Source organism: Nicotiana sylvestris, chromosome 5 (genome assembly GCF_000393655.2).
Source record: "Nicotiana sylvestris chromosome 5, ASM39365v2, whole genome shotgun sequence".
Taxonomy (NCBI): domain Eukaryota; kingdom Viridiplantae; phylum Streptophyta; class Magnoliopsida; order Solanales; family Solanaceae; genus Nicotiana; species Nicotiana sylvestris.
Genome location: NC_091061.1, coordinates 85,388,682 through 85,460,770, shown reverse-complemented (window position 1 = coordinate 85,460,770; position 72,089 = coordinate 85,388,682). Strand labels below are relative to the sequence as shown.

Below are 72,089 nucleotides of genomic sequence, written 5' to 3'. Positions count from 1 at the left end.
AACAAAGGCAAGATGGAAGATGTGAACAACGTCAGAAAGGAGAATTCAACTGAACGGATAGAGGCCACTAATGGCCATGGTACTCAGGTTCGTAAGGAGAATGTATCCCAACTTGTACAAAAGCTGTTGAAATTCTAAGAAGAGCTCGATCAGGTTCGAAATCTGTCAAGCTTGTCATTTTCCCTGAGCACCCCGGATATCACTTTTCCCAACACTCAAAACCCTACATGGCCTCAAAACATCCCAAAGCAACAGAATCATCCCGCTCCTCACCATCACATTATTCCACAAAAGACTCAATGCAACACTTGCCACACCCCCAAACAATACTCCACTACCCATCCCAGAACCCCAAAACTCCACAAATGACCACTTTCACACCTATCATAACACCCCCATCTACGTTGAGACCATTCCACACTCCACCCAACCTATCTCAAGCACATACGAGTCTGATGAAAAAGACCTACTCATCAGGAACATGGCTGAGGAACTTAAGAAGTTGACTAGCCGGATTCAAGGCGCTGAAGGAAGCAAGGGAATTGAGGGGCTGAACTATGAAGATCTTTGCATAAAGCCCGATGTGAACTACCCGAGGGGTACAAACCTTCAAAGTTCGAAATGTTTGATGGTATAGGGGATCCAAGGGTCCATTTGAGAACATACTGTGACAAGCTAGTTAGAGAAGGGAAAGACGAGAGAATCTGCATAAAACTATTCATGAGGAGTCTGAAAGGAGATGTGTTGTCCTGGTACATCAGCCAAGATCCGAAGAAATGGTCAAGCTGGGTAAGCATGGAGTCCGAATTTATGGACAGGTTCATGTTTAACAGAAAAACTGCACCGGATGTGTTCTATATTCAGAATATGAAGAAGAAGCCTACAGAAACGTTTCGCGAGTATGCTACTCACTGGAGGTCCGAAGCTGCTAAGGTTAGACCTACCTTAGAGGAGGAACAGATGAACAAACTCTTTGTCCGGGCTCAGGACCCGCAATACTATGAATGACTAATGATGATTGAAAGCCACAAATTTTCTGACATTATCAAATTGGGTGAAAGAATTGAAGAGGGTATCAAAAGCGGTATGGTTACAAACTTCGAGGCCTTGCAAGCTACAAATAAGGCTTTGCAGTCTGGTGGTGTGTCCAAGAAAAGGGACGTATGGGCCGTAATGGTTGCACAGAGGACCAAATCTCCCCTTAAATACCAAACTTACCCAACACCTCCACTAATATATCGGCCAACTCTGAACTACCAAGCACCATCACCCTCTTACCAAGCTCCACCACCACCTTATCAATCACCTCCACCTCCCATATATCAGCTTACTTCGCCTAAATATTCCCAACCCTACCAAACTTACAATGCTCAACCATCCCACTATCAGTCACCTCCCACCCGTCAAAACTTCCCTAGACCCCCACCTAATTTCGATCGTAAACCTCCAAAACAATATACAGCCATTGCTGAACCCATTGACCAACTGTATGAAAGACTCAAAGCTTCTGGTTACGTCACCCCCATCCCTACTGCAACCCATGAGAACCCTTCTCAGTGGGTTAACCCAAACAAATCATGTGCATACCACTCTGGCATGAAAAGGTACACCATCAATGAATATCGTTCTTTGAAAGACAAAATCCAAACTTTAATTGATAACAAGATTATTGTGGCAAAGGAACCAGCTCCAAATGTCCGCAATAACCCTCTGCCGGACCATAAGGGTGGAGGCATTCACATGATTGAAATAGAGGATGATTGGGATCCCGAGGGATCAATCGGGTTGATCGCAGAAGGCGATGACCCAAAGAAGCCAATAGTTACTCTTAATCCAATCATAGTCCAGATTCAACCATTTGGGGACGCTGAAGTAAATATGTCTGTGCCACTTGAATTTGAAGCGACATCGTCTGCAAAGACACCAGCACTAATTGAGGTCGAATTCGTGTCTCCGGCAAATGCACCCACACCGTTTGAAGTTGCAGTCTTACCACCAAAGGCACATGCTCCGTTTGGAGTAAGGATAGCCACGCAGATCCCAATGGCGATGTCGACCATGATACCATTCCATACAAAGGCTGTACCCTGGGATACAGCCGAGGCATGAAGGAAAGGCAAGGTTAGGTTCGAAGAGACTGTTGCCACACAAGGTATGACGAGAACTGGTAGAGTTTATACCCCAGAACATCTAGCCGAGTCAAGCAAGTAGGCCTCTAACCGGCCACCCATCATTGAGACAGGTCCAGACGATCTTTGGAGAAAGATACATGCCAAGGAATACTCGGTCATCGACCAGTTGAACAAAACACCAGCGCACAAGAATGCTCTGTTGAAGGTGCTGAGTGAAGCATACGTACCAAGCAACATCAGTGGCGGGGAAATGGCTAATATGGTAGGACAAGTGTTGGAGAGCCACAAGATCACTTTTCATGAGGACGTCCACCTGAGGGGCTGGGCCACAACAAGGCACTGCATATCACCGTGCAATGCGAGGACTATTTTATCACCAGAATCCTGATCGATGGAGGGTCCAACCTCAACATCTGTCCACTGGTAACACTCAAGAAGTTGGGTAAAGGACTACACGAGATAAAGGACGTAGCTATCAATATGAAAGCTTTCGATAGTTCTCAAAGGTCCACCATTGGGGAGATTAGCCTATGCTTGCAAATGGGACCAACATGGTTCGATGTTGATTTCCAAGTGATAGACTCGCTAGCATCATAAAACCTGCTGTTGGGACGACCATGGATCCATGTTGTTGGAGCCATAGCATCAACACTGCATCGGGTAGTAAAATTTGAATGGAATCATCAAGAGGTGATCATTCACGGCGATGGTAGTAACCCTATATACAGTCACTAGACCATTCCGTCAATCAAAGAAAGAAGGAAGCTAGGTTGACAGACTTACCACCATATTGAACGGGTAAATGCTATTGACAAAGACAAATATTGGGATAATAAAATCGAGAGTATACTGAATTGGAGTGGGTACGAACCTGGCAAGGGGCTCGGCAAGAATTTCCAAGGAATCGCTAAGCCCATAAAGCTCAAGAAACATGACACTACTTTCGGTCTAGGATATGAGTACACCTAGGAAGAATTCAATGACTGGTCACCACCATGGCGCGATCCTTACTATCCACTAGAGCAACCAATACCGCGTTTGGAGCAGAATTTCCAACAGGCCGACATTGTTTATGGGTCAGACGAAGAAGAAGCGCTTGCGACGGTGAAGAACTTGTTCCTAGAAGACAATGACATGGACTGTTTTGTTGTTCTCGAGGAGAAGGAGGTAAGGAAGGCCCTTCCATACAAGCTGTAAGCAGAGGGGCACGCCTCAATAATTGGACCATCAGGACAACCAGAGCCCGGCGAGCCTCGGGGTAGCAAGGCTAAAACAAGCATCATGCACTGATTGTTTTTTACTAAATGATTTTCTTTTCGTATTTTTATTCCCGCAATAAGATCTCCAATGTTCAAAACAGTTATGCAATTTATCAAAGCATTTTGACTTTTCTTATGAATCAATACTCATTATTATTTTTCTCTCATTATTTTACTTATACAACATTACTATTATTTATCTTGATGAACCAATGACTGTGACATGAAATGAGACAACACAATAAACAGATATTGATTCAGAGAAGGATGACATACCAAATGAGATCGTCAAAGAATTTGAAAACTTTGAGAACAGACCTAAGTCCAACCTAGACGAGACAGAAATTGTTAACCTGGGAGATGCAGAAAATGTCAAGGATACACGAATCAGCGTTCACTTATCGCCATCAGAAAACAAGGAATACACAAAATTTCTAAGGGAGCATGAGGGCATATTCGCCTGGTCGTATGATGACATGACTGGTCTAAGTACGTCTATTGTGGCTCACAAACTGCCAACCGATCCAACATGTCTGTCGGTAAAGCAAAAGCTCAAAAAGTTCAAGGCTGATATGAGTTGGAAAATGAAGGAAGAAGTCACTAAGCAAGTAAAAGCTAAGGTTCTTAGGATAGTATAATACCCGACATGGTTAGCCAACATCGTACCGATACCAAAAAAAGAAGGGAATGTCCGAGTCTGTGTCTACTATCGGGATCTGAACCGGGCCAGTCTGAAAGATGACTTCCCTTTGCCGAACATACACATCCTAATTGACAATTGCGCCAAGCATGAACTGTAGTCATTTGTAGATTGTTTCACTGGTTATCACAATATCTGGATGGATGAAGAAGATGCTGAGAAAATGGCTTTCATTATGCTGTGGGGAATGTACTATTACAAGATGATGTCGTTCGGCCTAAAGAATGTAGGGGCCACCAACATGAGGGCCATGACTACCATTTTCCATGATATGATACACAAGGAGATTGAGGTATATGTAGATGATGTCATCATCAAATCCAAGAAGGTCACTGATCACATGGAAGATTTAAGGAAGTTCTTCAATAGATTGCGAAGGTACAACCTGAAACTGAACCCCGCAAAATGCGCATTTGGGGTTCTTATTGGGAAATTACTTGGATTTATTGTGAGTCGCCGAGGAATAGAACTGGATCCATCAAAAGTCAAAGTTATTCAAGAATTGCCACCACAAAAGAACAAGAAAGATGTGATGAGCTTCTTGGGAAGGCTAAATTACATCAACTGATTCATAGCACAGTCTATGGATATTTATGAGCCAATCTTTAAGATGTTGAAGAAGGACGCCACCACCAAATGGACCGATGACTGCCAAAAATCCTTCAACATAATCAAGGAGTACCTGTCAACACCACCAGTCTTGGTCCCGCCCGAGCCAGGTAGACCTTTATTACTCTACCTTGCAGTATTGGATGGGGATTTTGGTTGCGTTCTGGGGTGGCATGATGAAACAGGGAGGAAAGAGCAGGCCATCTATTATCTCAGTAATAAGTTCACCCTGTACGAGGCCATGTATTCTCTGTTAAAGCGCACCTGTTGTGCTTTGAATTGGGTAGCTCAGAAGTTGAGGCATTATTTCTGTGCCTATACTACGTATCTCATATCAAGGATGGATCCTTTGAAGTACATCTTCCAAAAGCCCATGCCCACTTGCAAGCTAGCCAAGTGGAAGATCCTATTGAGCGAGTTCGACATTGTGTACGTAACTCAGAAAGCGGTCAAGGGACAAGCACTTGCAGACCACCTTGCAGAGAATCCCGTGGATGGAGAATACGAACCCCTGAAAATGTATTTTCTCGACGAAGAGGTATCATTCATAGGAGAAAACACTGCAGAATCCTATGATGGTTAGAGAATGTTTTTCAATGGTACGGCAAACTTCAAAGGAGTTCGCATAGGAGCAGTCCTAGTATCAGAAACCGGTCAGCATTATCCGGTATCTGCCAAACTCAGGTTCCCATGCACCAACAATATAGTGAGTATGAAGCCTGCATCCTAGGGCTCAAAATGGCCATTGACATGAACATTCAAGAGCTGCTAGTAATTGGAGATTCAGACATGCTTATACATCAAGTGCGAGAAGAGTGAGCAACCAAGAACTCCGAGATACTCCCGTATTTGCATCATGTGCATGAATTAAGAAAGAGGTTCACAAGGACGGAGTTCCAGCATGTTCCCATAGTCCAGAATGTGTTCGTTGATGCATTGGCTACCCTGCCATCTATGATATAGCATCCAGACAAGAATTTCATTGACCCCATTCCATTAAAAATCCATGATCAGCCAGCTTATTGTGCCCACGTTGAAGAAGAAGCAGACAGAAAGCCTTGGTTTCATGATATCAAGGAATATTTGGCAAAAGTAGAGTACCCAGAACTTGCAAACCCTACTCAGAAATGCACACTTCAGAGACTGTCCAACAACTTCTTTCACAGCGGAGGAATATTGTATAGGAGGACTCTTGATTTGGGGTTATTAAGGTGCGTCGACGCAAAGGAAGCATCCAGGCTACTAAAAGAAATTCATGCTGGGACCTGCGGTCTGCATATGAATGGTTTTGTCTTGGCAAAGAAGATACTCCGAGCTGGTTACTTTAGGATGACTATGGAAATGGACTGAATCCAGTATGTCTGGAAATGCTACCGCTGTCAGATACATACAGACATGATAAAGGTACCTCCGAATGAGCTTAATGCAACAAGCTCGCCATGGCCATTCGCCGCCTGGGGAATGTATTTTATTGGACCAATCGAGCCTGCCGCTTCCAACGGGCACAGGTTTATCCTAGTAGCAATCGACTATTTCACCAAATGGGTCGAAGCAACATCTTACAGAGCAGTAACTAAGAAAGTCGTGGCAGACATTGTCCGCGACAACATTGTTTGTCGATTCGGGGTTCTAGAGTCGATCATCATTGATAATGGCTCCAACCTCAACAGTTACTTGATGAAAGCTATGTGTGAAACCTTCAAGATTAAACACAAGAATTCCACAACCTATAGTCTGTAGATGAATGGAGCTGTAGAGGCCGCCAACAAGAATATCAAGAAGATATTGAGGAAAATGATAGAGAAGCATAAATAGTGGCACGAAAAGTTATCATTTTCTCTATTGGGGTATCGCACCATAGTCTGCACATCAACCGGGACAACCCCTATATGCTAGTTTATGGTATAGAGGCAGTCAGCCCCGCCAAGGTAGAAATTCCTTCCCTAAGGATCATACAAGAAGCTGAGCTCGACAATGCAGAATGGGTAAAAAGTCGTTATGAGCAACTAGCCCTTATAGACGGAAAGAGAATGAATGCAATCTTCCATGGTCAACTCTATCAGAACAGAATGTCTAGAGCCTTTAACAAAAGAGTCAAGCCAAGACAGTTCACACCGGGGCAGATGGTATTAAAGAAAAAATTTCCGCATCAAGATGAAGCCAAGGGGAAATTCTCTCCCAACTAACAGGGTCCATACATGTCCACCGAGTTCTGATAGGAGGAGCCCTCATACTTACAGAAATGGACGGAAAAGTCTGGCCAAAGCCGATCAATTTAGATGTAGTCAACTGTTACTATGTGTAATCTTTACGTTTTTCTTATATGATATAATTTGAACTACGCCTGACCTGATTCCCATTTAAGAGGGGATATGTAGGCAGCCTTATGGGTTCGGTCACAATTTAATAAAATTTTCATTTCCCTCGCAATTGGAAACTGGGGCAGAATTTTGAGGAGGACCATCAAAATTCTGAAGTAATTTCAGCCGATCGTCGCAAGCAACAGCCAGAAGAATCAACCTATTAAACTGGGGCAAAATATTGAGGGGGGCCCTCAAAATTCCGTAGCAAGAGAGGTTGCAGTGTCCCAAACCACGTTACAGTCGTTGGTTCATCTAAAAATTATTATATCATATTTTACAAAATCATGCATATTACTGAAATTTCTTTGTTTAGCAACGCTATCCCAAAAATACATACAATATCACTAGATTAGAGTCGAGTAGGTCAAGCAAAGGCCAGTAGGGATGCGAACTAACCTTCCTTTTCAAAACTCACGATTTTTCTTCGGATGCAGGCACTTGGATTACGAAATCATCAAACATACTATACACTCACGAGACAAACATTGTTCGGGAATACAACTCTCGGAACCGTTGCACTTACCAACATTTGCTATCCACACACACCAATGACATTCCATGTGTCACAATGTTCCCAGCAGTCACAATATCGCAATATGCTATCAGCTAAGAAAGCTCTATCACCATTTGCCATTTTATTTCTTGCATAAGGCTACTATTCTGCCTTTCGAGACTAAATGTTATCTCCGTCTACATTTCTGCATTGGATAAGGCTACCATTCTGCTTTCCGAGACTAAACATTGTCTCCATCTGCATTTCTGCATTGTATAAGGCTACCATTCTGCCTTCTAAGATTATGCGTTGTCTCCATCTGCATTTCTACATAGCATAAGGCTACCATTCTACCTTTCGAGGTTAAGCTCTACCTTCATCTGCATCTCATGGGCTAAAAGATCGCCTCATACCGCATCCGCATGGCTGAAAGATCGCCTCATGCTGCATCTGCATGGCTGAAAGATCGCCTTATACTGCATTGCATGGCTGAAAGATCGCATGATACTGCATCTACATGGCTGAAAGATCGCCTCATACTGCATCCGCACAGCAGAAAGATCGCCTCATACTATATTTCATGGGCTGAAAGATCGCCAAATACTGCATCTCATGGGCTGAAAGATCGCCAAATTATCCAAAGGCATCATCGTTCGGAGGTACCAGTTTCATAGCCCGAGAACACCATGTCATGGCCCGAGGATCCCTTTTTAATCTTTTGCATATCATTATTCAAAAGCATCATGGTTCGGAGGCACCATCCTCATAGCCCGAGAGCATCATTTCATGGCCTTCGAATCCCTATTGCACGCTTCATGGCACAGGACGTCATGGTCAAAAGGACGTCATCCTAACCGTCCAAAGACAACATTCATGGTCCGACAGGAACTTGCATCATGTTTAAATTCATACACAGTATATGCTTGTATTATTTCTAATTGTAGGTACACCGACAATCAATGGCCATCCTGGTAGGAGCAAGCCTGCTCCACTACCCGCAGCCATATCGAACCTTAACCATTCTCGTAAGTCGCCCACTCATCTCGTCCTAGATAGTGCGTCCATTATTGAAAGTCTCCATCGGCATACTCCGCCGACGGATCTTGAACTATATATGGCCTGATTTCTGTAAAACCAGGGATCTGTAGGTAGCTCAGAAGCCAGGGAATAACCTAACTTCTTCGAACCATTTCGTTCGGTCAACATTGGTCATCATATCTTTATCCGACAACTTTTTCTTCCCTCCCGGGTAAAGAGGGGCAGCTATTGATACCCAATTTTTCCCTATATATTTTTTAATATGCAAATACCTTCAAATTAGCATATTTATGCATATATAAGTATGTTCAAATATTTTAATATTTTTTCCTTATTTTTTAAACGTTTTTAAATCAATTTATTTCCCTATTTTATCCATAAAAACCCAATAATTATTCCCAAAATTTTATTTTTGGTAATTCATTTATTGGACTTTCATATTTATGTTAAAATATATCCAAGATGTTTTTTGCATATTTTTACAAATTTATTTAGTATTTTTAAAGCTAAATAATATAATTGCAATATTAGCCTCTTTTAGGATTTAATTACTTTTTAATTTATAAAAATTAAGTCCAGTATTTTTAAATTGATAATTATATTCTATAAAACATTTTAGTATTTTCAATTTATTTTTCAGAAATTAATTTTCTATTTGTTTATAAAATAAATAGGAAAATGGTTATTTAAAATCTAGCTGGATTTTATTTCAATTATAGCCTAAAATTGAGCCCAAATCAAGACCCAATTCCCCAACTCAATTGCAACTCAAACCCGAACCCCTAACCCAATTCACACGACCCAACCCGGATCCCCACCTAACCCCTTTAATCACAGTCGTTGATCATTAAGATCAATGGCCACCGACTACCCTTTCCTAATTAAACCCAAAAGACCCCCAAACCTAATTCATTTCTCACCTACCGCCGCCCTTGAATCCCTCTTCTCTCTTAACTCTCTCTGAAACTCCTACAAACCCTAGCCGCTGCCATCGAACTACACCCTAATCCACCATAATACCTACCTAATCCATGGTCTTCCGTGGTCATTTCAGACCTGTACCAGCCTTCATGGCTTCTATGTGTTTGGTTCTATGGTTTCACGACCAGACTTCGAAGGAGTTTGGTCTAGTCCTTGCTCTACTGGTGTTCATGGCCTTTCTCCGACCATCCACGACCTTTCCCGGCCATTCATGGCCTTTCAAGGCGGGTCCTTGACCTTTTCTGGATAGATCGTTAACTTTCGAGATCTTTCTCGTCTCTTTTGGATTTTTTGAAACCCTAATCTCTAAGATCTTTTGATTTCTTTCATATCAACCTTAGATCTGTGCTTATCCTGAACTTTTAAGCATTTTTTCTCGAAGGTTCTTCAATGTTGTTTTCAAAACGACTCTTCATTGTTCTGATTAGGGTTTTCCTTTAAGTTATTTCAAAAACCTTTTCTCTGATTCTTGATGTTATTTTATGACTTTACTATGTTGAACTGTTTGTTATGCTTTCCTTCTACTTGAGTCAGCATGTTAAAACCCTAATTTCTTTTGGGTCTCAATCGAGTTCTGAAGCTATTTGTTAGATGTGTGCTTGTTTGTTTGAAATCCTTGCTTGACTTATCTGTTTACCATCTTTTGAACTCGATTGTTGTTGAAAATCCTAGGCTTTTGGGTCTGAAATTGTTTGTTTGAATACTTGATTGAAAGTTCTTGTTTCAGACTTTCTTTTTTTTATGTGACTTACCTGATTTTCACTATCTTTCAACTCGACTATGGATGAAACCCTAACTTTTCAAAAGGTTTCCTCACCTACTACTGTGAGACTTTTGCATGTTTCTAATACTCTGTTTTCTTTACTATTGATTCAATGTGAGTTGACCTACTTGATTACTATGCTTCGAATATTTGCTTTACTACTGAACCCTAGCTTATTTCTACCACTACTGCATGTTTGTGATTATCTCTTTTGCCAATGTGCTTGGCCTCGCATGTCTGATGACCCTGTTCACTTTATTTATATACAGAAGTGTAGAAGCATGTTTCTTCTTTGATTGATCTCAATCGTGCGACTGATTTCAAAAACTTTCTTTTATGAATTCTAATTCCACTCGCATGTTAAAGTTAATTGATTCATTTCCTTATTTTGCCTTACTGAATCTTTTCCCAAAATAAGCATATTTCTGTACTTAGACTTGATTACTTACTCAATGCTTTTACTACTCCTTTTATGGAAATAATCAGTTTCTCTCTAAATTGATCTTCTTTCCTTATTTTGTATATGTCATTACCCGTTAAACAGTGACTCCTTAATTAGAGGGGGTCACTTGTATAATTGATTCTGACAGTTGATTATTTCTGTATTTGTATTAAAACTTTGCTTGTTACCTTACTTCTCACTCGTTTTCAGAAGCTATAAAAACCCCGCACTTTCTCTTCTTTCGAACAGACACGAACCACTTGAGTTCAAAACACACACTTCACTCAAAGCTCTCTCTCTTTTCTCTGTTACTACTTGTGGGGCTGCCTTGACTAGCCGGCTGAAAGCCAAGTCTATGCTGTGGAAATTTGCTTACTTTTCTTTCTGCATTTGCCTCTTTACTGGTGTGTTCTAATTAATCTTCCAGCATCAACAACAACATGTTTCTTTACTATTTCCTTCACTCTTGCATGTGTCCTGCTTGCGTTTAATCCAGTTACATTACTAAGCATGTTGTAATCTGCCCTTCCTCTTCTGAATTAATGTATTTTTCTAATGTATGAACTCTATCAGTCATTTATTATAACTTATGAATCCCAAACCCCCATATCCCCTATGTGTTTGTATTCTTTGTTTGGTTTGAGGACATGCTAGCATGAGATATTGTTGGGCATGACCCAAACCTGACCCTCCCTGGGGTCATATGCTTCATATCCCCTCTATGTGTTGTGTTCTCTGGCTGGTTTATGGGCATGCTAGCACCAGCTATTGCTGTGCATATCCAAACCTTACCCCTCTTAGGGTCATATTCTCCCTGCAATGTATTCCCAAACCCCTGACCCCTTTGTATAAAAAAAATGTTGATTCTGTGTAGTGTTAGCTTTAGTACTACTGTTTTCAAATTACCCTTTACCTTACTATTCTCAACCCAATTTTTAAACAAAATCTTTGCTCCTGCACTTCCACTATACCTTAGACTTAGGTTTTGCCCCTCTTGTGTGAGCCTTGCCTTGGGACCCATGAGCTCCCTATGAACTTGGACACATACGGGCTGGCCCTTCCACACTGCACTCATCTATATCTGGTTATGCAATCTTGGGTGTAAGCACTGCCCGGGTCCCCTTGAGACCCTTAGGGAACTTTGACACACTCAAATCCGAGAAAGGCTTTGAAATAAATGGCATTTGAGGTGGTTTATTCCATAACTCAGAGAGGAAGTCAAGAATCAGGCTTCCTCTGGTTGTAACTTCTTCTTTTACACTTTTCTGATGTAATTTATCATTTGGACTGTAAAAAGTTGTTTAAACATTGGGGTTGGCTAGTGAAAAGGGCTGGGTAATTGTACATGCTTAACTATTAGAAGGGTAGAGAACATGCCTATAGGACTTGTTTTCTGCATGTTTAATTCAGCATTTAGAGAATATGCCTATAAGATCTGTTGTTTTAAATTCTGCATGCTTAACTTTGCATTTATTGAACTTGTTTATAGGGCTTGTTTAAATTCGGCATGTCTAATTCTGCATTTAGATAATATGCCTATAGGATTCGTTTTAAATTCTGCATGTTTATTACCTCACTTAGATACCATGATCTTACGATCTAATTGGTTATAATATGGCATCATGTCCAATAGGTTAAAATCAGTATCGTTCAATCAGATATCATGCCTATAGGAATTAAAATTAGTAATAATAGATATCAATATCTATAGAATCTAAAACCAGTCTAGTTTAAAATCAGCCTAACTCGTATTGTTCTGAATTAGTTTTAAACAGTCTTACTCCTTTATTTAACGCGATTTAGAAAGCATGTCTATAGGATCTCAAGCCATTTGTTTTAGAGTTGTTACTGCTTTGCCACGCCCTGAATCAGTAATAGATATCATGTTTATAGGATCTCATCCAAACACTTAGGCAAGCCTTAGGTGATAACGACAATAAAAATTGAACCTGCTTTTGTTAATTAGTAATTGCTACAACCAGCAGGCAGGCCTGATTTGGACTTCTTATCTGAGTTATGTAATAAACTAGTCTGCCTCAGCAATTAAAATTCTCCTTGCCTTAGTACTTTAAATTTACACCCTAACTGTGTTTAAGTCATGCTATTTATGTGCTTTGTTTGAAGAGGTATACATGAGCCTTTTAGTTGTTTACATGTTTTCCCTAATATGTAGTCCTATGTGTTTTTGTATGTAGCCTTAGCTTTTTTCACCTTTTGAAACCTAAAAGTCAACCTAATATCCCTCCCCTTTAGGAATACTAGTCTTAAGTTCCTCCGGGACGGGTAATAGCATGCAATAGTGGTCGAGACCAATCCGCGCTTTAATACCTCGACGGGGTGGGAAGGGTAGATATGGATATGATGACCGGTGTGCTAATACCACGTATATCCCCTCTTCTAAGGAGTGTCATACCGGGTATCGCATTGACGTGATCCATATTATAAATAAACCTAGGAACCCCCTCCCATTTCCTTTCCTTTTATTTTCCCAAGTATTTGTAAAAATGTGACTCCTTTTTCTAAAGTTTGCCTTTAATTGTTCTTTCAAACTCATATGTGTTTAAACCTAAATCCCCTACTATTTGAGCCTATACTTGTCTATTTGATAACTGTACAAATTCACAAAACTATCTGGCCGGAAACCACACTAGTGGATCCTAAGGGGTGCCTAACACCTTCCCCTTAGGATAATTTCAAGCGCTTACCCTATCTCTGGTTATCAAGAAAACTTAGAAATGAACCTTATAGGTGTCCTAATGCACCTTAAATCATTAGGTGGTGACTCTTCAAATGAAAAACCCAATTCCCAAAAGGAATGAGTTGTTTTACACCCAATGTCATAAACCCGATTTTCCGATGCGAAGAGAAAAAAAGGGGGCGCGACAGATACTACTCACAACATTCAATACAAGAACATTCTCTCTGCTCTCTAACTTAAGCTTACTATCTTGATTCTAATACTTGCATTTATTTCTTATATTCATTGTGTTCTATTTATTGTTCTTCATTTATTGCTCATTATTGGTCATAAAGAGCCGCCATCAAATTTGTCATAACTGTTAATCCTCCTTCGACTGCCCCTAGCCGGGCATCCGACCCGACCTCGAGGCCACGCATACGCAAGCTCGAGGCCCGGATATCTATTGTCTAACAACTAGCATAAAAATAGATCACGTATTTTTAGAACCACAAAATCAAATCTAAAAGTTATTGCCATTTTCAAGGTAAACAGTCGCTTTTGCGGAGGGTCCACTATTCACAATTGCGAACTATTCATCACAATTGCGATGACAACAAAAATGGGAAGACTTCGCAATTGCGATAGTTTCTTCGCATTTGCGAACCCCAGATCACAAATGCGACATCTGCGACTGGACTATTAGCTGAAAAATTGTATTTTTTCTCATTCTTCAAATTTTCAAAATAAGAAAACCCTAGAGGCGATTTTCCCAAGAGCCCTTCTTCCCCAATCCATTGGTAAGTGATCCCAGCCTATTTTGTTTCAATCTTTCATTACATTTCATAAGATTCAATCTAAAATCTAGTATTTTCATGGTGGAAATTGGGAGTTTGGGTAGAATTAGAGATTTCTATAAAATTAGGATTTAGACCTAAAATTGAGGTCGGATTTCAAAATAAATTACATAACCGGGCTCGGGGTGAAGAGGGTAATCTGGTTTTGGTCCGAATTTCGGGTTTGGACCGAGCGAGCCCGGGGGTTGACTTTTATTGAATTTTTCAATAATGACCTAAATTGAATCTTTTGTAATCGTGGGTAGTTCCTAAGCCTTATTTTGAATCGTTTGGCTGGTAATTTGTTAGATTTTGTTGGTTCGGAGGCTTGTTAAAAAGGCAAAGCTATGGTTGAGTTTTGAGCTGATCTTTAGTGCGAGGTAAATGGTGAGTTTAACCTTTACTTGAGGGAATTAAGAACCCACGAATTATGTGCTATGTGAATTTTATGTGTTGCGGCGTATATGAAAGATGACGAGTGCTTATACGCCGCCGAATTACTTGTTTCTCCAGATTTCTCTAATTCTTCCTTCATTATCTCCTTCCATGTCTTAACTATTATGTGCCTTAAATGCCTTACATGCTTTAATTGATACTTGTGAATCAATGTTTCTCCTATTAAAAATATTGGACCTCTTCACGTTTTCATGACTTGCTGCTATTTGCCCTAATTGACGTACAAGCAATTTTCATTTACTGGACTTGTCTTGCCGTATAGTATTTCATATGTGAATTTCCAAGTTGGTACAAAGTTTCCTATCTGTTTCATCTTTATATTCATCAGTTATGATGGTTCTTGTGATTTAAAATATGAAATTAATTGTACTTAGTGATCAATTGTACTGATATCGTGGGGTCGGGTTGTACGCCGCAACAGGTGAAATAAGGGTGGATTGATGTAGAGGAATAAGGTTGATGTTATACCCCATGTTTTTGTACGTGAGAGTACGTCGTAAGTCAATTGATGTAAGCTCAGAAATGAGATCATCTTTGAAAGTACATAAAGTAAGTTAATCATGTTAACTTGGAGGTTACAAATATTAAAGATCATGACCTTCAAGTACCAAGAGGGTTGGAAGGCTTAGAAGCTAAACGAATTGAAGAAAATAAGTTTCGTCAAAAGTCGACAAGTTGGGAATATTATAACATGTACTTTTGGGGTGAGACTAGGATGCTCAAAATGATAAAAAGATATGTTATGAGTTATTTTAGTCTTGTGATAGTCATGTGTTATGTTTTGAAGTCAAGCGATTTGTAGAACAACAGTTGGAAAAGATCATCACAAGTTACATTTACAAATATACTGAAACTTATGTCAAATGTAGCTGAGCATTTCTCCCAATTTACTTGGAATTAGGTGATGATCTACCTACAAAATTGAATATCTACGAGCCTAGTTTCCAAAATATTAAACCATTCATTGATACAACATTGTAGTAGAGAGATAATCTCATTTTTGCGAGACTGCGCAAATTGATAGGTGACAAGTAGGTGCATCACCTGCTTGCCAAAAGGATTGGCCTCAATTAAAAGCACCAAAGTTGTCCAAGAGGGGACTTTTAAGGGCTTATAAACTAATTTATTTCACCCATATTTTAGACCAATAAAACCAGATTGAACCCCTTAAAATCCTCCCCAAAAATCCCACACAAACCCTAGGTTATTTTGGGTGTTACGATATAATTCTAGTGTCGAAACCACGTATAACTTGCTAGTTTCTCTTTCTCCTTCTCGTAGCTATGTTGGGGGACTGATTTTTGATGAATAAGTACTAGGTTTCATGGGTTCTACTAAGTCCAAGGTAAGGTTATGCTTCTCCTTCTATTATCTATGCTTGTACGAGTTGTAACTCGATCGTAAAGACTAGAGCTAGCGAGTTTTGAAAGAGTGATATGTTGTTTGTTGTTGCATCACTGTTGGCTGGTAGTGAATTTATTTTTAAGATTGAAATCATGGCTGGATTATAATATAAGCATCTTAATTATGTACTATTGTTTTGTTGCTCAATTGGAAAGAAAAGACAAGTTGAAACGTGTTTTAGTAAACCAAAATATCAGTTTTGAGTTGTTGAACTTGTGGGACTGTTTTGTGTGTTGTTTTGTGTTGCTATTGGGTTATTTATGTTGCTACTACTTTTATGGAATTTTGGAGAATAAAGGGTGTGGATAAACACCACCTAATGTCAGGGCGGTTGGCTGGTCGTTTGTCATTACATTTTTGGGTTATTTGACACTACTACGGTTGTCGCTTTGTGTATGAATTGATTGGGGTGTGTTGGCTGCTTTGTGGTATTTTGTGATGGATATAAGATTGTAAAATAAAGTATACATGTTCTTATTATTGTGTTCTTGTTGTTGGTGGTGTTATGTCGAATTAGGAGGAAGTAAAGATTATAGGGGAGATGCTGCCCATTTTATTATAAAATAAGCTTGCCGTTCATGGTGTGACAGTTGTACCTTCCATAACTTGATGATAGTATTGTTATTGTTGTTGTAGATTAAGGTGGAATGAGACGATCTTAATAGGATTAGTGTGCAGATTGCGATAAGATATGTTAAGGCTAAACCTTTCTTTATTTTCGCATGATCCCGCAACTACATGAGTTTGATAACGAGGCATAAAGAGAAATTCGTATTCCTGAATTTATGTACATTATCCCAGTCTCATAAGTTACAATATTCTCCCTTATCGCGATTTTATATTGAGTTAAGTATTGTCTTCTTCCAGTCAAGAGAGCAGAGGGTCTATATATATACAGTATTTTCACCACCATCGAGCTATAATCGATGGGCAGGCTCCTATTGGGCAACTTTTGATCAGATGGTAAGTTATATACCGAGCCTACTGTGGTTGAGCGCCTATGAGCAAGCCCAGGATGGCCGAGATATAGAGCCTAGTATGGTCGAGCTCCTATGAGCGAGCCTACTATGACAGACAGTCATACATACCGAGCCTTATAGGGACGAAGAGCTATTTTACTTACTATATTGGGAGAGTTAAGTAAGTATCAGCAGGTAAGAATATCTTCAGATTATTTTTGACCCTCAGTTACTTTAGTTGTTATATTATTAGTTCACTTTCAGCTTTCAGTTATTTTGTTGTCTTACATACTCGGTATATTGTTTGACGCTCCTTTTGCCGGGAATGCTGCATTTCATGCCTGCAGGTCATGATGGACAACTGGATAGACCTTCCCAGTAGACAGAGCCAAACATCAGCTTGGTTGGTAAGCTCTATTTCCTTAGAGTTACCAGGTCTAGACCTTGGAGTCCATTTTCTTATACAGGTTGATGGGTAAGTTGAGGCCCTATCCTAACCATGATGTAGTGATCTGTAGAGGCTTGTAGGCGAGTCAGCGTACACAGTTTTATATACATATACACATATATAGACATATATATATACATATATACACACATATATATACATATATATATATATACATATATATATATACACACACACATATATATTATGTGATAGACAATATTTTCATAGGATTCAGAATATGGCCTCATCGGCCTAAGTGGAGGATTACCCCTCCAGAGCTTATAGTTACAAAGTGGTACGCTCAGGCCGAGTATGGCGCTGGGTGCCGGCCACGCCTCTTCAGGTTTGGGGCGTGACAAACTTGGTATCAGAGTAGTTCTGTCCTAGGGAGCCTACAAGTCGTGTCTAGTAGAGCCTTGTTTATAGATGTGTTGTGCAACACATTATATAAAAAGGAAGCTACAAGGCATTTAGGAGTCTGTTACCCTTCTTTTAACTCCACATCGTGCTATAGAGTTGAGTCATAAGCGTTCGAGCCAAGACTTATGTTTGCTAATTATAGAGATGCTTGTAATTAGAAAAATTACAGCTAGCCAGAGCGCTAATACAACAGTTGGTAAGTGCATTAGTAGAGATAATTCTTCACGACGTGACCTTGTTTGAGGCCCTATTAGATCGTGCATACCAGATGGTGCACTCTAGAATAGTACAGTCGGATATGAATACTAGAATGTTCAAAAATATCAGAAGACATGTAGTGGCATCCTAGAAGGGATAAATATTTACTTTAGTACGACTCCCGTCCCTAGTAAAAAGAGAATAGTAGACGACCCGAAGAGCCACAGAGATGGATCATCGGGAGTTAAAAGTGAAAGAATGTTTTGTTGATGTTTTCAGAATAAGGTAATGAACAGAGATACTAGTAGGAGAATAAGAAGAGAGTAAATGAAGCATTACGAGTAAGATGTGATAAAAGGGTGGTAACGGTAAATCATAATATGACAGGATGACATAGTCTATAGTCAAGTAAAGGAAAAGACAAGAGGTGACAGGCCTTGAGACTATAAAAGAGTATAAGCCATAAAGTCAGATCCTCATTTCAAGAAAATGAGTTGGAGACTGCAACGTAATTACTAGAAGGCCAAGTTAGAGCCCCCCCTCGAGTAATAGAAATCAGCATAGGATAGTAAATAAAATAAATCAAACATGAATTAGGGACTGGAGGATTTGATAATAGTCAACATCGTGAGAATTTCAGAGACCATGTTCTGGAAAAATAGAATGGACAACAGAAGAACAACTTTTAAAGGTCATTCAAGAATATGTTTCCCTAAAGCAAGCATTGTGGGCAGAGTTAAGCTTAAGGGGCTAAGTGTGCCAATTACACTAGGTGTCACCCTCGTGCATAAGAAATTCAGATATTATTAGTACAGAAGAGTTACCGCAAGGCGAGTAAGAGTTAGTAATGATGTGGATTGATTCCAACGATGAAGAGGTAACTATGGAATAGTAAAGAAAGAATGTGATAAAAAGGCGAATGGGGTGAGATTGCATTTATTTAGATCCTATAGATATGTTACGACCCTAGAACATCATGCATGCACGACGCTAGGGAGAGGAAGTAAGGGTTCCCACCGAGAATGTTATTGATAAATAAGTTTGAATGAGCACTTGTTACATAAGGAGACAGTGTGAGAGATAAGTTAAGACAACGGGAATAACCCAAGATCGATTACACTGAATATAGAGGTGAGAATGGACCAATGAGTAGTTAGTAGTTGATTCAGGAAGAGTCTAGTTATTACTAGACAAGATGATACAGATAAATCAATAGATCGTGCAAGATAAACGTAGTGAACCCCACCATAGGGAATTCAGTCTCGCAGATACGAGATCATAAGCATTGAGAAATATTCATATAGGAGTTAGTGGTAGTTAAAGGTACTGTATAATTGTTACAGAAATAAAAGAGAGTTCCACTTGAAAGATAATCAAAATTTGAGTTAAAAAGTAAACCTACGAGCACAAGGGCATGGAGGTAAGTAACTAAGGATAATAATAGGTGAGTAAAAATGTCAAATATTTTTCCAGGTATATGATGTAATAAGCTCGTAGCTTTACAGGAGTCAGAGGGTCTCCCCTAAGTGCTATAACGAAAGACTAGTTGAGGGAAGAAGGCTTCAACATAAGCATAGTGACCTAGAGAAGCAATGATCTTATAACAACAGTCTCACTACAATATTGTATGCACTCCATAATAAAGTGGCACCTATCGTGACAATGAACAGGAAGTAAAATCAAAAGTAACATCTGAGATCATATGAGTTGCACAAAATTCCAATATATGTAGGCACTAAGGTAATCCAAGTATTCATGCAACAAGTGGCAGAACGACTAGGGAAGGTAATTGCTTACATTTATAGAAAAGTGAGAAGGCATGAAAGTAATTATTCGATCAATGACCCAGAGTTATATATATATATATATATATATATATATATATATATATATATATATATATATATATATATATATGTATATTGTTATTCCCACAGCTACAAGAGACTCTAGTATAAGTTAAAAGAAAGAATGGAGTCCACATTACAAATAAAAGCTTGAATTGTTAGAAGGTTATATCATGGATATTCTATAGCGTCCAAGAAGGACTAAAGTAATAACTAATACACTGAGCCACGGATCAGAAGATATCGTAAGCCTACTTAAAGGCTGAGATAGAAGCCCACTAGATGAATTGGGTGTAACATTCGACCTTTGGGCTTGAGAGGCCACTAGCTGAGTCAACATCTGAATAGCTCCCCTAAGATCCCCATAAAAAATACTAGAACCGGAAGCTGGGACTGGAGGCGAAATAGGAGTATCAATGGGGGGGATAGTGGTACCCTACATAGGTGTAGGAATTGGGGTAGTCTTCTCTGGAATAGAAGAATCAGGCAGAGTGATAGCAGGGCGACTACCCTCACCCATAGTATCAAGCACTGAATCATCAGCCACTCCTAAAGTGGCATTAGCATTGGCTTCCTGGACAATTCTCGCTTTCTTCTTAGGTGCCATTTACTGAAAGATAGAACAACGCACTTAATTAGAGAGGGAAATAGTTTCACCGCACGATCCAGAATATCAAAGAAGGGTGTTATTCCTAAATGCCCCAAGTAGCCTCTAACTTATAGATGTAGTCGACTACACACCGATAAGAAAGACTCTACCAGACACGGCTCCGAGATATCCTAGGATACTTTAAAACCTTAGGCTATGATACCAAGTTTATCATGCCCCAACCTCGGGAGGCGCGACCGGCGCTCAATCGAGAAAACCCAACTGAGCAAGCCTTATCAAACACTTCCTACCCAATTTGATTCGAATAAGGAAACCATGTTTTCATTCATATTTAGATGAGGGAAGATAGTGCATTCTACATCGTTAGTTCATTTTAAATCACAACATTAGACTGTCGATAAGTTCTAAGATTCCATACAAGTACACTTTTAGAAAAGGGAGAATTAGAATTACATCATAGTTCGTGGACCCATCCAACACTCGTACATAATCCACACATATGTCTACGGAGCCTCTAAGGATGTAAAGACAAGTTATGACAATACCGACAATAAGGCCCCGGCTATACCTCAAAAGTAGAAGTCTACAACAAAAGATGTGCAATATAACCCCTTGAAGAAGAAAGGGGCTCACCAAGACTCCAAGAAGAAGGTACTCCGTCCACGCGACCCGCACTATCTGCAATGGAGCCGCCTACATTCATTTAAAAATGTAGCACACCCGGCAAAAGGGACGTTAGTACCATGGAATAGTACTAGTATGTATAACTAAACACCATCTAGTTAGAAAGAACTTTCATACAAGAATAAGAAATCACAAGTATAACTCAAGCTTTAAACGATCACCACATTATCAAATAAAAGAATCATATAACATCCACATCATTTTTCTATAGCTTTTTAGTTTGGGGCATTCCATACTATTCATCATATGTTTCCAATACCACCGCTATCTTGAGCGGAGTCCGATCTCGACCCGAACGGCTAGGTCGCCTCATTTGAGACATATACTTCAATCACAATCTCATTTTCCTTCTTTTCCAGAATTCATTCACAATACCACCGCTATCTTGAGCAGAGTCCGATCTCGGCCTGATCGGCTAGGCCGCCTTACCAAGGCATTGTTCCCTTCTCATTAATCAATTCATTTCACATATATCATTGCATAGGCACTTGGGGATACAACTTATCATTTCATTCTTGGCACTAGTCCGTATTTTACATCATTCCCAATTTCAATATTAGCTTTGCCATTTAGGATAGTAGGTGCACACAATAGCAACTTAAATTATAAGCATGGACAAGGCCTCACATAGATGGCACAATATATATTCAGCTGCAATCTCGATTTAAGGTCTAAACATTTCAATACTTAATTCATACCTTTGCCCCTTCAAGTTGTCAAGATAGAATGTTGATCATGTTGGGACACATTTTTCACACATATAAGGTTACAACACCAACTCATGTAAAATAACAAGCAATGCAACAATTCAACTTTAATCTTACCATGTTCACACAATCACCGATGAAGCTCAATTTCTAAAAGACGGTATTTTAGCCATACATACCTCAATATAGCTTTCCTTAATCCTTACAAAATTCCAGAGCTCTTAGCTCTTCGATCTATTGTGTAAGAATTACAAATTGAACCGAGAATTAGAGACGAGATTGAAATTCTAGCTTGTTTGAGTATATTATCAAACACTAAGGGTGTATTGTGATCTTAGGTCCCTTTTTGAGAGAAATTTCTATCATTTTATACCCCAATTGCTTTATTTTTAGTTTTCTACCTCCCAATACTCTATGGTTTGATGTCCATGCAAGAAATCCATGTTTACCCATAAGGGGTGAAGATTTAGGTGCCTTCACTTGATTATCTTCAATATTTTAACAAGGATTTTTGGATCAATATTGATGAAAGTCACTTCCCCTATCTAAGACCTTCTCTCTCTCTAAAAGCATCAGGAAAATAGGCTCAAAATGAGCTATTACACCGTATATAACGATAGGGGGTCGAGTGTAAAATTTAGAAAATTGGAGCCCCAAGTCAGATCTGCGATCGCAAAAAAGCTGACATGCGGTCCGCATAATGGACCGCAAAGATGCTCCCAAAACCTGAACACACTGTCTGGGTATGCGGCAGAAATACGATCGGCATACCCATTCTGCGGTCGCATAATGCACCGCAGAACTGCCCTTACAAAATCCCAAGGGAAATATGCGACTACTATGCGGTCCGCATATTGGTTATGCGATCGCATACTTGACCGCATACTTGACCTCAAATATGACCAACACACTGACTCATTTTGCGGCGACTATGCGTCTGCATACCTGATATGCAACCGCATTCTCGACCGCAGAATCGCACTTTTCTGGAAAACATTATTTCTTGACTTTTTAGAGCATAGATCAGTCCAAAAAGGTCCGAACCGCATCTCTGAAACATGATCCTAATTGCCACTACGAGCTTCGGGTTTTAGAGTGGAAATTTTTTTATGGGGCCTCACATCCTCCCCCTCTTAAGATCATTCATCCTCGAATGAGGATCAAGGTTCGCTTATTAGCAATCTCTACGCAACCTTCTACTTTTTACAACCTAAACACACTATTAGTCTCCAAATTTGGCTAACTCCTTGAATTTTCGAAAATATTGCCAGAGTTTCCCTTATACCTAGGCCTTATCCACCTGTTAGAGATCCCTAGAAATATATCCTAACACCATAAACATATTTCATAGATATAATATAACTTGTACAACATCAATCATGGCCGTATAGGCAACATATTACAAAAAGGGGACAACTTTACATAGATCAAGCCAGAAGATGATAGTTCATAGGGGCTAAATACACAAAAGCTATTGCATGACTATTCAAACAAATGTGGGTACTTCTTTTTTATTTCATCCTCGGCTTCCCAAGTGGCTTCCTCAACTTACTGGTTCCGCCATAACACTTTCACGGATGCAATTTCCTTATTTCTCAATTTCCGAACTTGCCTATCAAGAATGGCAATCGAAACTTCTTCATGCGACAGCTCTTCATTAACATCAATGGTTTCAACTGGCACAATAATGGATGGATCTCCCACTACCTTTCTCAACATGGACACATGAAAGACCGGGTGTATCAGTGACATCTCGGGTGGCAGGTCGAGTTTATATGCCACCAGACCAATCCTCTGAATGATTCGGTATGGTTCGACATATCTCGGACTCAATTTTCCCTTCATTTCAAACCGCATGATACCCTTCATAGGGGAAACTTTCAAAAATACCCAATCATTTCCTTTGAACTCTAAATCTCTGCAACGGACATCCGAGTAAGACTTTTCACGACTCTGAGCAGTTTTCAACCTCTCCTTGATAATCTTGAATTTCTCCATGGCCTGATGCACGAGGTCCAACCCTATCAATTCCGTTTCTCCAACCTCGAACCACCCAATGGGAGACCTACATCTCCTACCATACAATGCTTCAAATGGTGCCATTTGGATACTAGCATTGAAGCTGTTGTTGTAAGCAAACTCTATGAGTGGCAAATGATCATCCCAACTACCTTTGAAATTGAGAGTACATGCACGCAACATATCCTCAAGCATCTGAATAGTCCGCTCTGCTTGCCCGTTGGTTTGGGGGTGAAAAGTTGTGCTAAATTTTATCTGCGTGCCCAAACCTTGCTGAAATTTCTTCCAAAAGTTGGTTGTGAACTGAGCCCCTCGATCGGAAATGATTGAGACTAGAGTACCATGCAACCTGACTATTTTCTTGATATAAAACTGGGCATACTATTCCGCTGTGTCGGTAGCTTTAACTAGCAAGAAGTGCGCTGATTTCGTGAGTTGATCCACGATTACCCAAATTAATTCAAACTTGCGTGGCAACCCTACCATGAAATCCATGTTAATCATCTCCCATTTCCACATTGGAATTTCTATGCTTTGAGCTAATCCATCGGGCCTTTGATGTTCGGCCTTCACTTGCTGATAGTTCGGACATCTAGCCACAAAGTCCACCACATCCCTTTTCATGTTGTTCCATCAATAAGCTGCCTTAAGATCATGATACAATTTTGTAGAACCTGGGTGCACTGAATACCTGGAGGTGTGAGCTTCTGCCATGATCCTTTCCCAAAGACCGTCAATATCAGGAACACATAGGCAGTCTTGGTACCGTAGGGTACCATCATCCTTGCCAAGGGAAAAAGCTGTGGTCTTGTGTTTGTGAATCCCCTCTCTCAGTTGTGCTATCAATGGATCATTGTATTGCTTTTCTTTCACCTCCGCCACCAGCAATGATTTAGCCCTATTCTGCACAATTATCCCTCCTTCATTAGAGTCTGTAAGGCGAACTCCCAAACAAGCCAACTAGTAAACCTCCCTGGCTAACGGCATCTGATATGCCTCCAAATGAGCCAAACTTCCCATAGATTTTTAACTAATAGAGTCTACCACAACATTTGCCTTTCCAGGGTGATAGAGAATATCAATGTCATAATTCTTGAGTAACTCTAGCCATCTTCTATGTCTCAGATTCAACTCCTTCTGCTTGAAAATATATTGAAGACTTTTATGATCCGTAAACACATCCACATGGACCCCATACAAATAATGTCGCCAAATTTTTTGTGCAAACATCACTGCCTCTAGCTCTAAGTCATAGGTTGGATAGTTCTTTTCATGATTCTTGAGTTGCCTAGAAGCGTAGGCTATTACCTTGTCGTGCTGCATTAACACGCACCCGAGCCCGATCCTGGAAGCATCGAAATACACCACAAATTCCTTTGTACCCTTCGGCAGGGTTAGTACTGGTGTTGTAGTCAACCTTGATTTCAACTCTTGGAAACTCTTTTCACAAGCATTAGACCATTGGAATTTAACTGCTTTCGGCGTTAATTTAGTCAATGGAGAGGCAAGAGTAGAAAACCCCTCCACAAACCTCCTGTAGTACCCTGCCAAACCCAAGAAACTGTGAATCTCCATTGGAGTGGTAGGTCTAAGCCAATTCTTCACTGCTGCAATCTTTTAAGGATCAACCATAATTCTGTCCTCAGAAACAACATGACCCAAGAACGCGACAGATTCAAGCCAAAATTCACATTTTGAAAATTTCGCATACAATTGATGTTGCTGAAGAGTCTGCAAAATTGCCCTGAGATGGCAAATGTGGTCCTCCCGACTCCGGGAATACACAAGAATATCGTCAATGAACACTATCACAAAGGAGTCTAGAAAAGGCTTGAAGACTCGATTCATAAGATCCATGAAAGCTGCCGGGGCATTTGCTAGCCCAAAGGACATCACCATAAATTCGAAGTGCTCATACCGAGTTCTAAAAGTCGTCTTGGAATATCCTGCTCCCCTATCTTCAGTTGATGATACCCGGACCGCAAGTCAATCTTTGAGAAACACGTAGCACCTTGCAGTTGATCAAACAAGTCATCTATTCTTGGTAGAGGGTATTTATTTTTTATTGTGATTTTGTTGAGCTATCGATAGTCAATACACATCCGCAATGACCCATCTTTCTTGCTTACAAACAAGATCGGTGCTCCCCATGGTGACACACTCGGCCGGACAAAAACCTTTTCTAGCAAATCCTTTAATTGTTCCTTTAGCTCTTTCAGTTCTGCCGGTGCCATTCTATAAGGTGGAATTGATATAGGCTACGCGTCTGGCATCACATCGATCCCAAAATCAATCTCCCTGTCTAAAGGAATCCCAGGGAGCTCATCTGGAAAGACATCTGGAAATTCATTCACAACTGGTACAGACTTTAGGCTAAGCACCTCGGCATCGGTGTCCGTAACCCAAACTAAATGATAGATACACCCCTTCTTGATCATCTACATAGCCTTAATGTAGGAAATAAACCGACCTCTAGGCACTGCATTATCTCCCTTCCATTCAACAACAGACTTATTGGGAAATTCAAGCCTCATGGTTCTAGTCCGACAATCAAGCTTGGCAAAACATGAATAAAGCCAATCCATTCCCATTATTACATCAAAATCTACCATTCCCAATTCAATAAGATCGGCCCTGGTATACCTACCGCACACCGTGACAACACAACTTCTATAAATTCGAGTTGCCAAAATTGACTCATCAACCGGAGTAGACACCGAGAATGGTTTATGAAGTTGTTCTGGTTCTTTCACGAATTCCATAGCAACAAAAGGGGTAACATGGGACAAGGTGGAACAGGGGTCAATAAGTGCATACACATCATGATATTGAACAGTTAGAATACCTGTAACAACATCTGGAGAAGCCTCTACAGTCTGGAGGCCACTCATAGCATAGAACCGGTTGGGTCCTCCTAAACTCTACACACCACCCCTAGCTGCACCACGCTCTGCGGGTGCTAGGGTACCTTAAGCTGGAGAAGGGGATGAAGATATAGCAGTTGCTGGATTGGATGACTGAGCTATGCCCCTAACCGCTCCCTGGCGGGATACACGACAATGTCTCTAAATATGACCCCTAATCCCACATCCATAGCATATAGGTAACTCCATATAGCAAATCCCTGAGTGCATCTTCCCGCACTTGGGGCACGGGGACCTTTGCTGCTGCTGGGACATCTCTCTTGACCGACCCCACTGATGGGATCCCTTGTTGCCCTGACCGGGCCTGAAATGACTCCACTGCTACTGGCTAGGCCCTGATGGCAGTGTACTGGCTGAAGACTATGCAATAGACTGGGAAGGCCCTGATGATCCTCCCTTGAAATCTGATCTTCCCTTACCTAGTGACTTTCTCATGTTTCCCGTAGACTGGGCCTTACTGTTACTCTCTCTCTCCATTCTGTCCTTCAATTTACGGTTCTCTATGGCCTGAGCAAATGCTACCATCTTCCCGTAATTCATGTCAGAATTTAATGCAGCCGTAGAATCCTCATTAATGGTCAAAGAATTAAGGCCCTGAACAAATCGGCACACCCTGGCCTCCATTGTGGGCAACATATGAATGGCATACTTGGACAAGCGAGAAAACTCCATGTGTTAATCCCACACACTTTTGTTACCTTGCCTCAAATTTTCAAACTCTGCTGCACGGGCTGCCCTTGTCTCAGCGGGCAGGAAATGATCAATGAAGGCATTAGCAAACTCGCTCCACCTCGCTGGAGGGCGCCCCTCCTCTCAGGAATCCTCCCACAACTCAAACCATGAGTAGGCCACCCCTTTCAGACGGTAGGCAGGCAACTCTACCCCCTCTGTCTCAGTCGCACGCACAACCCTGAGGGTCTTTTGCATCTCATCAATAAAATCCTGAGGGTCTTCTTCTGGATTGGCACCCGTAAACACTGGAGTATCTAACTGAAGAAACTTGTTCACTATGGAGCTGGTGGAATCACCCTATTGTCTAGATGAACTGGGCGCAACATTCGACCTTTAGGACTGAGAGGACACTAGGTGAGTCAACATCTGAATAGCTCCCCTAAGATCCCCATCAGAAATACTAGAACCGGAAGCTGGGGCTGGAGGCGGAATAGGAGTATCAACGGGAAGGATAGTGGTACCCTACATAGGTGTAGGAACTGGGGTAGTCTGCTCTAGAATAGAAGAATCAGGTAGAGTGATAGCAGGGCGACTACCCCCACCCGTAGTATCAAGCAGTGAATCATCAACCACTACTGAAGTGGCAATAGCATTGGCTTCCTGGCCAATTCTCGCTTTCTTCTTAGGTGCCATTTACTGAAAGATAGAACAACGCACTTAACTAGAGAGGGAAACAGTTTCACCTCACGATCTAGAATATCAAAGAAAGGTGTTATTCCTAAATGCCCCAAGTAGCCTCTAACTTATAGATGTGGTCGACTACACACCGATAAGAAAGACTCTACCAGACACGGCTCCGAGACATCCTAGGATACTTTAAAACCATAGGTTCTGATACCAAGTTTGCCATGCCCCAACCTCGGGAGGCGCGACCGGCGCTAAATCGAGAAAACCCAACTGAGCAAGCCTTATCAAACACTTCCTACCCAATTCAATACGAATAAGGAAACCATGCTTTCATTCATTTATTTAGACGAGGGAAGATACTGCATTCTACATTGTTAGTTCATTTTAAATCACAACATTAGATCGTCAATAAGTTCCAAGATTCCATACAAGTACACTTTTAGAAAAGCGAGAAATAGAATTGCATTATAGTTTGTGGACCCATACAATGCCCGTACATAACCCACACATATGTCTACGGAGCCTCTAAGGATGAAAAGACAAGTTATGACAATGCCGGCAACAAGGCCCCGGCTATACCTCAAAAGTAGAAGTCTACAACAAAAGATGTGCAATATAACCCCTTGAAGGAGAAAGGGGCTCACCAAGACTCCAAGAAGAAAGAACACTGCTACACGCGACCCACACTATCTGCAATGGAGCCGCCTACATTTATTTAAAAATGTAGCGCACCCGGCAAAAGGGACGTTAGTACCATGGAATAGTACTAGTATGTATAACTAAACACCATCTAGTTAGAAAGAACTTTCATACAAGAATAAGAAATCACAAGTATAACTCAAGCTTTAAACGATCACCACATTATCAAATAAAAGAATCATACAACTTCCACATCATTTTTCCATAGCTTTTTAGTTTGGGGCATTCCATACTATTCATCATATGTTTCCAATACCACCGCTATCTTGAGCGGAGTCCGATCTCGACCCGATCGGCTAGGTCGCCTCATTTGAGACATATACTTCAATCACAATCTCATTTTCCTTCTTTCCTGGAATTCATTCACAATACCACCGCTATCTTGAGCGGAGTCCGATCTCGGCCCGATCGGCTAGGCCGCCTTACTAAGGCGTTGTTCCCTTCTCATTAATCAATTCATTTCACATATATCATTTCATAGGCACTTGGGGCCACAACTTGTCATATCATTCTTGGCACTAGGCCGCATTTTACATCATTCCCAATTTCAATATTAGCTTTGCCATTTAGGACAGTAGGTGCACACAAGAGCAACTTAAATTGTAAGCATGGACAATATATATTCAGCTGCAATCTCGATTTAAGGTCTAAACATTTCAATACATAATTCATACCTTTGCCCCTTCAAGTTGTTAAGATAGCACGTTGATCATGTTGGGACACATTTTTCACACATATAAGGTTACAACACAAACTCATGTAAAATAACAAGTAATGCAACAATTCAACTTTAATCTTACCATGTTCACACAATCACAGATGAAGCTCAATTTCTAAAAGACGGGGTTTTAGCCATACATACCTCAATATAGCTTTCCTTAATCCTTACAAAATTCCAGAACTCTTAGCTCTTCGATCTATTATGTAAGAATTACAAATTGAACCGAGAATTAGAGACGAGATTGAGATTTTAGATTGTTTGAGCATATTATCAAACACTAAGGGTGTATTGTGATCTTAGGTCCCTTTTTGAGAGAAGTTTCTATCATTTTATACCCCAATTGCTTTCTTTTTAGTTTACTACCTCCCAATACTCTATGGTTTGATGTGCATGCAAGAAATCCATGTTTACCCATGAACCCCCAAGCTAAGTACTCTTTCTAGTGTGAATTTAAAACTGGAGATTAGGGGTCAAGTTTCTTACCTCTCGGGGTGAAGATTTAGGTGCCTCCACTTGATTATCTTCAATGTTTTAACAAGGATTTTTGGATCAATATTGATGAAAGTCACTTCCCCTGTCTAAAACCCTCTCTCTCTCTAAAAGCATCAGGAAAACAGGCTTAAAATGAGCTATTACACTGTATATAACGATAGAGGGTCGGGTTTAAAATTTAGAAAATTGGAGCCCCGAGTCAGATCTGTGATCGCAAAAAAGCTGACATGCGGCCCGCATAATAGACCGCAAAGATGCTCCCCAAAACCTGAACACACTATCTGGGTATGCGGCAGAAACGCGGTTTGCATACCAGTTCTGCGGTCGCATAATGCACCGCAGAACTGCCCTTACAAAATCCCAAGGGAAATATGCGACGACTATGCGGTCCGTATATTGGTTATGCGATTGCATACTTGACCGCATAGTTGACCTCAAATTTGAACAACACACTAACTCATTTTGCAGCGACTATGCGGTCCGCAAACCTGATATGCGATCGCATTCTCGACCGCAGAATCGCACTTTTCTGGAAAACATTATTTCTTGATTTTTTTGAGCATAGATCAGTTCAAAAAGGTCTGAACTGCATCTCTAACACATGATCCTAATTGCCATTACGAGCTTCCGGGTTTTAGAGTGGAAATTTTTTTACGGGGCCTCACATCCTCCCCCTTTTAAGATCATCCATCCTCGAATGAGGATCAAGGTTCGCTTATTAGCAATCTCTACGCAACCTTCTGCTTTTTACAACCTAAACACACTATTAGTCTCCAAATTTGGCTAACTCCTTGAATTTCCAAAAATTTCACCAGAGTTTACTTTGTACCTAGGCCTTATCCACCTGTTAGAGATCCCCAGAAACATATCCTGATAGCATAAACATATTCCATAGATATAATATAACTTTTACAACATCAACCATGGTCGTATAGGCAACCATTTACAAAAAGGGGACAACTTTACATAGATCAAGCCAGAAGATGATAGTTCATAGGGGCTAAATACACAAAAACTATTATATGACTATTCAAACAAATGTGGGTACTTCTTTTTCATTTCATCACTACTAGAAAATGGGCCTACGGCAACGGTTTTTTAGCAACGGTTTACAAACCGTTGCAATAGACTGGATATAGTAACGGGTACAACCATTACAATAGGATTAGGGTGATATCAGCACACTTTAACTATACAACTGTTCTAGTTGTATTGAAACTGTTGCCATAGAGTATTTTACCGCAACGGTCTGTGCACCGTTCCAATAGACCGATCTATTGGAACGGTTCTGAAATTATTTATTTTTATGGGAACGGTTTTCATTCCTTCTTCACTTTCCCCCCAAAAATTTGGTAAACCCGCCAAATGAACCCCATTTTTTACTTTTTATTTTTTGATTAATTTTAATAATATAAAACATAAAACCATAATCTTTATTTTCCCTTTTCACAGCACACTCACCTGCACGCTAGAACGAGACCATCTCCAAAATCATCTCAAAATTCATTCCTCAAAATCCTCTCTTTAACTCCTAAAATTCAAATTCAGAAACAGATTCATCTCAAAATCCTCACTTTCCTTGTAGATTCATCCCAAAGATAGACCAAAATCCCCAAATTCCAAAATCTATTTTATGGTCGATTCGAGATGTTGTCCAAACGAAGCTAGGTTTTTGTGAAACAAGCCGATTCTTGATTGTAGAGGTTCTTAAAAAAGGGAGATTGTTGTTGCATGTCTTCTGATTATTCAGAGAGGTATGTTAATCTCATTTTTTTTCTTCACCTAGGTGTTGTTAGAATTACACTTTCAATATTGGTTTATTTCTTGTGCTTTTTGATTTCAGTATTATTTCTTAATATTTGATTAGTTTGGTTTGATGTAATTTTATTTCTTTCTCCTTTTCTCTGTTACATTGGTATTCTTTTCTATATGTATATGTAATTGGAGCCGGAAGTAGCTTTTATTTAGTACCAGGTAATGTTATTGGAAATGGGAGAAACGATGTTTTCCTAAAATTGATGTAATTTAACGATGTAAAAACGATATTGGTGTAAAAACGATGTAATTTAAATGTATTCTATTTCAACTTTCTGCTCGTTGAAATTGTTTAGAATCCCATGTTTTCCTTGAAGCTATTTTTGATGTTTTTTCTTAATATGTTCCGAACTTGTTATCTTATATCTACTTCCTTCATATTACAAGAATATGTCATTTATTAGAAGTTAAAAATAATTTTGGAAATATCTGTATGTCGACGGGAAGCAAATGTTTTTCCCTTTGTGGATGGTAATTTGGGTGAACTATTTTAAGAAATACTTTTTTAGTGAAAGAGTCTTTAAGTGAAATGAAGTGTAGAAACAGAGTAAGAAAAGATGAGTTTAATGTTGTGGTGTTTGAAGATCTGGGTGCTGTGTATTTGGAGGAATTATTAAGTTCCTCAGAATGTGTTACAAATCGGTGATTGTCTTTCTCTGTTTTCATTCATATTAAATTTGAGTTCCACCACAAAGAGAGGAGGAGGATGAGGATTAAAATTAAGAAATATAATTTAAAACAGACAATATATAAGATTAGAAAAGATTGATTTATTAAGGTAGTGGAGTTGGAATCTAATTTACAAGTTTAGAAAGGGCTACAATGTAAAGTTTATAAGAGTAAATTAAATGGAAGATTAGGAAAGATATGATCAGGGACCTTAATAGTAAGATATAGGAAAGAACCTAAAAGCATTGAATCCGGTGAGTTTCTAATAGAGCAACATAAGAACCTAGGAACAGAAAACACTTGAAACAGAGCAAAAGAATAATCTAGTATGTTGCTTCTATTGTCTTTAAGAGCTTAGAATTTTAGCAACTCAGCATAGAAATTAAAGAGTAAAATTAGTTAAGATGCAACCATCATGAGTGATTATGTATGACTCACGGTGAGAAAAATTATGTTTCTCGAATGTGATGATTTCTCCACAGATTCATTTTCAATGCCCAAGGTAAACAAGTATCGGAAGATAATAAAGGTTTTTGATTATACATATTACATTAAACCAAATTACTGAAACTCAGAGAAGAGAATCTACATGATACTTCAAACATAAAAAGAGAATCCAATTATCCAACTAACAGTCTTAACTTGTTCCCTATATCTGCCTCAGATTGAGACTTAAGATTAGTACAATATTTAAGATACTATTAGATTACAAATCTCTTCTCTAATGATTTTATCATTCTTTCTCAATGTAAAAACTACTTTACTATTTGTAACTCTTTGACTTCATCCCCTTTAAGTTTTGGTCAATGTCAAATTAATATGTACCTTGGTTTATTTAGTTAATTTTGTTGATTACTTTTGTCGTATAGGAATTTCATGGATAAAGTAGATAAAAGTTGGATGCATCTCCTAAGATGGACGGATGAGTATATACGTGGAGTAAATGATTTCCTTGATAAGGCATTTGAACGAGCTTCACAAGGAAATGAAATATTATGTCCTTGCCAAAAGTACATTAATCGCAATTGGCATTATAGAAATGTGGTGGAGGATCACTTGGTCGTTAATGGCTTTGTTGATGGTTACACCGAATGGGTTTTCCATGGTGAAGGATTTTCCTCTAGAATTACACCTCATCAAAGCAATAATGATGAAGGTTCTAACATGCATGATGATATTGATGGATTACTTCATGACACATTCAGAAATATAGAAGGTGAGTCGGTACAAGAAGAAGGGACGAGAGAGGATCTATCTGAAGATGCTAAGAGATTTTTTAAATTATTAGAGGAAGGGAAACAAGAATTATATCCAAGGTGTGAAAACTTCAGTAAACTGAGTTTCACCATCCGGTTGTACTTGTTTAAGTCTTTGTATGGGTTGAGTAATGTAGCCTTTTCAGACTTGTTAGAGTTGTTAAAAGAGGCATTTCCCCTTGCTAAGCTGCCAGAGTTTTTCAACAAGGCTAAAAATATGATAAAAGATTTGGGTCTTCATTATGAAAAAATACATGCATACCCTAATGATTGCATGCTATTTTGGAATGACAATGCAAAGGTCGATAATTGCTCTGTTTGTGGGTCTTCTAGATGGAAACGTTCTAATTATGCCTTGAATAATACAAGTTCTAAAGTTCCTGCAAAGGTTTTAAGGTACTTTCCCTTGAAGCCTAGGCTTCAGAGGATATTCATGTGTCCTGAAATAGCTATTGCAATGAGATGGCATACAAATGAACGACCTAATGATGGGAATTTGAGGCATCCCGCTGATGGAGAAGCTTCGAAGGATTTTGATTCTCTACATCCTGACTTTTCCAAAGATCCACGCAATGTTAGGTTGGGTCTTTCAAGTGATGGTTTCAACCCATTTCGAACCATGAGCATTTCTCATAGCACGTGGCCTGTCATGTTAATGAACTATAATTTATCACCATGGATTTGCATGAAGCCAGAATATATCATGTTGTCAATGATCATTCCAGGTCCTTCATCTCCAGGAAATGATATAGATGTGTACTTACAACCACTTATTGCAGAATTGAAGGAACTATGGGAAACTGGGATAGAAACATATGATGCTGAGACAAAGCAAACATTTCAAATGTGTGCAGCCTTGTTGTGGACAATTAGTGACTTTCCAGCATTAGCAATGCTTTCAGGATGGAGCACCAAGGGGAGGTTGGAATGCCCCACTTGTAATTATGACACATGCTCTCTATATCTCAAACACAGTCATAAGATGTGTTACATGGGATCGAAGATTTTTGCCGCATGATCATCCTTTGCGGATAGATAAGAAGTCATTTGATGGTAAGGAGGAACATAGACCTGCACCTACTCCTTTGTCGGGTGTAAAAGTGTTTCAAGAGCTTCTTGAATTCAATAATATTTTTGGAAAGGGCAAAAAAAAAAGACCTTGGGATAACAAGGGTCCGTGGAAAAAAAGATCTATTTTTTTTTTGAATTGCCATATTGGGCGCATAACAAATTGAGGCACAATCTTGATGTGATGCACATCGAGAAAAATATATGTGACAGTTTGCTTGGAACTTTATTGGAAATAGAAAAAAAGTCAAAGGATCATGTAAATGCTCGCTATGACTTAAAAGAAATGGGGATACGAGAGGAGTTACAACCAAGAGAAGATGATGATGGATCAGTGAGTTTGGCTAAAGCTTGTTTCTACATGGAACCAAAACAGAAAAGTTTATTTTGTACCGTCATAAAAAATGCCAAGTTACCAAAAGGTTATGCTTCAAATATTTCAGAACGCGTGCAAGTGAAGGAGATGAAAATATCAGGGTATAAGAGTCATGATGCTCATTTTATAATGCATTACTTGCTCCAGGTTGCTGTTAGAAAAGAGTTGCCCAAGAGTGTTTCATTGGCCTTGATTAGGTTGGGTAATATTTTTAGAGCCATATGTAGTAAGGTCATAAGGCGAAGAGATCTTGAAAAAATGACCTCTGAAATTGTTGAAATAAATTGTGAGCTTGAAAAGATTTTTCATCCAACATTTTTCGATATAATGCCACATTTGCCTATTCATTTGGTGAATGAAATTAAGCTTGGGGGTCCAGCTCATCTTCGTTGGATGTATCCCATTGAGAGGAACCTATGTAAATACAAGGCATTTGTTCGTAATCGATCTTGTCCAGAAGCATCAATAGCAGAGGGATTTTTGGCAGAAGAGTGTTTGATTTTTTGTTCAAGATACCTACATGACAGCGTGAAGACAAGATTCAGTAGATACCCAATTATAGATGATGAGTGACCTCAACATTTGTCATCTATATTCTCTGTTATAGGCCATCCAATTGGAAGTAAGAAGAAAAATACTTTTCTCATGGATCCACAGTTATGTTATGAAGAACATCAATATGCTCTATTCAATACTGGAGATGAACAAGTGGAAACATTTATCGAGTAAGATAAATTGTATAACACTTATTCTATACTTTATTTTTTTAATGATATAATCTTAAAATATTCATGATTGCATGGAACATAAGAATTTAATTGGTAATCGCAGTAGATCAAATGCATGGGAAAGGGCAAGAAATTATAGTCGGGAATTCAACAATTGGTTTGCTGAGAAAGTTAAAAATATTGAAGTGCCCAATTATGTAAGATGGTTAGCTAAAGGGCCTAATGCGATCGCCAAAATATATACTGCATATTTCATTAATGGATACCAATTTCATACCATAGAACGGGATTCCCGATGCAAGACTCAAAACAATGGAGTGACTTTATCGGCAACAACCGAGAGCTTTGCTAGCTCTAGGGACCAAAATCCCATCGATGGTGAGGTTATCTATTATGGAGCTATTCAGGATATCATTTAGATTGATTATTGGGGTTGTTTTAGTGTTGTACTATTTAGATGCGACTGGTTTCGTAATGAACTAGATGAATATGGGTTAACCCGTGTGTACTTTAAGAAATTATGTAGTACAGATGACCCTTTTTTGTTAGCATCACAAGTTTATCAAGTTTTTTATGTGGAGGATCCTATTGAGAAAGATGTTTATTATACAAGGAATAAAGTCCCTGTTGATTTATATGATTTAGAGGAAGAGAATTGCCCCAATATTGAAGACGCATTTTGGAGGGAGCCTAATGATGACGTTGGTTCCTTAAGTGGATTAGTTGATGTTGAGTTTGGATGCTCAAGAAACGATGTACCCGTTGATGTTGTTGATATTCCATCTAATGCACAACATTCACATGATACAATTATAGAAACATCGGAAGAGGAGAATGAGTTTGATGATACTGATTGGGACTGGATGGAATCAGATGATTAAAGAAGAAACTTCTTATATTCTTTTAAATATATTTTGTTTAGAGTGAGTAATAATATTTTTTATCAATATTTTATAATTGCTCTTGTTTATATAATTTTAATAATTTATATACCCATAGGGCACTTCATGACAGTAGCTTGAATAAGTTTATCTTTACATCCCTTTGTTCCCTTCTAGTAGTTCCTAATCTTTTGTGATAAAGGAAATGGTTAGTGTAAGTGATCTTGTAAAGAACTTACCCTAATGATCTGTCCTTGTTCAAATAATTTTATCTAGTAAGCTAAGCCAATGTGTTATAATGGACCATATACTAACTCATGTACTAATTGGACCTATTTGCATATTTGTGTGTTAATGTACTGTGAGTTGTTAGTTTAACTATTAAGGTGACCATGTCTTAGTGAGATGTGTGCCTGCTCTTAGCTCGATTGTGAAACCAACAGAACATGTGCTTAAACTCCCTCTGCATAATGCAGGCCTGTTAATATTTCTAAGCCTAGGAGATAGGAGTGGTGAAGCATGCTTTTCATCACAATGTTGTATTTAAGTGAATAAATTGCCAAAGCTGCATGGAAATGTCTAATTTAAGCATTGCATTTTTTTTTTGGATTATCTCTTTGGAATCTAGAGCTTATTATTTAGGAGAACACATGATCTACTTTAATTACGCACCTTCTTTTTCTTTGTGGATTACAGATATCTAATCTGGTCCAGATTTGGTTTCAACGGCCAAAAGACATTGTTCGGAAGTTGGTATCAGGAGATTTAGACCTTGGCATCATTGGTGTCGACACAATCAGTGAATATTGGCAGGTACGAACTAAGTGTTTCAGCTTATTTGTCCATATGAAGCATAAAAAAGAGCCAATTATGATCCAAACAACTCAGAGACAACTCTACCATTCCCAAATTTCATAAACTTGCGCAGGAAGTACCCTTGGACTCGAATCACCATCACGGACAGTTTACTTCTTCACAAACTAGCTCAGTAGCCTTGTAACATTCGGTGTTGCTATTGTCTTCTCTAAACATTCTGATAAATACATAGACCCTATTATCAAAAGTGAGTGAGGTACTCCCATGTGATGCTGCCTCGTCTTTGCACAAATAGCCTCTTTGCATAGTGATAGCTACTGTCAAGCCTATAGCACATTGAGGCTGTATTTGCTGAACTTGTATTGTCATTTACTTTGTCCGGTTGTCTAGAATTTCCTCCCAGTAGTGCACACTTTCATTAAATATACCTGTAGAGAGTATTTGTACTGTCAAGTACTGCGATGCCTATACTTGTACTGTCTTTTTTGCATATTTCTTTTTCTGCTCTTGTTGTATTTTGTGGATGCAATACTTCCTAAGGTAACATAGCATCATATTGCATTGCATCTTCAGCCCAGATAGCAGTCCTCGTGTCCAGAATTATAAAGCAAAAAAAGTGTTGCCCATGAGTCTGTGCCTGCATATTTCTGCTGCTTTTTGCTTCCATTTCCTGTAGCCTCCATCTGATTCTTGTTGTAGCCTTTGTGCATGAAATATTTAAGCTTAAGCAAGTCTATGATTTCATTCTCATGCTTGTGCATGTCACCTTTCCTTCTTCAAGCATATTAGTGGTCTTGTTGTTAATGCTTTGATAACTTATTTTTTATTTAATTTTCTGAATTTGATAGGAATTTGAATAGTCATGAATCAAGAAGGGCACTCAAGTAAAAACAAAAAAGCTAAAAATTGCATTGCAGCTGGATCACTTGCATCTTTGCTGAACCAAAAAGTTTCATCATTGAAAACAAAAAGAATTGTTCAATCTACAAGGACAAATGACAAGCATCATCTGAATTTAATTGAAAAAAAAACTTCCGCATTAGGATCTCAAGTGCAAGAACAATTGTTGCAACTGCCTCAGCCTTCTACTTCTCCTCTAATACAAAATGTACATGAACATGTGCAACAAAAGTCACTGAACTCTACCTCTCTTGCATCACAAGCAGTACGTGAACAATTGCAGCAACTGCCACTGGATTCCACCACTCGTACTTCATAAATGGTACATGAACAATTTGAGAATTCTTCCAATCATGAAACAAACGAACAATCCGAGGAACAAGGAAAGAACATATAAATTTTATTTCGTTAAATTAGCAAACAATATGGACGTGATATATGGTGATTATTCTTACTTAATATTAATGCAGGTCCTTCTGACGAAAAAAGAAAAAGAGGAAAAACTTTGATGCCAAGTGTTCATGGTAGGAAAGAGCGCAAGCTAATTGTGCTAAACGAGAACAATCAACCCATAGGTCCTACTGGTGATGTTGTAGCAGAGTTGGGTAGCTTCCTCGGCACATTGGCAAGGAATGCGGCCTTTTGTCCTCTTAATGTGTTTAATTGGAGAAAACTTCAAACAAAAGAGGATATGTGGATATATATCAAGGTTTGAAGTTTGCAATATTCTGTGTAGATATTTCATATTTTTACACTAACCTAGTTGTACCAAATTAAATTTGTAGGGAAAATATGATATTCCTGATGCTGCAAAAAGGTGGGTTTTTTATTCGATTCAGAATGCTTGGAGAAAGTATAAGAATCAACTATTTAACGACCATTATAAACCCTATGAGAATGACGAGCTTCGAATGGAGCAAAGGCCGGTTGATGTTCCTGAATCTCAATTTAGGGATCTTCTTAATTATTGGAACTCTGATGCCAACAAGGTAAAACTAAGTACTATCCCATGATTTGCTGAGAATGTCTGGTTTATGTTTAATTAGAAATCACTTTATTTTTTTATACATCAAATGCACTTAGGTTACATGACCTAGTGCAAAATTTAAGTTTGATTTGAATTTGTTGGGACAACTGAACTTGATAACTTTGTATTTATTGGCCGATTTGTAGAAAATATCCCAAACCAATACCGAGAATCGCAAAAAGTTGAAATATCCACACACTGCTGGCAAAAGAAGTTTTGCTCGAATATGCGAGGTTTGATATTTTTTTTCTTAATATTATTCTTTTAAATATGAACTTATTAACTTTAGTCCAAGATATTTTTATACCACTTTTTATATAATCAGGAAAAAAAAGAAAGAAACTTCTGAGCCTCTATCAAGCAAGGACATCTTTGTGGCTACGAGAAAAAGAAAAGTTGATCGAGTATACAAGGCCTCGTATGCGGATACTCTTAATAAAATTGTACGAGTTATTAATTTAAAGTTTGTTGTTATCATTTGTCTGTTCTTAGTTATTGACTCAGTGTCATATACTTTCTGATTTAATAATGACTCAATTTGGTATTGTAGGCTGAAATGGAAAGATTACAATCAACACAATAAAGTCAAGATGGCAGTCAATCAGTTGATGCATTTGCATCAGTCATGGGACCTGAGCATCTAGGTCGCCTAAGATTGTATGGACGTGGGGTTACCAAGACATCCTTAAAAAGAAAAGTGGGAGATTTTGGGCCCTCTTTAAGTTCTACGGATGAGGTGATGCAGCAAATATTGGATGAAATGGAAGAAAGGATGCATCAAAGATTACAGGAAAAGTTCAATGCACAAAAAGATGCCATGGAACTACAAGTTGCAGTTAACATTATTTCACAACTTAAGCATATGAATCCAGATTTACGGGTTGATCCCAGCATGCTAGGTTTCAATGCTCGTTCACCTGGAGAAGCTTCCTATGCACAACAAGTTGTTGTGCAACTAATCAATCACCTATCTACTAGGAGTAATAATCAAGGTCAGTACGTCTATCTTTGTTTCTTTCTTGCTTTCTTCTTCTCCTCCTTCTGCTTCTTTTTTAAAGTTTCACTTAAACTTATTCGGATTAGCTATAACCTTTTATAAAGAGAATAATTGGCTTATAATATCAACACATGTTGCTTCCTCACACATGTTGCTTCCTGTTTATCTTAGTTTTCTGTACAAAGCCATCTATTGATTGGCAAAAACAACATCTATTGTGTGGCTGGCTGGTTTTTGCATCTTTGGAACTTAAATCAATTAATTAGTAAACTACGTTTCAGTTACAAACTAGTTGGGCTCAACTCCATACTTCACTGGTGACCATTTGTTTCAATTGCTTACCATTTGCTTTTTTTTCTTTTCTTTCTAAATCCTCATAGTAGACTCTCTAGATTGAAGGCTTCTGTCAACTAGCTATAGTTGAGCTTCTGTTAACTCTTCTCTCGTTTTCCCTTTGTTACATTGGTCCCAAGAAAGATTTATAAGGGCATTCTTCAAAAGGATGCAAAATTTGCCTTTTTTGTTGCTTATGTTGTGTTTAACTAGTTTCAATGTTTGATATGAAAATAACTAACTGAACAGTTTGTTAAGCTGAAGAAAGTCATCTGGTGAAACACTGTTACTGTGTCTGGAAGGAAGTGAATAAGAGAAGTATTATATAAGCTTTCGGCAATGTGGTAAACTAATGAATTAGGAAAGATTAAGATAATATTATTAGGTATTAGTGGCTAGTTTTTTAAGTTGTGAATTCCCAGTTTGGAATTCTATTAAAGTTTCTTTTGCATTTTTTTCAAGAGAGCAATAGGACTTATGCTATAACATAAACACCATCAAAAGATTTGCATGATCTTCCTTTTCTGCTTCAGCAGCCCTCTTTAACTTGGCTTCGATGTGTCACGCATTTGTACTCTCGATACGCAGCTTGCCATAGGCATTGAATGATTTCATCTCATCTGTGACCTTGACAAGGTCAACAGTTGGCTGCTCATAGTAATAGGCATGTATGAACCCTGGACCTGGGTGGCAGTAGCAAGTTCCTATGCACTAGAATCACCAGCCTTGACTTTCTTAGCACGCCTTGGGAAGATGACAAGCTTAGCTTTGTAAGCTTAGTTGTTCCTGCGGCAATGATCAATAGTAATGCCAATGGTTGGTGCTAGTTTCTTGGGAATACCAGCTGCTTTCAGTTCTTCAAGAGAAAATTCCCTCCCAACCCAGACTTTCATGTTGTATTTCAGTGTTTGTCCATGAACAATAGGTCGAAGTGATCCCGCAGTTGGCCTAGGGAAGATCTTCACAGCTTTCTACTGTCTAGCAGCACGTCTCCTTGTTTTCCTAGCTGGATGGTTGAACCAAGTCCTTACATAGTTTTGCCAATGCTTCTTGAAGTGCCCATTGGGTATAACATTGTTGTGCTTCATCTCTTACCTGGTTAGCTACTACTTTTGGAGGCTTTGGGAGTACAGAGTCTTTTGCATTCTTACATGGATTTAAAGACAAACAATTACTTGTTGTCATCTCTGACTTGTTTTTGAAAAACTTCGTGCTTTAAGATTTTTACTGGATATAAGATTGTTTCATCCTAGCGAAAAGAACTGAAGACTTAGAGATCGACATTCTAGTACATTTGAAGACTTTGTGCTTTATGCATTGTTTATGGACCATACCCATTCTTATAATGATAAACCAACTCTTGAAGGATAATGACTTTATTTATCCTCTTTTGTAGGTGGAGCAATTGAAGAAAGGGAAGATGGAGATTGTGAAGATCTAGACCTTACTTAAGAACTTTGAATTGGTGTCCATGTTCTAGAAATCTTTTGTTATCAACATTTGAACTAACTCTTGAAGTGTTGATGTAAAACTTATGTGATTGGGTTAAAATATTTTGGTGTTATGGAGTAAGTGTTGATGTAAAACTTATGTGATTGGGTTAAATATTTTGGTTTTATGGAGATAATATAGATTATGAAGTGTTTTATCTTTTTATTTATATAAATTTCAAGTTATTACAAATTTTATATATCTAAATATTCATTTACAGCCAGTGCGTAATAGTCTAATAGAACCGTTCCAATAGGTCTTGCAAACTGTTCCAATAGGTATGGCAAATTGCTCCAAAATAGTCTACAAGAACCATTCCAATAGGTATTCAAAACCGTTCCATTAGGGCTTACAAATCATTCCAAAATGTGCAACAAACTGACACAATAGGTAGTTAAAATCTTTGCAAAAGAAATAAAACCATTACAGTAGCGTAATGAAACCATTAGAATATTTGTAAATAAACGTTGCAATAGCTTAAATAACCGTTGCAACATATTATATGGTAACGGCTGCCAACCGTTGCTATAAACTAATGGCAACGGTTTGTAACCGTTACAACTGGAAAGAAATACTCGTTGCTTCAGACAGAGGAACAACTGTTGCTATAGATATACCTTAAGCAACGGTTCGGATAACCGTTGCAAGAACCGTTACTCTAGATCTACTGGCACGACAGCGTATGTAACAGTTGCTAAACCGTTCCAAAAACTCTATGGCAACGGTTTAACTCTCTATTGCAACGGTTTTACGGCTGTTGCAATAGGCTCATTTTCCAGTAGTGCATCCTCGGCTTCCCAAGTGGCTTCCTCAACTTAGTGGTTCCACCATAACACTTTCACGGATGCAATTTCCTTATTTCTCAATTTCCGAACTTGCCTATCAAGAATGGCAACTGGAACTTCTTCATACGACACCTCTTCATTAACCTCAATGGTTTCAACTGGCACAATAATGGACGGATGTCCCACTACCTTTCTCAACATGGACACATGAAATACCGGGTGTACCAGTGACATCTCGCGTGGCAGCACGAGCTTGTATGCCACCGGACCAATCCTCTGAATGATTTGGTATGGTCCGACATATCTCGGACTCAATTTTCCCTTCATTCCAAACCGCATGATACCCTTCATAGGGGAAACTTTCAAAAATACCCAATCATTTCCTTTGAACTCTAAATCTCTGCGACAGACATCCGAGTAAGACTTTTGGCGACTCTGAGCAGTTTTCAACCTCTCCTTGATAATCTTGACTTTCTCCATGGCCTGATTCACGAGGTCCGGCCCTATCAATTTCGTTTCTCCAACCTCGAACCACCCAATGGGAGACCTACATCTCCTACCATACAATGTTTCAAATGGTGCCATTTGGATACTAACATGGAAGTTGTTGTTGTAAGCAAACTCTATGAGTGGCAAATGATCATCCCAGCTACCTTTGAAATCGAGAGTACATGCACGCAACATATCCTCAAGCGTCTGAATAGTCCGCTCTGCTTGCCCGTTGGTTTGGGGGTGAAACGCTGTGCGAAAATTTATCTGCATGCCCAAACCTTGCTAAAATGTCTTCCAAAAGTTGGTTGTGAACTGAGCCCCTCGATCGAATATGATTGAGACTGGAGTACCATGCAACCTGACTATTTCCTTGAAATACAACTGGGCATACATTCCGCTCTGTCGGTAGCTTTAACTGGCAAGAAGTGCGCTGATTTCATGAGTCGATCCATGATTACCCAAATTGATTCAAACTTGCGTGGCAACCCTACCATGAAATCCATGTTAATCATCTCCCATTTCCACATTGGAATTTCTATGCTTTGAGCCAATCCATCGAGCCTTTGATATTCGGCCTTCACTTGCTGACAGTTCGGACATCTAGCCACAAAGTCCGCCACATCCCTTTTCATGTTGTTCCATCAATAAGTTGCCTTAAGATCATGATACATTTTTGTAGAACCTGGGTGCACTGAATACTTGGAAGTGTGAGCTTCTGCCATGATCCTTTCTCGAAGACCGTCGATATCAGGAACACATAGGCGGTCTTGGTACCGTAGGGTACCATCATCCTTGCCAAGGGAAAAAGTTGTGGTCTTGTGTTTGTGAATCCCCTCTCTCAGTTGTGCTATCAATGGATCATTGTATTGCTTTTCTTTCACCTCCGCCACCAGCGATGATTCAGCCCTATACTGCACAATTACCCCTCCTTCATTAGAGTCTGCAAGGCGAACTCCCAAACAAGCCAACTGGTAAACCTCCCTAGCTAACGGCATCTGATATACCTCCAAATGAGCCAAACTTCCCATAGATTTTTGACTAAGAGTGTCTACCACAACATTTGCCTTTCCCGGGTGATAGAGAATATCAATGTCATAATCCTTGAGTAACTCTAGCCATCTTCTTTGCCTCAGATTCAACTCCTTCTGCTTGAAAATATATTGAAGGCTCTTATGATCCGTAAACACATCCACATGGACCCCATACAAATAATGTCGCCAAATTTTTTGTGCAAACACCACTGCCGCTAGCTCTAAGTCATGGGTTGGATAGTTCTTTTCATGATTCTTAAGTTACCTAGAAGCGTAGGCTATTACCTTGTCATGCTACATTAACACGCACCCGAGCCCGATCCTGGAAGCATCGCAATACCTTGCCTCTTGGGGTGAAGATTTAGGTGCCTTCACTTGATTATTTTCAATGTTTTAACAAGGATTTTTGGATCAATATTGATGAAAGTCACTTCCCCTCTCTAAGACCCTCTCTCTCTCTCTCTAAAAGCATCAGGAAAACAGACTCAAAATGAGCTATTACACCGTATATAACCATAGGGGGTCGGGTTTAAAATTTAGAAAATTGAAGCCCCGAGTCAGATCTGCGATCGCAAAGCTGACATGTGGCTCACATAATGGACCGCAAAGATGCTCCCCAAAACCTGAACACACTGTCTGGGTATGTGGCAGAAATGCGGTCCGCATACCCATTCTGCGGTCGCATAATGCACCGCAGAACTGCCCCTTACAAAATCCCAAGGGAAATATGCGAGGACTATGCGGTCTTCATATTAGTTATGTGATCGCATAGTTGACCTCAAATTTGACCAACACACTGACTTATTTTGTGGCGACTATGCGGTCCGCATACCTGATATGTGACCGCATTCTCGACCGCAAAATCGCACTTTTTCTGGAAAATATTATTTCTTGACTTTTTAGAGCATAGATCAGTCCACAAAGGTCCGAACCGCATCTCTAACACATGATCCTAATTGCCACTACGAGCTTCCAGGTTCTAGAGTAGAAATTTTTTTACGGTGCCTCATATCCTCCCCCTCTTAAGATCATTCATACTCGAATGAGGATCAAGGTTCGCTTATTAGAAATCTCTACGCGACCTTCTACTTTTTACATCCTAAACACACTATTAGTCTCCAAATTTGGCTAACTCCTTGAATTTCTAAAATTTTTGTCAGAGTTTCCTTTGTACCTAGGCCTTATCCACCTGTCAGAGAGACCCAGAAACATATCCTAATAGCATAAACATATTCCATAGATATAATATAACTTGTACAACATCAACCATGGCCGTATAGACAACATATTACAAAAAGGGGACAGCTTTACATAGATCAAGCCAGAAGATGATAGTTCATACGGGCTAAATACACAAAAGCTATTACATGACAATTCAAACAAATGTGGGTACTTCTTTTTCATTTACAAAAGAATTTTACGCATCTCTAACACATAATCCTAATTGCCACTACAAGCTTCCGGGTTTTAGAGTGGAAATTTTTTTACGGGGCCTCACAACACCATTCTGTGCGGTCCGCACAAGTGAGGTTCAGAGAGGTAGCCAATAGGCAATGCGGCCGCATGAGATTTAATGCGGTACGCATTGGAGTCACTGCGGCCGTACTCGAATTAGTGCGGTTCGCAGAACCAAGGATCAGAAAAGTGCCAGTTTGGAGATTGAAGCTAATGCGGTCCGCGCTCCATTTCATGCGGACTCCACTAGAAGCCACCGCGGCCGCACTCGATTCTGTGCGGTCCGCATTTGGATTTTCAAATTCAGAGCCCTAGTGCGGCCGCACGTGATTTTGTGTGGTCCGCACTAGCCCCGCTGGGGTATTTTTGTCCAGATTTTTCAGCTTAGTATAAATAGCTTCTTTTCCCATTTTTAGGTCATCAGATAGTTTATGTACTTATTGATACCCAATTCTTTTCCTATGTATTTTTATATACAAAATACTTTCAAAATAGCATATATATATATATATATATATATATATATGCATACATAAGCATACCCAAGTATTTTAGTATTTTTCTGATCTTTTGAAGAGTTTTTAAAATCAATTTACTATCCATTTTGGCAGTACAAAATCCATAATTATTCCCAAAATCATTGGTGAATAATTTATTTTATTCCCATATTTATACCAAAATATAATTAAGATAATTTTTGTACATTTTTACAAATTTATTTGGTATTTAAAAGACTAAATTGCATATAATTGCAATTCTAGCCTACTTTAAGATTAATAGCATTTTATAATGGTAAAATAGGTTCCAGTATTTTAAAATTGATATTTATATATTATTAATTGGCTTAGTACTTTTAATTTTATTTTGAAATCATTTTTACTATTTTTTATAAAATAAAAGGAAAAACTGGCTATTTAACATTTAGCCCCATTTCATTTCAATTACAGCCCCATTTCATTTCAATTTTAGCCCTTAAATTGACCCAATCCTAACCCTAATCGGACCGGCTCAATTCCAATTTTTACCCAACCCACGACCTGATTTTAAATAACCCAACACGTTCTCCACCTACCACTTAAATCTGGACCGTTGAGCACTCAAGATCAATGGCCAAAAATAGCCCTTTCCTAATTAAATCTAAACGACTACCCTAATCTCCCTCATTCTCACCTGACTCACCGCCTTGAAACCCTTAGTCTCTCAAAACACTCTCAAGCTCTCCGAAACCCTAGCCATCTCCCACCTTATTCTACCATGTTTCTACCGGAATCCATGGCGTTTCAGGCCATGGATGGCTTGTACTCACCCTCTCTCACCATCAAACCATGGTTGTTCGAAGCTTCGAGGCCCGACTCCGATGGCTCTCTTCAGATCCTTCTCAGATCTGCAGTTCTATGGCTTCTCCGGCCATGCTCCGGCACATTCAAGCATTAGGAGCCTTATTCTAACTCATCCGACTCAAGATCCGACCTTCTTCTAAGCCTTTCTTATTTATAGGGTTTCGCCGAAACCCTAAGCTATTCGAGGTTCTTTCTCTGTTTGTTTGCTTAGATCTGTGTTGTATCGATGCTTTACTTGACATTTAAAGTATTTTCCCCAAATATTCTTTTCAAAATCGTTTGTTTTCGATTTAGGGTTTCTGAAAGGTTTTTCAAAAAACATCTTTCTGATTCTTCTTCTTCTTTTCTTTATGTGTGTTTGTATATATCAAGCTCGTGTGACTTCTTTTTACTACGCTAGTACTGTCCTTCTACTTTTCTTTTATACATGTTACTCCTGTGCTTACATAATTATCCTTGTTATGTTTTCATTACTCTTCTACTATATGTGTTTACTGTTAAGTTCTTCAATTTTGTTTGCTTTACTGGACTCTATTCGTGTTCTTGCTAAATGTGTTTCATCTACCGCTTCTTAAGTTTGTATCACTTTTTCTTTTGAACTTGCTTAAGTTCTGAGTTTTTCTCAAAACGTGTTCTCTATGCTCTTGATTGTGTATCATGTCTGTTTGATTCTCATGAGTCTCTGAAAGAGACCTCTGAGCCTGTTATCTATCCTTTAGTCTCTACTTCTGATTAAAGTTGAAAACCCTAGGCTTTGGGCTTTGGCAAGTTTTATCTTGGACTAGGGTTCTACTTTGGGTCCCTGGACTCTTAGACTCATTATGAGTCTACAAACTGAACTTGTATCCCTTTGCTTATGATTCTGAACCTTTCTATGTTAAACTCTTTTCTAAGTAACATGACAGTTCCTTCTTGATTCACATATTTGTGTGCTTTATATATGATAAACTCTGCTTTCAAAAGGTTTTTACCAACTAATGATTGATTCTGAAATCCTCTAATGGGGGTTTGATTGATTGTTACTGATTTTCTTTAAATTAAACCTTTCTTCACCTATTCTGGTTAGATTCATTCATACCAAAACTCAATTTCTGATTTTTACTGGCTGATGATTGATTGCCTTTCCTTATTTGCACAAATTGTGCTGCTATCAAACTTTTTCCTTAAATAGTTTCTATGTATTTGCCCTTCTTGTGTTACTTTGGAAAAGATTTTAATCCAATTCTTTCCTTAATTGTCTTCTACCCGTTTGAAATCAGAATCCCTTAACTGAAGGGAGATTCTGTGTGATTATTTGCAAACTATTCCCTTACCTTTTCTTACTTGTTTTCTGCACTATAAAAGGGGCACGACCCTTCTGCACTTAGACACCTTGAACCTTCAGTTCAACACTTCGAATTCAACACTTTACACACACACCTCTCAAATACAATACTCTTTCAATACTCTACTCTCTTCTGAGATCTTTTGTACTGTTTGCTTGCAATTTGGTTTACAAGACTTCAGCTTTCACTTATTTGTTTCCCTGAAACAGGTATGCCTTAATTTCGATTTTAGCACCATCCCTATGTGTTTATTTTACAGTTGCTACACTCCTGTCTATTTTGTTGTTCATTTTCTGTATTGAGAATGGTACTCTCTCTTTGCATCTGCTGTTTGTTATGAACTCCCTATACCCCCACCCTCTTCTATGTGTTTGAGTTAAGGTTCATGGCCTGACGGCATCCAAATTGCTGCTTAGGTCTGAACCTGATCCTCAATGGATCCCAACTCTCAAAATATGGCTAATAGGCTAGTCAGGGGTATGCCAGCACTCCTGATTGCTGGGCATGACCACCAGCCTGCCATGGCTCTTCCCCTAATTCCCTCTCTATGCACTTACACTTACTCTTAGATTCTAAGTTCTGCCCCCCTCTTGTGAGCCTTGCTTTGGGACCTTGAGTTCCCTCTGAACTTGGACATCTGAGGGTTGGCATTTCCACATTGCACTATGCTCTTAATTCTGCAATCTATTTGGGTTGTAAGCACTACCCAGAGTCCATTTGAGGCTCTTGAGGAACTTTGACACAACCCAAATAAGAGAAGGCTTTGGAAACCTGATCCTGGAAGTTGGTTCACCTCATATTATTGGACCTTGAGTCTGAATTAGGCTCCTTGGTTGTAGCTTAATTTTTGATGTAATTTTACTTTTCCTAATTCATTCTAGTCTGTAATATGTTGTAACAACTTATGGGGTTCTAGTGAGAAAGGGAGGGTCACTTATGTATGCAAAGGGTAGACAGCATACTCATAGGCATTGCTATTCATAATTTCTACACTTTCGCATATCATATAGAAATCTTGCCTATAAGTTTTCTGCATCCATGCACGTCATATAGAAATCATGCCTATAGTTTCTGCACTTCCGCATTTTTTATCTGTCATTAGGCAAACGGTTATAGGTTAAAACAATAATCAACTGCCTTCAAGATACCATGTCTATAGGACTCCCTGCACTTATATAATCGTCTTAAAATCAACAACGCCATGAAATCATGCCTATAGGAGTAACCAGTTGAATCTGATTTGTTTGCTTCATCTACAAGTCTCAAAATCAGTGGTAATGTCGTTTAACATCTGCAGAACTTATGTGTTTTCCGCAATCAGTAAGACTTCTTTAAAATCGGAGTAGGCACTATTAGATTTCATGCCTATAAGTTTCACCTAGGCAAGCCAGTAGATAACTGATTAACTGCATCAATTTTTGATAAGTTACAACCAGGGAAGGCTAATTCGGACTCCTCATCTAAGAAATATGTGATGAATCAGCCTATCCTACGCTTTAATTTATTTCAGACCATAACCAGTACTTGTAAGTCATGCTAGCCAATTTGTCTCTTTAAATGAGGAGGCATGTTTGAGACTTTTAAATTGTTATGTGTTCTCCCCATACCTGCCTTATATGTTTTGATTGTTGCCCTAGAATTTTATCCTTTTATGACTCTGGAAAGCCAAATTTCCCTTCCCTTTAGGACTAGTAGTCCCAAATGCCTCCGAGACTGATAGGATTGGGGCGGGTACTAGCATGCAATAAGTAACGATGCGCTAATATCACGTGCAACCCCTCTTCTGAGGAGTGATTGCCGGGTATTGCATTGACATGATCCATATTGTTTGTAAACCTAGGACCTCTTTCGTTTTTAACTTGTTTTACTGTCCGAACTATTTCCTTAAAATTTCTGCTTTTCTTTATTCTCAAAAACTTTCAATTTGCTTGCAATAATATGTGAAAATACCCTTCTATTTGAGGCCCTTAATTGCCTATTTGATTATGTGAAGTCACAATTGTAACATGGCCGGGAACCACACTAGTGGATCTTGAGGGGTGCCTAACACCTTCCCCTCGAGATAATTTCTAGCTCTTACCCAAACTCTGGTTCTTCAAACTCAAACCCTTCTTAGTGTCCTAATGCACTTAATCATTAGGTGGCGACTCTTCAAATTCTAAAACCCAATTCCCAAAAGGGAACGAGTTGACCTCATAAATGTCACAAGCCTGATTTCGCAAGAAAAAGTGGGCGCGACAGCGTGGCGACTCTGCTGGAGATATTTCTTTTAGGCTTTTACCATTTCATGTTACTTGTGACTTTACTGCTTCTTCATTGCCTTTATTTAATGTCATTATTTCTCTTCTATTACGAAACTGACTTGGCTCTTTGTTTCTTTTCTTTAATGTTTTCCTTTACTATTTTCCTTCAATGTTGTTGTAAGTATGAGCAATTATTGTAATCATTCCTTTATGAACGTGCAAATACATGACAAATTGTAACTACATATTCAACATCATATTCCACTCGTGCCAAACAAAATACCATAGCAATGCTTATAATGAGTGGTTCCTCCCTTCCGATATCATTACCCCCTAAATTTGGAAAAGGCGTATTTGCGGTAAAACCAGTCGATCAATGGTGTAGTCGACAGTACCGTGCCTTTCCCTGTTGAGTTGTCCGCTTAAGTTAGTCTTGTCCAAAGTCCACTAGGTTTCCTGGGAACCCAAACGGACGTTACCATATTCTGTGCATTTATTTGGAGAACTAAATGTTGCTTATGCTAATTATTGGTTTAAATAGTCGAGTCCGGCGGGGTAAGGGTCTAACACTTTGTTTTGTAGAAATGAGGCACGAAGTCCCCAGATTTGGCATGGTCACTAACATCCACCCAAGGTTACTAAGCTAGTGGGAGGATCTTCACTCCAGTGATCAGGCATTTGTCCGGAAATACCTAGGCAATTTGCCTTCTCTCCTGGAGATCCAACCCGGCAACAAAAACATAGAAGTTGCTACTCTGTTCTAGGAATGTGATAGGTCTGTGTTTCGCTTCGGGGAGATTGAGATGACACCTCTGCTTGAGGAAATAGGAGGATTAGCTGGTATTTCGTAGGAGACTCCGAGTTTTCTTATGCCGGAAAATCGCAAGGGTAGGGGTTTTTTCAAAAGTATGGGACTAAAGAAAAACACAGACTTGACCTGTTTGAAGGATTCCTACATTCCTTTCGACTATCTGTACTAAAGGTACGGCCATAGTAAGTCCTACCGCACTTACCCAGATGAATTCGCCCTCACCTCATTGGGGCATATCCACAGAAGGGTCTTTGTATTTATGTTTTGCTTCTTGGGGATGATAGTGTTTCCTATGAAGAAAGCAAGGATTGAGATCAGGCTAGCTATGGTCACTAAAACCTTAATAGAGGGAATTACTGGACAACCCTTTAGCATAGTGCCCATGATCATTGCAGAAATGTACCGAGCCTTGGAAAAGTGTCAACAAGGAGCCCACACTTCGAAGGCTGCAACTTGCTACTCCAGCTCTGGCTCATGGAGCATATCCAAAGGGGTGAATATCGGCAAGAGATTCAGCGGAGAGACTAGGACGATCATATAGCCTTCCATCAACCAGGGTGAATGAACTACATGCCTGACATGTTTGCTCAGCCAGAAGATGCCAAAGGATGGGTGGAGCTGTTTGAAAATCTGACGAAGGATCAAATACAATGGATGTTTGAATGGTTCCCTGCTGACGAGTTCATCACCCGATCCAGGGACGCGCCATTTCTAATACTGATTGGTTTAAGAGGAACCTCCCTTATGTCCTCCTCCAGATCATGAGACAGGCTGGTAAGAAGCAGGTTATACCAAGGGTCGACAAGATGAGTCACTTCCGGGCTGATTTCCAAGCTGATGATAGTCCTTATAAGTGCCAAACTCAGCATATGTGGCATTGCAAGATCATCATGGGGAGAGATACTATCGAACCAGATAGATACCATGTTTGTTGCACCCTATACTATTCAGGATGGCTGGAGGATAATCACAATGGTCTAGGCCAACCTGGGTTTGTTCGAGGTCACAATATCATCGATGAAAAGGCTAAAGCACAGGTCAAGTACAACCAATTGCGCAAGAGGATACGGGAATGCGAAAGTGAGCACCGGGAGATTCAAGAAGCCCATCAAAAGTTGATTGGAGAATGGAAAGATATGGCTTTCAGCGCCAACAAGCGACTAGGGTATTTGGAGCGGGGTTTAGTGGAATTGGAAAGGAAGTTCATCCAGAGGATTGAAAACTGCCAGAACACTGAGGGAAATGAAGGAGGACACTTGGCTAGAGCCTATTTACTGCTAGGATTGCATGAGTTGGTGAAGCTGTTCGATGGAGCTAAAGATGTCGATTCTGGGGAAGGTCCTTCTAGGATCAATTAGTTAGTAGTCTTTTCTTTTGTTTTAAAAATGTAATAAGGCCAACGGCCATTAGTAACATTTTATTTTTCTGCTATTTTAGTGTCGTTTTGGGACTCGTCTTATTTTTATCAATAAAATGAGGCACTTAGCATTATAAGTTCTCCAAATCAACTTGTCACTAGGTCTACCTCGGGCACAACGAGGCTCCTTAATTAGGACAAGATTTATATTCTTGCACTATGCATTTAAATATTGCAACGTTTTCTTCTCCTAATCCGCACTAACTTGCTACCTTTTTTGTTTTTACCTTTTGTTTATTCCCCTCCCTAAAGGTTAGTTCGTGAACTCTAGCATCGTCATCATACTCCACAAGATCTAAGGGTCCTCTACCTCCTCTTCGTCCGAGTCCTATCAGAAATAAGAACAAGGGAAAGATGGAAGATTTGAGCAACATCAGAAAGGAGAACTTAGTTGAAAGGGTAGAGGTTCCTCAGGGTATTCAGGTTTCCAAGGAAAGTGCGTCCCAGCTCGAACAGAAGTTATTGAAGTTTTAGGAAGAACTGGACCAAGTTCAGAACTTGGCGAATTTGTCATTTTCCCTCACTACCCCATATGTCAACTTTGCCAAGACTCAAAACCCCACACCTCCACAAAGCATCCTGAAACCATAAAACCAACCTGCTCCCCATCACCACTGCAACACATGCCACACTTCAGACAACACCCCACTGCTTATTCCTGAACCACTAAACTCCACAAATGATCATCCCCATAACACCCCCCCCATCTATGTGGAAACTACACCACACTATACTCAACCTATTTCAAGCACACCAGAGTCTAACTCTCTTATCAGGAATCTGGCCGCGGAACTCAATAAGCTGACTAGCTGAGTTCAGGGTGTCGAAGGAAGCAAAGGGGTTGAGGGACTAAATTACAAGGACCTTTGCATTCAGCCAGATGTCGAACTTCCTGAGGGGTACAAACCTCCCAAGTTCGAGATGTTTGATGGCACAGGGGATCCCAGAGTCCATTTGAGGACGTACTGCGACAAGCTGGTCGGAGTAGGAAGGGATGAAAAGATTCGCATGAAACTCTTTATGAGAAGTCTGAAAGGAGATGATTTGTCTTGGTACATCAACCAAGACCCTAAGAAATGGTAAAATTGGGTAAGTATGGCATCCGATTTCATGGACAGGTTCAGGTCCAACGCGGAAAATGCACCAGACGTGTTCTACATCCAGAACTTAAAGAAAAAACCCTCAAAGACATTCCGCGAGTATGCTACTCGTTGGAGATCAGAAGCTGCTAAGGTCAGACTAGCTTTAGAAGAAGAACAAATGAACAGGTTTTTCATCCGAGCTCAAGACCCACAGTACTATGAAAGGTTAATGCTGATTGAAAGCCAGAAATTTTCCGACATCATCAAGCTAGGGGAAAGGATCGAGGAAGGTATCAAAAGTGGTATGGTCACTAACTTTGAAGATTTGCAGGACACCAACAAGGCTCTACAGTCTGGTGGCACGTCCAAGAAAAGGGACGTGAGCGCCGTGATGGTTGCACAAAGAACAAAATCCCCAATTGAATACCAAACCTACCCAATATCTCCACTCACATATCAACCTACCCCAAATTACCAAGCACCCTCGCCCTCTTACCAAACTCCACCACCTACTTACCAATCACCTCCACCTCCCACATATCAGCCCACTTCGCTCAGATATTCCCAACCCGCACATGTCTATCAAGCCTACAATACTCAGCCATCTCACTATCAACCACCTCCCACCCGCCAAAACTTTCCTAGACCCCGACCAAACTTCGACTGCAGACCCCCCAAACAGTATACCGTCATTGCCGAATCTATCGACCAGCTGTATGAAAGGCTCAAAGTTGTTGGTTACATCACCCATATCCCTTCTATAAACCCCGAAAACCCCTTCCAATGGGTCAACCCAAACAAAACATGTGCATACCATTCCAGCATGAAGGGGCATACCATTGATGAGTGCCGCTCTCTGAAGGATAAGATCCAAGCTTTGATTGACAACAAGATCATCATAGCAAAGGAGCCAACTCCGAATGTCCGCAACAACCCTCTGCCTGGCCACAAGGGTGGGGGCATTCACATGATTGAGATAGAGGATGATCGGGACCCCAAAGGGTCGATCGGATTTATCGCTGAAGGTGACAAGCCAAAGGAACCAACGATCACACTTAATCCGATTGTGGTCCAGATCCAGCCTTCCGAAAATACTGAAGTAGACATGTCCATACCACTTGAGTTTGAAGCACTTCTTCTGCAAAGACGCCAGGACCTATTGAGGTCGAGTTTGGGTCTCCAAAGACACATGTACCATTCGAAGTGGCTATGTTACCATCCAAGGCAAAGGTACCCATCACGGTGGCCATGACAGCCGTAACACCATTCCATCTAAAGGCCATACCATGAGATTACACTGCCGAGGCGAGAAGGAAAGGGAAAACCAAATATGGAGAAGCAATTGCAGCACAGGGTATGACAAGAACCGGCAGGGTTTATACCCTAGAACACCTAGACGAGTCTAGTAAGCAGGCCTCTAGATGACCAACCATCACTGAAACAGGGCCTGATGATCTCTGGAGGAAGATACAAGCCAAAGAGTATTCGGTCATTGATCAGTTGAACAAAACGCCAGCCCAGATCTCTATCTTGGCTCTGCTACAAAGCTCTGACGCACATAAGAATGCCTTATTGAAGGTGCTGAGCGAGACATATGTACCCAGCAATATAACAGGAGGAGAAATGGAAATTATGGTGGGGCAAGTATTGGAGAGTCACAAAATAACTTTCCACGAAGATGAGCTGCCACCTGAAGGGCTAAGCCACAACAAGGCCTTGCACATCACTGTGCAGTGCGAAGATCATTTCATCACCAGAGTCCTGATTGACAGAGGGTCCAGCCTCAATATTTGTCCATTGGTGACTCTCAGAACATTGGGAAAGATCCTGCATGATATCAAGGATGGAGCCATCAATGTCAAAGCTTTCGATGGATCCCAAAGGTCCACTATTGGGGAAATCTGTTTGTGTCTGCAAATGGGACCGACTTGGTTCGATGTTGATTTTCAAGTGATAGACGTCCCAGCATCTTACAACTTGCTATTGGGACAGCCCTGGATCCATGCCGCTGGGGCTGTGGCATTAACCCTACATCAAGCGGTGAAATTCGAGTGGAATCACTAAGAGGTAATTATTCACGGCAACGGTAGCAATCCCATATGCAGTCGCCAGACCATCCCAGCAATCGGAGGAAGAAGGAAGATAGACGGAGAAACCTACCATCACATTGAGCGAGTCAACGCCGTGGACAAGGACAAATGGTGAGATAGCAAAATTGAAAGTATACTGAATTGGTGCGGATACGAACCTGGCAAGGGACTTGGCAAGAATCTCCAAGGAATCACTAAGCCTATCAAGCTGAAGAAACACGGTACCACTTTCGGTTTGGGATATAAATACACTTGGGGGGAATTCAACCACTGGTCGCCACCATGGCACAGTCCCTACTACCCACTAGAGCATCTAATACCTCGCTTGGAACAGGCTTTCCAGCCTGCCAATGTCATATATGGGTCGGGAGAAGAGGAAGCACTGGCGGCGATGAGGAATTTGTTTTTGGAAGATGATAATATGGACTGTTGTGTCATTTTCGAGGAGAAAGCGGAGGAAAGCCCTTCTATACAGGCTGTGAGCCGAGGACCACGCCTCAACAATTGGTCCATCAGAACCACCAGGGCCCGGAAAGCTTTGGGGTAGCAAGGCTGAACAAAGCACCATGCATTATCTTTATTTCTTCGCTAATTGACTTTCTTTCCGCATTTTTAATATTGAAATAAGAGCTCCAATGTTCAAAACAATTATGAAATTTATCAAAGCATTTCAGTTTCTTATAAATCTTGCTCTTATTACTTTTTATCGTTTACTTTATTTACACAGCATTACTATTACTTATCTTGATGAACCGACGATTGTGACATGCGACGAGATAACGCGACAAATGGATATGGACTCAGAAGAAGATGATATATAAGAAGAGGTTGTTAAAGAGGTTAAGGATTTTGAGAACAGACCTAAGTCTAACATGGACGAAACTGAGATTGTCAACCAGGTAGATGCAGAAAATGTCAAAGAAACACGAATCAGCGTTCATCTATCACCATCAGAAAAGAAAGAGTACACGGAATTTCTAAGGGAATATGAGGACATATTCGCCTAGTCTTATGATGACATGACTAGTCTCAGTACATCTATTGTAGCTCACAAACTACCAACCGATCTGACATGTCCACCAGTAAAACAGAAGCACGGGAAGTTCAAACCTGACATGAGTTTGAAAATCAAGGAAGAAGTTACCAAGCAAGTCAAAGCCAAGGTTCTTAGGGTAGTAGAGTATCCAACATGGTTAGCCAATATTGTGCCAGTGCCGAAGAAGGACGGGAAAGTTAGAATCTATGTCGACTACTGGGATCTTAACCGGGCCAGTCCGAAAGATGACTTCCACTTGCCGAACATACATATTCTAAATGACAATTGCGCCAAGCATGAACTGCAGTCGTTCGTTGATTGTTTCTCTAGGTATCATCAGATATGGATGGATGAGGAAGATGCGAAGAAAACGGCTTTCATTACACCGTGGGGGATGTATTGTTACAAGATGATGTCGTTCGGGTTAAAGAATGCTGGGGCCACCTACATGAGGGCCATGACTACTATTTTCGATGACATGGTATACAAAGAGATCGAGGTGTATGTAGACGATGTCAGCGTCAAATCCAAGAGATCCACTGACCACATGGAAGATCTGAGGAAGTTCTTCAATAGACTAAGGAGGTACAACTTGAAGCCGAATCTCGCCAAGTGTGCATTCGAGGTTCCTGCCGGAAAACTAATTGGGTTCATTATGAGTCGTCAAGGAATAGAACTGGATTCGTCAAAGGTCAAAGCCATCCAAGAATTGCCACACCGAAGAACAAGAAAGAGGTTATGAGTTTCTTGGGAAGACTTAACTACATCGGCCGATTCATAGCTCAATCCACTATCATTTGTGAGCCAACCTTTAGGATGTTGAAGAAGGACGCCGCTACTAAATGGACTGATGATTGTCAGAAAGCCTTTGACAGAATCAAAGAATACCTGTCAACGCCGCTAGTTTTGGTCCTGCCCGAGCCGGGTAGACCTCTATTACTCTACCTTGCTGTATTGGATGGAGCTTTTGGTTGTGTTCTGGGAAAGCATGATGAAACGGGAAGAAAGGAGCAGGCCATCTATTATCTCAGCAAGAAGTTCACCCCGTACGAGGCCCGGTATTCTCTATTGGAACGCACCTGTTGTGCCCTGACTTGGGTAGCTCAGAAGTTGAGACACTATTTTTGTGCCTATACCACCTACCCCATATCAAGAAGGATCCTTTGAAGTACATTTTTCAGAACCCCATGCCCACTGGCAAGCTAGCCAAGTGGAAAATCCGGCTGAGTGAATTCGACATTGTTTACGTGACTCAAAAGGCAATCAAAGGACAAGCACTAGCAGATCATCTTGCTGAAAATCCCGTGGATGGAGAATACGAGCCTCTAAAGACGTATTTTCCTTATGAAGAGGTATCTTTCATAGGAGGAGACATTGCAGAATCCTATGATAGTTGGAGAATGTTTTTCGATTGAGCAGCAAATTTCAAAGGAGTTGGCATAGGAGCAGTCCTAGTATCAGAAACCGGTCAGCATTATCCGGTATCTGCCAAGATCAAGTTCTCGTGCACCAAAAACATGGCCGAATACGAAGCCTGCATCTTAGGGCTCAAGATGGCCATTGACATGAACATTCAGGAATTGCTAGTGATCGGAGATTCAGACCTACTTATACATCAGGTCCGAAAAGAATGGGCAACCAAGAACTCCAAGATACTCCCTTATCTGCATCATGTACAGGAATTGAGGAAAAGGTTCACAAAGACAGAGTTCCAACATATTCCCAAAGTTCAGAATGAGTTTGTCGATGCATTGGCTACCCTATCGTCCATGATACAGCACCCCGACAAGAACTTCATTGATCCTATTCCGGTAAAGATCTATGATCAGCCAGCTTACTGCACTCATGTAGAAGAAGAAGCAGACGGAAAACCTTGGTTTCATGATATCAAGGAATATTTGACGAAAGGAGAATATCCAGAACTCGCAAATCCTACTCAAAAACACACACTTCGGAGATTATCTAACAACTTCTTTCATAGCGGAGGAATCATGTATAGGAGGACTCCTGATTTGGGATTATTGAGCAATGTCGATGCAAAGGAAGCATCCAAGCTATTAGAAGAAATTCATGTAGGGACCTGTGGTCCGCATATGAACGGCTTTGTCTTAGCTAAGAAGATACTTCGAGCTGGTTATTTTTGGATGACTATGGAAACGGACTATATCCAGTATGTTCGAAAATTCCATCGCTGTCAGATACATGCAAACATGATAAAGGTGCCTCCAAACAAGCTTACTGCAACAAGCTCGCCATGGTCGTTCGCCGCTTCGAGAATGGATGGTATCGGACCTATCGAGCCTGCCGCATCAAACGGGCACAGGTTCATTCTAGTGGCAATTGATTATTTCACCAAATGGGTTGAAGCAGCATCGTACAAAGCAGTGACTAAGAAAGTGGTAGCAGATTTTGTCCGTGACCGTATTGTTTGTCGGTTCGGAATTCCAGAGTCAATCATCACTGATAATGGTTCCAATCTCAACAACGACCTGATGAAAGCCATGTGTGAAACCTTCAAGATCAAACATAAGAATTCTACAGCTTACAGACCTCAAATGAACGGAGCTGAAGAAGCCGCCAATAAGAATATCAAGAAAATACTAAGGAAGATGATAGAAAAGCACAAGCAGTGGCATGAGAAGTTATCATTTACCTTGTTAGGATACCACACCACAGTTCGCACATCAACCGGGGCAACTCCGTATATGTTGGTTTATGGTACAGAAGCAGTCATTCCCGCCGAGGTAGAAATTCCCTCCTTAAGAATCATACAGGAAGCCAAACTTGACGATGCAGAATGGGTAGAGAGTCACTACGAGAAGCTAGCTCTTATAGACGGAAAGAGAATGAATGCGGTTTGCCATGGTCAGCTCTATCAGAACAGAATGTCCAGAGCCTTCAATAAAAGAGTCAAGTCGAGACAGTTTACACCGGGGCAGCTGGTGGTAAAGAAGATTTTCCCGCATCAAGATGAAGCCATAGGTATGTTCTCTCCTAACTGGCAGGGTCCATACATGGTTCACCGGGTTCTAACCGGAGGAGCCCTCATACTTGCAGAAATGGACGGTGAAGTTTGGCCAAAGAAGATCAATTCAGATGCAATGAAGCGATACTATGTGTGACTTTTATGCTTTCCCCATATGATGTAATTGGAACTACGCCTGACCTGATTCCCGTTTAAGAGGGGATACGTAGGCAGCCCTATGGGTTTGGTCATAATTCAATAAAATTTTCATTTCCCCCGTTATTGGAAACTGGGTAGAATTTTGAGGAGGACCCTCAAAATTCCGAAGTGATTTCAGCCATTCGACGCAAGCAACCGTCGGAAGCAACAGCCTGGTAAACTGGGGCAGAATTTTGAGGAGGAAAAATTCTGGAGCAAGAGAAGTTGCAGTATCTTGGACCACGTCCCAGTCATCAGTTCATCTAAAGAAAACTATTCTTAATTATGTATTTATTGTCATATTTCTTTACTAAATCATGCATGTCTGATACCAAAGTTGCTTCGTTTAGCAACGCTACCTCAATAATACGCCCAATATCAGCGGAACGGAGCCGAGCAGGTCAAGCAGGACCAGCGGGAATACGAACTAACCTCCCCTCTTTACAAAAGTCACAATTTTTCTTTGAATGTAGGCACTTGAGTTGCAAAATCATACTATACACTCACGAGACTCACATTGCTCAGGAACATAACTCGCAAAACCGTCGCACTTACTCACAGCTGCTATCCGCACACAGTGTTCCCAGTAGACACAGTATCCCCAGCAGTCGCAATATCTCGATCCACTATTACCTAAGAAAATTCTATCATCATTTTGCCCTTTTACTCCTTGCATAAGGCTACCTTTCTGCTTTCCGAGACTAAGCATTGTCTCCATGTGCATTTCTCTGCATTGCATAAGGCTACCTTTCTGCCTTCCGAGACTAAGCATTGTCTCCATCTGCATTTCTCTGCATTGCATAAGGCTACCTTTTTGCCTTCCGAGACTAAGCATTGTCTCCATCTACATTCATGCATTACATAAGGCTACCTTTCTGCCTTTCGAGACTAAGTATTGTCTCCATCTGCATTCTCTGCATTGCATAAGGCTATCTTTTTGCCCTCCGAGACTAAGCATTGTCTCCGTCTGCATTTCCCTGCATTGCATAAGGCTACCTTTCTACCTTCCGAGACTAAGCATTGTCTCCAGCTGCATTTCTCTGCATTGCATAAGGCTACCTTTCTGCCTTCCGAGACTAAGCATTGTCCCCATCTGCATTTCTCTGCATTGCATAAGGCTACCTTTCTGCCTTTTGAGGTTAAGCTCTACCTCCATCTGCATTTCTCTGCATTGCATAAGGCTACCTTTCTGCCTTCCGAGACTAAGCACTGTCTCCATCCTGCATTGCTCTGTATTGCATAAGGCTACTGTTCTGTCTTCCGAGACTAAGCACTGTCTCCATCCTGCAAGGCTGAAATATCGCCACTTTATCGCTCTTGCATCGGCTGAAATATCGCCACCTTTTATTTACGTCTTGCATCAGCTGAAACATCGCCACCTTCTGCATTTCATGGGCTGAAAGATTGCCAAATTGTCCAAAGGCGTCATTGTTCGGAGGCACCATTTGCATAGCCCGAGAACGCCATGCCATGGCCTGGGGACCGCATTTTATCTCTTGCATATCATTATTCAAAGGCATCATAGTTCGAAGGCATCATTCTCATAGCCCGAGAACATCATTTCATAGCCTTCGAATCCTTTATCATATGCTTCATGGCCCAGGACGTCATAGTCCGAGGACGTCATCCTAACCGTTCGAGGACAGCATTCATGGTCCAATGAGAACTTGCATCACATTTAAATTTATGCACAATATATGCTCACTTGCAGGTAAACTGGCTAGCAACGGCCGCCTCAGTAAGGGCGATCTCGCTCCAGTTCCCGCAGCCTATCAGACTCTGACCATCCTTCTCAACCCAAACATCACGTCCGCTTTTCGAAATCTCCATCGGTATATTCCGCCAATGGATCCTGAACTACATATGGCCTGATTCCTATAAGACCAGGGATATGTAGGTAGCTCAGGAACCAGAGCTTGGTCAAAATTCTTCAAATCGTTTCATTCAGTCAAAAATTGGTCATCATATCTTTACCAGCAACTCTTTCATCCTTTCCGGGTAAAGAGGGGCAGTTGTTGATACCCAATTATTTTCCTATGTATTTTTATATACAAAATACTTTCAAAATAGCATATATATGCATACATAAGCATACCCAAGTGTTTTAGTATTTTTCCGATCTTTTGAAGAGTTTTTAAAATCAATTTACTATCCATTTTGGCAGTACAAAATCCATAATTATTCCCAAAATCATCAATTTTGGAGAATAATTTATTTTATTCCCATATTTATACCAAAATATAGTTAAGATAATATTTGTACATTTTTACAAATTTATTTGGTATTTAAAAGACTAAATTGCATATAATTGCAATTCAAGCCTACTTTAGCATTTTATAATGGTAAAATTGGTTCTAGTATTTTTAAATTGATATTTATATATTATTAATTGGCTCAATACTTTTAATTTTCTTTTAAAATCATTTTTACTATTATTTATAAAATAAAAGGAAAAACTGGCTATTAAACATTTAGCCCCATTTCATTTCAATTATAACCCCATTTCATTTCAATTTTATCCCTTAAATTGACCCAATCCTAACCCCAACCGGACCGGCCCAATTCTAATTTTTACCCAACCCACGACCCGATTTTAAATAACCCAACCTGTTCCCCACCTACCACTTAAATCTGGACCGTTGATCACTCAAGATCAATGGCCAAAAATAGCCCTTTCCTAATTAAACCTAAATTACTACCCTAATCTCCCTCATTCTCACCTGACCCGCCGCCTTGAAACCCTTCGTCTCTCAAAACACTCTCAAGCTCTCTGAAACCCTAGCCATCTCTCACCTTATTCTACCATGTTTCTACCAGAATCCATGGCGTTTCAGGCCATAGATGGCCTGTACTCACCGTCTCTCACCATCAAACCATGGTTGTTCAAAGCTTCGAGACCCGACTCCGATGGCTCTCTTCAGATCCTTCTCAGATCTGCAGTTCTATGGCTTCTCTGGCCATGCTCCGGCATATTCAAGCATTAGGAGCCTGATTCTAACTCATCTGACTCAAGATTGGACCTTCTTCCAAGCCTTTCTCATTTCTAGGGTTTCACCGAAACCCTAAGCTATTCGAGGTTCTTTCTCTGTTTGTTTGCTTAGATCTGTGTTGTATCTATGCTTTACTTGACATTTAAAGTATTTTCCCAAAATTTTCTTTTCAAAATCGTTTGTCTTCGATTTAGGGTTTCTGAAAGGTTTTTCAAAAAACATCCTTCTAATTCTTCTTCTTCTTTTCTTTATGTGTGTTTGTATATATCATGCTCGTGTGACTTCTTTTTACTATGCATGTACTGTCCTTCTACCTTTCTTTTATACATGTTACTCTTGTGCTCACATGATTATCCTTGTTATGTTTTCATTACTCTTCTACTATATGTGTTTACTGTTAAGTTCTTCAATTTCATTTGCTTTACTGGACTCTGTTCGTGTTCTTGCTAAATGTGTTTCATCTACCGCTTCTTAAGTTTGTATCACTTTTTCTTCTAAACTTACTTAAGTTCTGAGTTTTTCTCAAAACGTGTTCTCTATGCTCTTGACTGTGTATCATGTCTGTTTGTTTCTCATGAGTCTCTGAAAGAGACCTCTGAGCCTTTTATTTGTCCTTTCGTCTCTGCTTCTGATTAAAGTTGAAAACCCTAGGATTTGGGTTTTGGCAAGTTTTACCTTGGACTAGGGTTCTACTTTGGGACCCTGGACTCTCAGACTCATTATGAGTCTACAAACTGAACTCGTATCCCTTTGCTTATGATTCTGAACCTTTCTATGTTAGATTCTTTTCTAAGTAACATGACAGTTCCTTCTTGATTCACATATTTGTGTGCTTTATATATTAGAAACTCTGCTTTCAAAAGGTTTTTACCAACTAATAATTGATTCTGAAATACTCTAATGGGGGTTTGATTGATTGTTACTGATTTTCTTTAAATTAAACCTTTCTTCACCTTTTCTGGTTGGATTCATCCATACCAAAACTCAATTTCTGATTTTTACTAGCTGATGATTGATTGTCTTTCCTTATTTGCACAAACTGTGTTGCTATCAAACTCTTTCCTTAAATAGTTTCTATGTATTTGCCCTTCTTGTGTTACTTTGGAAAAGATTTTAATCCAATTCTTTCCTTAATTGTCTTCTACCCATTTTAAATCAGAATCCCTTAACTGAAGGGAGATTCTGTGTGATTCATTGCAAACTATTACCTTACCTTTTCTTACTTGTTTTCTACACTATAAAAGGAGCACAACCCTTCTGCACTTAGACACCTTGAACCTTCAGTTCAACACTTCGAATTCAACACTTTACACGCACACCTATCAATTACAATACTCTTTCAATACTCTACTCTCTTCTGAGATCTTTTGTACTGTTTGCTTGCAATTTGGTTTACAAGACTTCAGCTTTCACTTATTTGTTTCCCTGAAACTGGTATGCCTTAATTTCGATTTAAGCACCATCCCTATATGTTTATTTTACAGTTGCTACACTCCTGTCTATTTTGTTGTTCATGTTCTGTATTGAGAATGCTACTCTTTCTTTGCATCTACTGTTTGTTATGAACTCCCTATACCCCCACCCCCTTCTATGTGTTTGAGTTAAGGTTCATGGCCTGACGACATCAAAATTGCTGCTTAGGTCTGAACCTGATCCTCAATGGATCCCAACTCTCAAAATGTGGCTAATAGGCTAGTCAGGGGTGTGCCAGCACTCCTTGCTGGGCATGACCACCAGCCTGCCATGGCTCTCCCCCGAATTCCCCCTCTATGCACTTACACTTACTCTTAGATTCTAAGTTCTGCCCCCTCTTATGAGCCTTGCTTTGGGACCTTGAATTCCCTCTGAACTTGGACATCTGAGGGCTGGCATTTCCACACTGCACTATGCTCTTAATTCTGCAATATATTTGGGTTGTAAGCACTGCCCGGAGTCCATTTGAGGCTCTTGAGGAACTTTGACACATCCCAAATAAGAGAAGGCTTTGGAAACCTGATCCTGGAAGTTGGTTCACCTCATATTATTGGACCTTGAGTCTGAATTAGGCTCATTGGTTGTAGCTTAATTTCTGATGTAATTTTACTTTTCTTAATTCATTCTGGTCTGTAATATGTTGTAACAACTTATGGGGTTCTAGTGAAAAGGGTAGGGTCACTTATGTATGCAAAGAGTAGACAGCATGCTCATAGGCGTTACTATTCAAAATTTCTACACTTTCGCATATCATATAGAAATCTTGCCTATACGTTTTCTACATCCATGCACGTCATATAGAAATCTTGCCTATAGTTTTCTGCATTCATGTACGTCATATAGAAATCCTACCTATAAGTTTTCTACATCCATGCACGTCATATTGAAATCACGTCATATTGAAATCCTGCCTATAATTTATGCACTTCCGCATTTTTTATCTATCATTAGGCAAATGATTATAGGTTAAAATAATAATTAACTGCCTTCTAGATACCATGTCTATAGTACTCCCTGCACTTTTATAATCGTCTTAAAATCAACAACGCCTAGAAATCATGCCTATAGAAGTAACCAGTTGAATCTGATTCGTTTACTTCATCTACAAGTCTCAAAATCAGTGGTAATGTCGTTTAACATTTGCAGAACTTATGTTTTTCTGCAATCAGTAAGCCTTCTTTAAAATCGGAGTAAGCACTGTTAGATATCATGCCTATAAGTTTCACCTAGGCAAGCCAGTAGATAACTGATTAACTGCATCAGTTTTTGATAAATTACAACCAGGGAAGGCTAATTCGGACTCCTCATCTGAGAAATATGTGATGAATCAGCCTATCCTATGCTTTAATTTAATTCAGACCATAACCGGTACTTGTAAGTCATGCTAACCACTTTATCTCTTTAAATGAGGAGGCATGTTTGAGCCTTTTAAATTGTTATGTGTTCTTCCCATACCTGCCTTATATGTTTTGATTGTCGCCCTAGAATTTTATCCTTTTAAGACTCTGGAAAGCCAAATTTCCCTTCCCTTTAGGACTAGTAGTCCCAAATGCCTCCGGGACTGATAGGATTGGGGCGGGTACTAGCATGCAATAAGTAACGACACCATTCTGCGCTTTACTACCTTAACGGGTTGGGAGGGGTAGATATGGATATGATGACCGGTGCGCTAATACCATGTGCAACCCCTCTTCTGAGGAGTGATTTCCGGGTATTGCATTGACGTGATCTATATTGTTTGTAAACCTAGGACCCTCTTTCTTTTTAACTTGTTTTAATGTCCGAACTATTTCCTTAAAATTTCTGCTTTTCTTTATTCTCTTCACACTTTCAATTTGCTTGCAATAATATGTGAAAATCCCATTCTATTTGAGGCCCTTAATTTCGTATTTGATTATGTGAAGTCACAATTGTAACATGGCCAGGAACCACACTAGTGGATCTTGAGAGGTGCCTAACACCTTCCCCTCAATATAATTTCTAGCCCTTACACAAACTCTGATTCTTCAAACTTAAACCCTTCTTAGTGTCAGAATGCACTTAATCATTACTTGGCGACTCTTCAAATTCCAAAACCCAATTCCCAAAGGGGAACGAGTTGACCTCCTAAATGTCACAAGCCCGATTTTGCGAGAAAAAGGGGGGGCGACAGTACTGAGTTGCGCTCGTGACTTCAATAGTTTTAGCTATTTTTAGCAATTTTAACTTCATTTCAACATTGAATCTTCTAGTTTATCTTAGCAATTAATTAATATGAGTTTTTCTTCATCTATTTCTTTGTTTTCTTCTCTAATTATGAGTAGCAAGACCCATAAGCTAGGGTTGCGGCTCAACTCTAGTGTGGATAATTGATGGATCTTGTGTTTTGATGCTTGATTGTCTATGGGTGTTTGATATTTGGACTAAGTTCATGTTTATTTGCTGAATTACTGGTTGCAAACACTAGTTTGTGTTTAGTTGACTTTGGCTCTTCTTGAGAAAGAGAGTCTAAGTCTCTGAAATTAGTCCAACAAGGAATTGAGGCGTACTCAAGAGATTGATAGTCCCAATTAAAGGGTTAAATCTAGATATAGTAATCCCGACTTGAACCTGGATTGCTTGTGCAAATTTACATACCCAATCGGTCTTGAGAAAGTCAATCCGGGCCAAATCACTTGAACCACCGAAAGGTGTAGAGTGGGTAAAATCGTGCAATGGTTATATCATACTCCCCAAATGTGTCAATCATGCCTTAGACTCAAGAACCCATCAATTGACCACCTAGGCGAAATTCAATACCCTAGTGCCTTTTAACCATTTAAACAACTCGCAGTAGTTTACTCTTAGATTATTCTAGTTTAATTGCGCATTATCTTTTATATAATTAGAAGTAAATCAAAACCCAAAAATGTTTAGAAGTACAATTTTGAACACATACATAACTCCACTTTAGATAGACACCCGACTCCAACTTCTAGCTCCCTGTGGAAATTGATCCCGACCTTAATCGGGTAAAAGCTGCTTCGACCCTCTCTTGCTACTCAATAGTATTGCAGGGTTGTCTTCGATCAACTTTTTGGCGTCGTTGCTGGGGAGCTAACGGTTTTGGCTATCTATCTAAATAGTTTTGTGTATTGTTCTTCTTTCCTTCTTTGTTACTAATTTGTGTGTGTCACAACTTCAGGTACCAAATGGCAGCTAACAACACCAGTGACCCTCTTGGAAATGTGATTGTGGGGGAGGAGGTAGACGATGTCGGAGATGATGAGGTGCCTCTTGTACCTCAAAGACAACGTAGAGGCCACCAGTCCAATGCTAATGCAAATGACAATATTCCAGACCCTCCTCCGCCACCTCTTAGAGTGGCTCCTAGAATGCTTCCGAACCAAGGCTATGCAAGTGCTATTGTCCCACCCCGAATCTGGGCGGGAAATTTTCAAATAACCAATGTGATGTTGCCATTACTAGAGCATCGTGGGTAATTCACGGGCGCTGCAAATCAAAATGCTTACAAATATCTCAAAGGGTTCGTGGATACATGTTGGTGGATCAAGTAGACTAATGTGTACGAGGATGATCTTAGGTTGAGACTCTTCCCATTATCACTCAGAGGGAAGGCATTGGATTGGCTCGAGCGACTTCCCAACCATTCCATCACTACTTGGTATGAGTTGGCGGACAAGTTCACTGCCAAATTTTTCTCACCGGGGCATATGGCGGCATTGCGAGATGATATATTGTCTTTCAAGCAAGAGCCCACGGAACCTTTGCATGAGATTTGGGAGAATTATATAACAATGGTGAAGGAATGTCCCAACAATGATATGACCAAGGCGATGATCCGACGGACTTTCTACCGGCGTATTAACACCATAAACCAATACATAGTGAACCAACTTTTTGGGGGAAACTTTATGAAGTTGTCGTATGATGAGGCATGTGATATTCTTTATGAGATGGCTGACACTTCTTATGCGTGGCAAAGTAGAGCCAATGTGCCCTAGGGTGACCTCACGGTTACTCATTTGCATAAGGAGTTACATGATCATGGGCAGGCTATAGCTGAGTTGACAACTACGATGAACCAACTAGCAAAGGCACAGTTGCAACAAGTTCAAAATCCTTGTCAAGTGAATACCATGGAGGTTGTCAACATGCTTGTCAACAAAAGAAGACAAAGAGGTCAACAAAATCAAGGGAATTCTGAGCAATTTGATAATGACTATGGTGGATTTCAAAGTGATGGTTATGATGAACAAAACGAAGAGGTACAATATGTGAATAATTGTCAAGGCCAAAGGGGCAACTCTTCTAATCAACAACAATAGTGACCCCAAGGAAATTGGGGCAATCAACAACAAGGCAATGGTAATTAAGGGAACAACAACCAAAACAACAACTGGGGCAATCAAAACAACAATCAAAACAACCAAGGAAATTGGAATGGTAATAACAACAATTGGGGTGGTAATAACAATCAAGGTGGATGGAACAATGGAAACTAAGGAAACTGGGGGCAAGGCTTTCAAAGGCCCCCAATGTACGAACAACCGAACAATCCACCTCCATTTCCATCTCAAGGTCCTAGTTCTTCTAGCAATGATGTGGGTAGAATTGAAATGATGTTTGAACAAATGATGATGAAGAATGTGGATTCTGATGCACAGTTGGCTTCCCACAATACCTCAATCAGAAATCTGGAGGTTCAGTTAGGTCAAATCTCTCAATCCTTGAATACACGCCCTAAAGGTTCTCTACCAAGTGATATGATAGTGAACCCGAAGGGTGGGAACAATCATGTTATGACGGTAACAACAAGAAGTGGGAGAGGCGGTAATGTGAATGCCTCCAAACAAAAGCAAATTTTGAGTGATGATGTTGAGTTGCAAGAAGAGGAAGTTCCTTTGGTGGTTGAAAATGTGATTGATGAAAATATGAATGAAGAAGTGAGGATTGATATTCAAGATGTCGAAGTTGAAACTCAAAATGATGTGAACCCATTTAGGGAACACATAATAGACATGCCTGAGCCGGTTGTGCCTAAAACCAAGGCTCCTTTTCCAAGGCCACCTCCGCCTTATCCTCAAAGGCTAGCGAAGCAGAAAAATGAAAATCAGTTTAAAAAGTTCATTGACATGATGAAGCACTTATCCATCAATATGTTTTTGGTGGAGGCTCTTAAACAAATATCGGGCTATGCTAAATTCGTGAAGGACTTGGTAACAAAGAAGCGGTCTATGGATTGTGAAACTATAAAGATGACTCACCAAGTTAGTGTAATAGTTCATTCAATGGCCCCGAAGCTTGAAGATCCCGATGCTTTCACCATTCCTTGCACCATTGGGAGTGCAGATTTTGCTAAAGCTCTATGTGATTTGAGGGCTAGTATCAATTTGATGCCCTATTCTGTTTTCAAAACCTTGGGTATTGGGCAACCTAGGCCGACTTCCATGAGATTACAAATGGCGGATAGATCGATGAAGAGACCATTGGGTAGTATTAATGATGTGTTTGTCTGGGTGGACAAATTTATCTTGCCAGCTTACTTTGTGATCTTGGACTACGAGGTGGACTATAAAGTTCCTATCATATTGGGAAAACCTTTCCTTGCCACTGGGAAGGCCTTAGTTGATGTGGAAGCAGGGGAACTCACCTTCCGGGTGGGTGATGAAAAGGTGGTCTTTCATGTGTGCAAATCAATGAAGCAGCCCGATAGTACCGAGATGTGCTCTTTTGTGGAACTCGTCATAGCAGTGATAATTGATGACACCAGTGCAATGATCAATGTGGAGGACCCATTGGAGTCCATACTATTGAATCTTGATGTCAATGAGGACGCAAGCCGAGTGGAGTGCGTGAGTGCTTTACATGGAATGGGCTCTTACTCTTATGAGCCTAGGAAATTATCTTTGTACCTCGAGAATAGAAAGACTCCACCAACAAAACCTTCAATTGAGGAACGTCCGGTGTTGGAGTTGAAACCACTGCCTCCACACCTCAGGTATGAGTTCTTAGGCTCAAATTCTACTTTACCAGTTATTCTTTCTTCTTGTCTTACTAACATGCAGGTTGATGCCACATTGGCAGTGCTTCAAAAGCGGAAAAAGGCAATTGGAAGGACTTCAGCTGATATTCAGGGGATAAGCCCCGCATTTTGTATGCATAAGATTATTATGGAAGATAATGCAAATCCCTCCTTGGAGCATCAACGGAGGTTGAACGAGGCAATGCAAGAAGTGGTGAACAAGAAAGTGATCAAGTAGTTGGATGTCGGGGTTGTGTACCCCATCTCTGATAGCTTTTGGACTTCACCAGTGTAATTTAAACTGAAGAAGGGTGGAATGAACGTGGTTACAAATTCACAAAATGAGTTGATTCCTACAAGAACCGTCACAAGTTGGAGAGTATGCATGGACTACCGTAAGTTGAATGAAGTGACCCGCAAGGATCACTTTCCTTTGCCTTTTCTTGATCAGATGTTAGATCGACTTGCTGGGCGTGCCTTCTACTGTTTCTTGAATGGGTATTCTGGGTACAACCAAATCTTGATTGCTCCGGAATATTAGGAGAAGACCACATTCACTTGTCCATATGGAACCTTTGCCTTTTCTAGGATGCCTTTTGGGTTGTTTAATGCACCGGCTACATTTCAGCAGTGTATGATGGCCATTTTCACCGATATGGTGGAAGACATTTTGGAGGTGTTCATGGACTACTTTAGTGTTGTAGGGGATTCATTTGATGAGTGCTTGAAATATCTTGATAGGGTCTTGGCCC

The 72,089-nt window shown here is 40.0% G+C and overlaps 2 protein-coding genes, 1 long non-coding RNA gene and 1 pseudogene across 3 annotated transcripts; 2 read left to right on the top strand and 2 right to left on the bottom strand.

Annotated features, from left to right (window-relative positions):
- Nucleotides 1-26,486: 26,486 nt before the first annotated feature.
- LOC138868916 (uncharacterized) lies at nucleotides 26,487-26,939 on the bottom strand. Its single transcript, XM_070146497.1, has one exon. The coding sequence runs from the start codon at nucleotides 26,937-26,939 to the stop codon at nucleotides 26,487-26,489; it is 453 nt and encodes a 150-aa protein (XP_070002598.1).
- Nucleotides 26,940-32,587: 5,648 nt separating this feature from the next.
- LOC138868915 (uncharacterized) lies at nucleotides 32,588-37,036 on the top strand. The gene is made up of 5 exons (XM_070146496.1): nucleotides 32,588-32,700; nucleotides 33,597-34,904; nucleotides 35,265-35,920; nucleotides 36,035-36,152; nucleotides 36,613-37,036. The coding sequence occupies exons 1-5, from the start codon at nucleotides 32,588-32,590 to the stop codon at nucleotides 37,034-37,036; spliced, it is 2,619 nt and encodes an 872-aa protein (XP_070002597.1).
- Nucleotides 37,037-39,665: 2,629 nt separating this feature from the next.
- On the top strand, nucleotides 39,666-40,008 carry LOC104245288 (uncharacterized). The gene is made up of 2 exons (XR_715686.2): nucleotides 39,666-39,741; nucleotides 39,926-40,008. It is a non-coding gene; the product is annotated as an uncharacterized lncRNA (long non-coding RNA).
- A 1,581-nt stretch (nucleotides 40,009-41,589) lies between these two features.
- Nucleotides 41,590-42,229, bottom strand: LOC104245311 (large ribosomal subunit protein eL13y-like; annotated as a pseudogene).
- Between the last annotated feature and the right edge of the window lie 29,860 nt (nucleotides 42,230-72,089).

Bases quoted from the DNA above. Each gene is read 5' to 3' on its own strand.
- LOC138868916 (XM_070146497.1), bottom strand. From the start codon at position 26,939: ATGAGTGGCCTCCAGACTGTAGAGGCTTCTCCAGATGTTGTTACAGGT.
- LOC138868915 (XM_070146496.1), top strand. From the start codon at position 32,588: ATGAAGTGTAGAAACAGAGTAAGAAAAGATGAGTTTAATGTTGTGGTG. The intron at 32,701-33,596 runs GTGATTGTCTTT...TTTGTCGTATAG, and splicing joins TCAGAATGTGTTACAAATCG to GAATTTCATGGATAAAGTAG. The intron at 34,905-35,264 runs GTTGGAATGCCC...TATATGTGACAG, and splicing joins GGATGGAGCACCAAGGGGAG to TTTGCTTGGAACTTTATTGG.